We start from the raw sequence: 72,089 nt of genomic DNA, 5'->3' as shown, positions 1-72,089 counted from the left end.
TTATTTTCATTAATTTTACTTAAAGAAGAAAAATTTTTCCATGGAAAAGAAATTTCAATTCAGATACGTCATTATTGGAAATTTCCAGCCTCTAATAAAGAATTAATTTATTCAATACAAAAAGCACAAAACTGCATCCAAACCGTGCTCTCTCACATTTAAATATTTTTAAATAACTGCAAAGTGAGACAATGGAGAGCCAAGAACTCTGAAAACGCTGAATACACAATTCAATTGAAATTAATAAGAAGCAAAGGATAGTTACGGAAATGCAATTAGAGTTATTGACAAAGTGGAATTTCACTGAGTTTCGCTTTACTTAGAGAATGGGTTTAATTAATTCTCATTGCCGTAACTGTAATGTAGTTAGGTCGAGTGGTTCAGCTTTGTTGGACCGTTTTATACTCAACTTCAGTTTATACTTTATAAATAAGATACCGTTCTGTTGGAATGTCGAGATACGATACACCTGTTGGGCGGATAACTGATCAAATTGAATTGATTATTGGATTGGTACAAGTATTTAGTTTATATTTATTTCTGCTCCGTTAATTATTAGATTTATTTCATAAGTAAACTAACTGTATTGGATTCCATCTCGTTTGAAAACCATATTATAAATTCATATACCTTAGTTAATTTTGTCAAGAATATACACATTTTCCACAGTCGGAAACACATCAGTATATCTCAAAGTAATAATTAACTTCTAAGTGTATGCACAGCTGCCAGCGTGTTATAACCTGTTAGATGCGATTAAAAATGAGGATCTGACGTCACATGTGTTGTTCAGTGACGAAGCAACTGTTCACATCTGTGGACATGTGAATAGACACAGCTGCAGAATCTGGGCAAACGGGCAACCAAATGCAGTGTGAGAATTAATGGCAAGGAGATACCCACAAAGTGAATGTGTAGTTAGGGATCACGAGAAGAGTCTATGGACCGTTTGTTTTCAGAGACAAAAGTTGCAGGGCACACACAACTCCACATTTTGGAGCAACAGTTGGTACAGGAAGTTGTGTTCCAGCAGGATTGGGCATTTCGCATTGATTACCGGACTGTAACATTTTCCAGTAGACCACAAAGGCTGCGGCCTTCGCGCTGAATCCTTTAGATTTTTTACTTGGAGGTGTCTGAAGTCTGAGGTGAACTAACATCATACTAGAGTTTAAACAAAGAATTAGATACACAGATGCGAAAATTTTTTAGCTGTGTAGAATTACGTGTTTCGACCCTACTGGGGTGCTTGTTCAGTATATACTGTAGAGTTTTTAGTAAATTTGCGTGTTCACCTACTATTACCACATAAGATAACATGACAAATAAAAAACAACCGGGGACTTTGTTCAAGTATCTCATGTTGCGGTTGAAATTAGGAGTAGAAGGTTGAGCCACAACCTTCCCACGACAATTCTTCGTTGGTTCTTCAGGATACGTGATTCAAAGAGAATAAGATAAAGACGAAATGGATAGGAATCCTGTGGAAGACCGAAGAAAAGATGGAAAATTAAATAGAGGGAAATTTAAGAAAACAAGTAGGAATGGAAGAAGATTATGTAGACTGGGAGAGACGGGAGCGGTTATTGGTGAAACCACGTACTTATTTTTGGTATCCATGGATACTAACTCTGGTATCCATGGGTAATAAGTATGGTATCCATGGGAACTACCTTTGGGATCTATGGTTACTACTTTTTTTGCAACGAACCTTGGCACTATGTTGTGAGTTTAATTCAACTTTAATTCAAATATAGTTTAGATTTATACAGGGTGTACCAAAAACTACACGAACTTTAGGACATTGTTGCATGGACTACGAGGAGCTAAAAACTAACCGCAACCAATGGTATATCTATTTTCGTTTAACTTCCGCTCGTATGTACGTGTTTTATAGTTTTTATTTTTTTATTTGAGAAAAGCAAATGTCGTGAGATTATTTTTCTTGCATTCTTAAACGAGGAGAAAATTTCATACTAATATTATCATATCACGTTTCAAGACAACGTTTCATGTGTTTATAAATCAATAAAGGTCGTCGTGTAATGGACCCTGTTACTTTACCATTGTGAAGATAACCCGCTAAAATGCGATTTATTGTAATGGGATAAAAACACATCCGTGGAACTCGTCAATGACGCCGTTTGTGTATTTCAATCAATAAGGGCCGTCATATAATGGATCCTGTATACTTTCCCATTGCGAAGATAACCCACTAAAATGCGATGTATTGTAATGAGATAAAACACATCCGTGGAACTTAATTTACAGGGTGTCCCGTAACTCTCTGGACAAAGGTATACCACGATATTGTTCAGGTTAAGACAAACATATTTCACCATATTAACATGGGTGCTTAGTTTACCATCTGTCTGCCTTTATGTGTTTTTTAGAAAAAAAATTAATATCTCAAAAACCAATAAGTTTAGTTATACCTAATTTGGTTTAAATTTTTACGATACTAGGTCAATTTCCGAAAAAATTCTCATTTAAATTATCTTTAGTATTTTCTAAATGGTGGCCATTAAAACTTTCAAACTTTTAATATCGTAAAACCAGCAGTTTTCTCAAGAATTACGAAAATAAAGGGTTTTAGAAATATTATCACAAATCTAATGACAACAAAATTATTTAAATCGAATAATAAATAACTGATTTAGAGCAAATTTACTGTGGCAAGACATGTCCCACATTGTCGTTCTCAGCGAATAGCCTACAGCTCTTAGGTAACTCTTTTTTCAGTAACTGGCCTTGTTATCATAAACATTTCAGCTGAATTTTATGTAATTTAATTTTTGGTTTTTAATATATATATTGTTTAATAAAAAACACATACAGACAGACAGATGGGAAATTCAGCATCAGGCACCATTGTTAATGTGGTGAAATATGTTTGTCTTGACCTCACATAAAATATAAAATTTTGAAAAAAAAAAAATAAATAATACAAACCATTGTGAAAGAAACTAAAGACCAATGTGTACATATCTGTACAATTAAGTGTGTATTGTGCAAATGTTAAGAATTAAAATGTCCAAGAAGCAAACACAATTATGAAAACAAACGACAACGATCTAAAAAAGGGCACTTGTTGAAAGGTTGCTGTCTCTTTCTATGTATTCAACTAATTTTCAATCCTTTGATAATTTAGTAACAATTAGTAGTCAGCGATTGTAAACATGATTTTGCCGAGGATTACTTTTAAACACATAAAGAACACAGGAAGAAAGAGAAAGCTCACTAACGAAAAAAGATAAGTTACTGGCATGTTTACTTAGGCCTCAATTTGTGTAACGAAAGATTACTGCCATATCTTCGTGTATAGAAGCCGCTTATTTGAAGGCATCTTCCGGGTTTTTACATAAGAATAATTTCAACCCCAAATCACTCATATTTTCGTAGAATTTTTCCACATTTCTCATTTCAGCGTATTTTTCATCCCGACCAATTTTCTTGTTTTAATGACATGTAGAGGTCCAAATAAATGTGTTCATGAAAATTAATTTTAGTAATTTAGTAATAAATTTAAATAGTAATAGAAATATCATAAAAAATAAGAAGCATTTGAACATGATACAATAACATCCCGTAAAGTAATTTGAACTGGCCATTTGTCAAACTGAATAAGTTGCACATCAAGACTGTATCCAGACTGGGCGATTTTCTCCCCAGTCTTTCACCCTCCCTGGTGCGTGCGACACGTGTTGTGTAGTCTGGGCAGAGACATCATTTGGGTTCATTCTCACCAGTTTGGAGATACAGATATATGCATTAATATAATATAACTTTTTTCAAGAACAAATTAGGAATTCGTCGAGTTTATCGTCACCCATTTCAATTTATAATTTTTTTGCGTATTTTAGGATTTATATCTTAAGTATTTCCGTTACTTGGAGAAGCGGATAGATTCCAATGCTCGATACAGAGAGTTATATTTTTGTAACACGTAAAATTATGGCAAATTTCTAAAATCCTGTTATTGTTTTAAACAATATTTAGTAAAAAAAAACACACATTAATCTTTTTAGTTATAACCAAGCTCTCTTTATACAGAGTGCCCACCAATTACTCTGTAAAACTTCACAAATTGATTTTTGAAGTCAATATAAGTAACAAATGTCATGTTATAACAAGAAGTATAAAAACGTAAACAATGAGCAGGTAGTGCCAGCTGTTAACACGTTCACGACGGCGGCTTATTTCATCCGTAGAATTTTCCAACAATAACGGCAAAAGACCGCAATCGTTTTTTACGTTAAACGTCTATGTATAACAAGAAATGTGTGTCGATTTCGCAGTTTTGCACACAAAAAATTATTTCAACGTTTCTTCAATGTTTTCCCGTGTACTCCAAGGGGTACTAAAAATAAGCAATCTTGCAACCGACAGGGTACATAATAGTCTGAGGTCTTTATTTAAGCGCGGGATAAAATGTAACTAATCACCAAGAGAGGTAAACTATAAAAACGCAATAAGGAAATGCATAGAAACGTGTACCCCATCAGGCGCACCACCCGCTTTACAAAAGCCCGCTGTGTACCCGTTCAGGTACACGGCGGCAGTTGTGAAAGATCGGGTGTACCACATGTGGTACACGTCGTCGTTAACGTGCAACAATTAGGTGATTATTAATTTTAACAGTTAAAGAACTGGATTAGTGTTTTTTGTTTTAATGAGAGAGGTTGCCCATAAAACTTTTACAGTTCCGGTATTATTTGACGTAGCGAAATATCTAGTATGAAAATGTTTGTAAGAAAGTAACCCACAGTTTGTTATTCATGTAAATTTGTCATAAATACTCCCTTTTTTGGGTTACGACAGTTTTAAAATTTCGTTTGGCCGGCATTTTGAAACCTGAAATGATATATTTCTGAAACATTTAAAATTAAGATTTAATCAATCTTAATATTCTAAATAGTTTGAAACCTCATAACTTTATTTAATTCTAAGATATACCCCCCCCCCCTAAAAAAGTAACATAGAGAAAGACGCCAAATTAAACAAAAACTGAACAAGGACTACACTTTACATGGAATCTGTTATTATTTTAATTTTAAAATTGAAATGGTGACGTTTGATATAGTAATTTGTGGACACGTTGCATTACTACCAGATACCTATATTTGTATATTGTACGTGTGACGATATAAAATGTATTATAACCGGTTCTAACACTGGTGTTACATGAGACTTAAATAAATGACCGGTAACCACTGGTGATAAACGATAAATGGTTAAACATCAAACGCACATTAATCGTTTGGTTGATGTTCGCGGCTGTTTGTGGGTTGACAAATATTATGTAAAGCCTGATATTTGTATCTATGCGTAGAAACAACAGTGTGAAAAATATCATGTTTTCTTGGCGTGTAAATTTACAGAAATGTTTTTAATAACGTTATTTTTTATTGCATTAATAATAAACCATCCTTTATAAAAATTAAGTTTAATGTCTCCAGGAGTACTTAGGTGTATTTGGTGCATATCATTTAATACCCGGGAAGTTCGGAACTTCCGCGCCTGACGCTTCATCCGCGCCTGCCGCGTCGTCCACGCCTGCCGCGTCGTCCGCGCCTGCCGCGTCGTCCACGCCTGCCGCGTCGTCCACGCCTGCCGCGTCGTCCACGCCTGCCGCGTCGTCTACACCTGCCGCGTCGTCCACACACCTCCCTCGTCATCCACGCCTCTCGCGTCATCAGCGGGGCATATTGGGTCACATGCACCGGTGGCTCTACGTGGACTAGAGGACGAAAACATGAGATTGAGGTTGCAGATTGCGGATCTTCAAAGAAAATACCAAGATGTCCTAGACCACTCGGTGGAATCAGATACTCGCCTCCTGCAATTCACCAATCAGATTTTCGTGGCAGATACTTCACGGATCGAACCATCATCATGCGTATCCAAGATCGACCGCGCTGTGCAGTGTGAGCAGGTGTCCAATGCCTGTCAGGATCCACGGTGTGTGGAAACTCACAGTCTTGTATCACGCCTCAGAAATACTATCCAGGTCTTAGAAGCCGACAAGTTGTGTTTAAGAGCGGAGGCAGATAGATGTGAGTGCCACCGCGGGAAGAGCACTGAGACTTGGACTGTCGTCCCAATGAAGAATGTCCCAATCGAGACCCAAAACAAATTTACACCCCTGGCCACCTTACCTGAATTCGATGAGACTGCTTCTCCAAAAACAAGGAATGGAGGGGAGAAAGGGAAGAAAAAGAAAAAGAAGAAGAGAAACCCTCGGAAAAAGTCTACAACTCAGGCCATTAGTCGGGAGGGATATACGATGGGGGTTGAACATCGTCAAGAGGAGCAGCCTACAACGTCTTTACCCTTCCAGACCGTTATTATCGAGGGGGACAGCCATGCACGTCATCTGGCCGGTCTGGTTTCAGCAACGTGTGAAACTGCCTACGAGAGTAAGTGGGATCTGTAAGCCTTCAGCGGGACTTCTCGATGCTACGTCCGGCGCCCCGCCACCACCTGGGAGCTGCTGTGTCATACTCGCCGGCACTAATGATATTGCAACCGGTGAGTCTCAGAGCATTTACCGACATCTGGAGCAGCGAATAATCGCCCGCCTCGCCTCATCCTGGGTCATTGTGGCCACCATCCCTCAAAGACACGACCTCCCAGTCGACCATATAGTGAACCAGACAACCACCGCCGTGAACCATTATATCGAGGAGCTATGTGCCAGATGCGAGGGAGCCCAGCTGCTAAACATCAACAGCATAGAAAGGCGCTGGTTCACTCGCCATGGTCTGCATCTGAGGTTGTCGGGCAAGCGGATTCTGGCCGGACTGTTGGTGAGAAGTCTGGTGGAAGTGGGTCGTTTGCCGTTTTCTAAATCCCCTCCCTCTCCTATAAAATATAATCCTGATTCAACATCTCCAAACAAACTGCAGTCATCACCAATCTCCACCCCCTTCCAATCAACTAGCTCTCTTTCTCCCATTCAAGTGCCCTCTCTAGACACTCCATGCACGGACAACACTCCACATCATCCAGTAGTTCGTCTCGGAAATTTTGACACCTACGCTGACGCCGTAGCAGGAACCTTCACTGAAAGGTAAAATGAAAATGGACGCTCTCCTAACCAAAAAAACTCAATTGTCGACTCTTGTTTAAAGAAAGGTTAGGAGAAACTTTGGATCCAGTTAAAAATTTAGAAAAATACCCAACTCAAAATTTGCCAAAATTTCAAAAGTTTTCTAATTCAAAACAAACTGAAAAGTTTATATTGGTACAACCCAAAAACGCCCAATGTGCAACCAATAAAATAGATGAGCTAATGCTCGTGTGTGACGAACTCAAACCTGATGTATTTGTTGTCTCAGAACACGGTTTCAGAACTGAAACAATAAATTTTTTCAAAATTCAAAATTATGAATTGGCATCAAATTTTTGTCGAACGCACTTTAAAGGGGGCGGGTGTGGCAATTTTCGTGAAAGCACCATTGAAGTTTGAAAATTTCAAAATTAATCACATTACCGATCTAAACTTTGAGGCCAGTGGTGTTAAGATCATATCTAACACTCTTGGAAAAATATCAATCGTAGGTTTGTATAGATCACCCAATGGATGTGCCGAATCTTTTTTTACAAACCTCGAAAAATCTTATAAATGGTCTTTTCTTAAACTCATCGAAATTTACTATAATTGGCGATCTAAATATCAACGTTTTGGATCCCACCGACCCCCTGACCCAGAGGCTGCGGGATGTTTTAAGCTCATTTAATCTAAATTGGTCCGTGAACTCCCCAACACGAGTGACTGCTATGACGAGTACTGCCATCGACAACGTCATTACAAACATTCCTAACGTCACGGTCTCTGTTTTGAATACGGCTGTCTCCGATCACTTTGCGCAGGAGGTTGTGATACATGGATGTAAAATAGAAACTCAAAAATCATCTTTTAAAATTAAAAGAGCTTTCAATTTCCAAAACATTTCCAATTTGAACAATTTATTAAAAAGCGAAACCTGGAGCTTTTTGAACAGCTTTGAGAATGTCAATGACATGTATCAAGCTTTCAATGACCGTTTCATTTATTATTTAGACGTTTCGTGTCCTTTTAAAAAACCAAAAACAATTTCAAACCCAAAAATAATTCCTGGTTAACTAAAGGGATTCTCATTTCCAGAGATAAACTCAAATTTTTTCACTCAATATTTGTCCAAAAACAAAACGAAAATTTTAAAACATTTTACAGATCATATCGAAGGGTCTACAGAAAAGTCATTCAAGCTGCTAAAGCTCATGACGTCAATAGAGCCCTGAGAAATTGTGAAAACTTTTCTAAAACTGCATGGAAAATAATCAATGAATCGGCACAAAAATCAAACTTGGACCGAAACCTTGAGTCTATATCAATCAAAATTAATGAACGCGTAATTGATGATCAGTTGCAAGTTGCCAACGAGTTTAATAATTATTTTTCTTCTGTGGCCTCAACTGATTCGTCAATTTCAGAACCTCGATATCATGAAATTGGTGTTAGGGAACCGGTTGCATCCATGGCTCTGGCCCCTGTGTGTGGAGGAGTTAGCTCGTGTCGTACAGGGGTTGAATTCAAAGAAATCGTGTGACGCTAACGGGATGTCAGTTTGGTTACTCAAACGTTGCTTTAGGTACATTTTGAGGCCACTCACAAAATTGATAAATTTTTCATTTGAATCTGCAACATTTCCATGTCTACTGAAAACAGCTAAAGTTATACCGATTTTTAAAAAAGACGATCCTTGCAAAACCAGTAATTATCGTCCAATTTTAATTCTTCCAGTTTTCAGCAAAATTTTTGAAAAGGTTTTCTGTGAAAGACTTGAAAGCTTTCTAGAAAGCAATGAAATTCTAAATCCTGAACAATTTGGCTTCAGGAAAAAAAGATCAACAATTGACGCAGTAAACAGTCTTTTGAACAATGTTGTTGATGGCTTGGAAAGGCGAGAGAACAAGTGCTCAGCATATTTCTTGACCTATCCAAAGCATTTGACTGTGTGCATCATGAAACACTGTTGCACCAGTTACAAAAATGTGGCGTTCGGGGTCTGCCAAACGCGTGGCTTGCTTCTTATCTTAAGAATCGAGATCAATGCGTGCAGATTTCGAATGTCATCTCTAGTAAAATTAAAATAGCCCACGGTGTCCCTCAGGGTTCTATTCTTGGGCCTATTCTTTTTTTGGTTTACGTCTGTAGACTTAACTCAGTGATCCAGCATGGTGATCTGATTCAGTATGCCGACGACACGACTCTTTGCTTCAAAGGAAAAACTACACAAGATTTGGAAATCACATCATTTGTGGAACTGACTTCATGCATTCAGTATTTTACTGACAGGAATTTGTAAACGAACCAATCAAAATCAAATGTCATCAATTTCTGCCTAAGACCAAGGCAATTTGCAAGGCAACCTGCTGTATTTGTGGACGATGTCCTTTTAGAGGAAACTGGATCCACTACATTCCTGGGGATGTACATTGATCAAGGTCTGACCTGGGACGACCACGTTAACAATATATGTGCTAGAATTACTTCTGGCATATTTGCCTTGCGAAGCCTAGCTAAATACTGTTCCCCTGAAGTCTTAATGACGGCATATTTCGGTCTCATATATCCGCACTTTGCGTATGGCTTGAGACTGTGGGGGGGCTGTGCTAAACACAAGATGGAACGCGTTTTCAGGCTTCAAAAAAAGGCAATTAGAATTATTGCAAAGTTGAATTACAGAGAGTCGTGTAGGGACTCTTTTAGGGAGCTGGGTTTGCTGACATTGCCCTGTCTCTATATTTTTCATGTGATCCTGTACTGTCAATCGAAGTGCACTCTAGTCCGGGGCAGGGACTTTCATCAGTATGAAACTAGAGCCAGGGACAACTTTAGAGTCCATAGTCATAGACTGGCGGTATCTCAGCATTTACCGCATCAGGTTGGCGTCGGCTTAATCAACAAGCTCCCTGAAAGTGTAAAAAATGCAACTAATCAAATCCAATTCAAAACTCGTCTCAAATGCCTGTTGGTGCCAAAAGCATTTTATTCGCTAGAGGAGTTTATGATGAGTCGCTGGGATATCTAAAAATATCTTAAATTACCAAAATTTAAAATCTGGATCCAAAGATAGTGTGAATTAGTGTGAATGAGTGAAATGTAAGTCTGACTGTGTGTGAGTGTGTAGAGTATTTGCTGTTTGAATATATGACGACTGCTATACAATGTTATATATTGTCTAAAAGCAATAAAGAAATGATTTGATTTGATTTGACTCTGATCATTCGATAAAGTAATGTTTATTACATTCAAAAACGTTATCCTATAAGAGAAATGTTTTCATTATCTGAAACCAGAAGTGTCATAGAGAAATTTCACGGAAAACCTAATTTAAAAATTCCTTTCTCTGCACATTATTGAGTCAGTTTACTTATTTTAAAAACAAGCAGATTACTTATTAACCTCGAATATTTATTTTTACTGCCATATATACAGGACTTTAAAATTTAAAAATTATACAACAAGTAACGAACAAGTTAAACAGCTTTAATGCATTACTTATACATGAGCGGAATGAAACAGTCCATTGAGGGTTTCATACAATCCCTACAAAAGTTGGTTTTAATTTGTTTTAGTCAGAAGATAAGGTGTAAAACTAATATTTTATGAATATGAATGATAAAAGTTAAATATTTTCTAGTTATGTAATTTTATATTGAATATTAGTGTAGGTGCCAAAATCCTTGTTATGTTACAATCTTGGTCCATAAGTATCTAAGTTGCTGTATAATTCAATTGATTACTAGGATTGCTGCACAAAGTCCCAGGATCGTTCACTACTGGATGGTATGCCTTCCAACTGAACCCACACTAAGTACAGCAAAAACTGATGTGTCACGTAAAATCTTGGCAATCCTTGCGGATATTCAGGAGGGGCACATCGCTAACCGCAAATTTTGAGATGTTGTGGTGCAAGGGTAGATCGTTAGGTCTAGTCTACTGTGGGAGATTACTGTTGGAGTTGGTACAGCTCGTAATTGTTAAGGGCTGTTGCTAGCCTAGACATAAGGGCTAGCTTTGTCCTCTAGTTGCCTGCTTTAACTGGGGAAACTGATAAAGAACTGGCCTTCCTTTCTTCCAAGCAGACACGACTGAGATTCATGCCCAAATTCCTTTCTCAAGAATCATCACGGGAGGTAGCCCTTACTCCCAACCTTGGGTATCCAGAATATCCCGATACTCTAAAAAACAGCGGAAAGGTCCTTTCAGGATTAAATGAAGTTACTAATATTCTTGACCTCAAATAAAAACATAAATAATCAGGAGGTAAGGTTTTAAGTTCATATTTTACGAACATGAATTATTAAAATTAAGTATTTTACCTGTATTTAATGTTTTATTGAAGGGCAATGTGAACTAAATGAATTACAAATTACTTGTTGTAGCGTGGAAATCTTTGTGTGTTTTGACCGTCTTAACAATCCTCCTCCAAAAAAGAATTTTAGTTACTTAAACATTCGATTGATTACGAGGATGCAGCAAAACACGTGGGCAGAGGTGAATCAGAGATTATGCAGGAGAAGCCACACAACTCAAAAGCAAACATAAATACAAACTTGCTATGATTTGTGGCGACAGGGTTACCTTTATCAGAAAAACTTCAAAACACGAAAGCAACTTTATGTATACGCTTTAAACCGTCAGATTTACAGCTATAATCTTTGCGCTTTTTATTTCGTTGCGGCTTCAGCAGAGCCAGAACTTGAACTTCGCCTCGTATCGGTAAATCAGGGAGATAAAACGTAATTCGACTGGTTTGTATTCTTACTTGCAGATTTAATGGAAACTTTGTCCTCGCCAACAGTTTTTGCTCTGCTCACCACGTATAATTAGTAAAATTAATCATCTTGGGTTGAAATCATAAACTAACAATTTGTATACATGAGAACATTTTGTTGTTTCACTGCACTGATTTTTTTATGTTTAGTCAGTATTGTAGAATGGCCCATGAAACTTTCAACGACAAAACACAGTTTACGAATTACTCTTTTTATTCAAAAAATACAGGAAAGCCTACCTAGCCCCTTTTAGTACCAGATATTATGTGCAGTATATTTACAACTATCCAGATCTAATTTGTCATTTTCGCAACGGTTAAGATAAAGTATAATTATTGCTTCCTTATGTCTTGGAAAGCTTAATGGATTAACCCAGGGCCGCCCACGGGGAGAAGCAAAAATAAAAATAAAAATTGGTGGGGAATGACAATTTTGGGGGGAACTTTAAAAAGCGGGTTTCGGATACGTTATTTACAAAGTTAAAAAAAATTACAAGTTTGCAGTAGTTTTAACAAATTAAAGCCGTGAGAGGCAAAAAAAATAATAAATAAAAGCAAATTAAACTTTGCAATTCAAACGAGGCGAATGCAGTAGTTCTATTTTTAGTCCAACAGACCCCCGCCTTGCCAAGGTCGTTGTCAAGGGGAAGTCCACGCACCTCATCCCTTCCGCGCCGCCCAGTGCTCAGTCAGTCACGCATTGTCTTCAAGTGTAGTGTGTAGTGTGTAAACACAACCTCAACACAAACACAATAATTAGTGTCTTTACGAACGTAGTGACCACTTGAATGTCGTGTGTGCGTTTCTGTTTCGTTTTGTTATACGAGTTAGTATTAAGTAGCTAGTGTATTTCTGTGCTAACTATAACTTTTTGTTTTATAGAATTAAATAATGCCTCGTAAATTAAAAAAGGCATAAAAATATAAGTGTTTAGAACTAATGTGCAATACGGTGCATCGCCATGACAAGTGGCTAGATCACTGTAAAAAGAAACACCTCTATAAGTTCAAAAACAATATTGATATAAAATATAAAATAACAGAGGAGAAAGAAGGTGATGGACCTTGGATACCCTACATGGGACGTGGAGAACGTTCTACTTTAACTATGGACGACGAACCTCAACCATCAACTTCTGCGCAATCATCGGCTATTGAAAGTTACCGCAATATTACAGTAACAAAATGTCCATATCTTAGTTTGTTCAATTTTACAAGCAGGGAGTAAACACATATAGGCTATGCTCTATTAATGACTCACTCCTAAAGCTTTCAAAACATTAAAACCTTTCTAAGTAAAAATTAATTAAGGCATTGAAAATAATGGAATTGTGCCCTCAAATAAGGGACATGTTGGACATGTTCTCAACTCTGCAAGAACTGTACAATTTCATGTCTGGACATAAAAGACATCATATTTTCGTAGAGAAGTTAGAAAAAGGTCCATGTCAGGCTAGAAAAAAGCGTTTGAAAAGAGTCAATACGACAAGGTGGTCAAGCAAAAGCGATGCCGTAAAAACCGTTATAAACTTGCTATAATGTCTTAAGAGAAACCCTGGAAGACATATCTAATAACACTCAATCTGAAACGGACTGAAGAACATCAGCAAAAGGACTTCTGAAAGCACTATTTGATTATGAATCTGCTGCAGTTATGATCATTGCTGCCGAACTATTCAAAATTCTGTCATCAGTGACTGTTTGTTTACAGTCTAAAATTTGACTATGGAAATGACTATGGAATGATTCCGACAGTGGTGTCTGAAACTATTTCTAAACTCCAATCTATGAGAACCGACGAGGGATGGGACAAAATGGTGGGCAGTATTAATCATTTTGCTCAAGAACACAATCTCCAGAAAACTTAAAACAAACGAATCCGAAAGAGAAAAAGATTCATGGACGAACTTGCCATTGATGAAATAATATTAGATCCTGTGGCAAAACTGAGGACAGAAGTCTTCTTTAAAGTGCTTGAATCCGTGATCACACAACTACATGATCGTTTTCCTGAAAGTTCATTAAATTTTGTGCAGAAAATGACTCATTTTTCTCACGAAAAGCTGCTAAACACTGGGGACGACACCCTAAACCCAGACATTGTCAGTGACCTGTGTGGTTGCTATGGATTGGATACCGAGAAACTTTGTGAGGAGTTTGATGTTTTCAGCCAGTTATACAAAGGCAGCTATCAAAATATTGACCTGTCAGATGTCCTTTCTTCAAAAGATGATAAATACAAAAATGCAAGACTAACCAATGAAGAAGTTGAAGTTGAAACCCAAGATTCTTCTGATGAAACATTGGATTGTACAAGTACAATTTCAAAGCAACGATATCGTGATCAATGGACCAAGAAGGGCTTTATAAGACCCTATCACTGTTTATTGAACATATCTGGTTTTCCATATTTGACATCATTGTATCAGATCATTCTCGCTCTGCCAGCAACAAGTTGCTCAGCTGAAAGAGCAATGAGCAAACTTAAAATCGTTAAAAATAGATTGAGAAGCAGTATGGGTGGTACCTGGTTGTCTGATATGTTGGTTTTGGCATCCGAAAAGGATATTTTACAATCAATTCCAAACAGTGAGATCATAGACAAATTTGGCATTTCAAGTGAGAACAGGAAAGAACTGCTGCTTTACAAAGGCCATCAAGGGTAATCAAGGGTTAAGTTCATCAAGTTAGTTACCTTTTTGAAACACCTCTAGCAATTTTGACTATTAATTATAGTACTGTACATTGATTTATTATTTTGTATGGCATATGTGTTGTTTATATATTTTATTAAAAAAATTTGACAATAATTATACTGTATAATTTATACACCCCCATGAATGGTAAATTTTGGGGGGGGGGAAATGCGCCATAGCCTTTGGGGGGGGATCGGCACCCCCTGGATTAACCTACGATATTACTCGTACAATGATAAGTACAGGTGGTATTAAATTTGGTAGTGGAATTGCAACAACAGTCTGAGCAACAATAATCAGCTTTTTTAAACTAAACAAAAATACTCTCATAAGATTAACATTGGGAGCCCGGGGAGCAGAGCCCTTCAGTCGGATGTAATCCACAAATGGAATTTATATGTAAGAGCTTTCTTTTTAAACAAAAATGTACATAGAAAAAATACGTTTATACGCCTAAAATCGACATACAAAAGTCGGCGAAATTCTTTTAAAAATAGTGATTAACTTTGGTATATTTATGTCATACATACAAAAACCAGTAAATGTAATATTAATTATTACTTACACAGCATTGTATCCATTTCAGTTGTATTTTCCTTACACTGCAAATTGTTTATTAAGCTATGAATCTCTGCTTTATATAAACTAACACTGTACACTAATAAAGTTAAGACCCGCTGAGAATTAAATCGTGGGCTCCAAGACATCAGAAAAAGAGAAGAGGACACAAGTAAATAAAGATTAGATAAGACCCCTCATCAAGACCAATCCCTCCCCACAGAAGCCACCCTGTCTGTCCACAACAATATTGTTAATCCTTGACCATACCGATGTCTTAAACTTGGAGTTTTTACACTTAAGGTAAGGGACATAAGTCAAAATGTAAAAATAATTTAATTGTATAATCTGAACTTGACAACAGCGTCTCTGAGAGCGTCAGATTCCAGACGGTGCAAGAAGAGGAACATGAACTTGAGCTGAATTCAAAATTCACATTGAATCAACCTTTCCCACTTTAACTACGTTATGTGTAGAAAACACGGTTATCCTACCGTGCTTAGAGATCGATGTCTAAACCTCTTAGTACATTCAATTGTGCACCTGATGAGACAAGAAGAATATCCTCTTCAACTAGATTACAGTATATTTTGTATTATAGGTATCTCTTTAGTGGTAAAACGACGTAAAGAGTTCATTTGTCCTTATTGGTCGCCACCTTTTTTGGATCTCTTCAGACGAACATGATCACAGATTCCAGGAGTCAAGTCAGTGACAGCATCAGATTCCAGACGCTGCACTACGAGGAAGGTAAACTGGAGCTAACCTCAACATTGACTATACTCGTAAACTTGATCCTGACAATTATAAGGCGATTCCTAGCGGTCTTGGAATCAGAGAGCCAATCAGCATTGTGTACGCATACAACATAATACAATACAATATAGTTTTTCTATGAAAGATTGTGAAATTTCCCCGTAGAATCCGATCGTCAGCCACACTACTTTATGTGGAGCTCGTAAAGAGGGGGGGGGGAGGTGATATCGAAAGGATTAAATACCAAAGGAAATTATTCCCTCAGGTAATATTGTGTATAGATTGACACAATGTATAGTTATATCACCGACAGGCCAGTAGATACAAATATTAAAAGTCGCCACGCGGTCTGCATATAGTTAGCTACACAGACGATAGAAATAAATAAACCACGGACACAAGCGCAATTACATAAGTTGAAGCCGAACAGCGACCGTTGAACCAGTGTCCAAAACTAACACCCTGTTCTCATTCGCCATGTTCCTTTAACACTGCCGTAAAGGAGAGTTGTTATAAAATTCTGAAATTTCCTACTCCTGTACAAAATTAAATTGGTATAATGATAAGCATTTTAGAAACCTAGTCTTCTTTTCATTGTTTCATTAGAATAAATTATAAGTGTTTGTAACAAAAATTATCTTTATTATACAAAAAAAAAAAAAAAAAAAAAAAAAAACACCCTTCTATGTAGGACATTTCATTATATTGAGGTGATTTTTCGTCAGGGACAACATTAATGGAAAAGACCTGAACAAAACATTTTTATTCTTAATATTTTTATAAACTGTGTAGGTTGGCTACAAATTAGGTCTGAAATGGGCTGACTGGGTCTTGCTGCAACGCGTCTAGCCAGTATTGACAATTAAAGTGAAGAAAATGTGTGTAAATTCTATTTTGATAACTAACGTAGTAATCGCTGGACGATAAAAATGTCAGTACTATAACAAACCTTGGAGTAAGAATCTACGTCATACTGATTCTCAAAAGAAGAAGTGGACCAAATGCTCAGGGAAGTTGAAAAACAAATTTGACTAGATATTTTGACGTTTAATTGTTGCCATATGAAATGGCACCTAGAAGTATAATAGATAATATAATAACTAAGCAAACGTCAACCCCCAGGAGAGTTCACTTCTGGGTTGTTTATACCTTCCAGTTGAACCTTTACTGGGTAAAGGAAAAAGCTGTGTCACCTAAATATGGCAATTTTATGGATATCCTGGAACGGTACATCACTAACAGCAACTGTAGATATTGGGGTGCAAGGGTAGATCGACAGGTCCAGTCTACCTCGAGAAGTGACTGTTGGAGTTGGTGGGTGGAGGGGGGGCTGTTGTTAGCCTAGACACAAGGCCATTCCACCTCCTGTCTGCTTTGATTGGAGAGAGTACTGCAGAGGTGGCATTCCCTTCTTCCAAGGAAACATTAATGCCAAAAATCCTTCCAGATGGATCTTGACATGAAGCAGGCCCTAAACCAATGTTACACATACCAAATATCCTGCTACTCCAAAAGGGGCGATAAGGTCCTTTTAGAACTAAGTGGAATTTCTCAGTTTCTTATCCTAAAAGAAGAAAGATAACAAATAGCACACGTGCAAAATAAAACACGATCCTCAAGTAACTAAATTCCAGCTGTGCAAGTTATGAGCTTGGCATCTAGGGAATGACGTTGTCCCGCCTACTGTAAATTCAAACTCAGTTTGGGGACCGAGAAAGTATTACTATTCGGTACCAAGTAATGGCTTGCTTCCAAAACATTTATGGGCTTTGTGGGGAGTCAGGTCTGGGGAACATAATGTTGGGACGATCCACGCGCGGGAAGGTCTGCACGCAGTGACGGTCTCACGCAATGTTAATCTGTCATTTAATGTTAGTTATGTTATGTTACCTTTAAACTGCTGGAACGAAGAGGATATTCGCCATGTTGGAGTTGTCATTCACATCATGTACTCAGAGTATTACAAATCATAGATTGTTTGGTCTGTCATGTTCTTGTAACACAATTTAATAACTTACAACTTCTCTGGTTGCGTATTTCTGAAGGCGACATACCGAAAGATGCATTGGAAAATGATGCATTTTGAATGTCGATTGTAGCAACGTTTCTTTTTTTCTTAAAAAGGATGAAGTATTGCAAAAATCCTCATTCATACATTATCCGACCAAATATAGTTAAACGTCGTTTTAGTTCAATACTTGCCACGTCCACAAATAAAGACAGAATTTCGGCATCCGAGCTCAACGTCAAATTATGACCTTTTCCTAAAAAAGGATATCAATTCAAATAATGTCATTTTCCTATTTCAGGTTACTTTGCACCATCTAAATATCGTTAATCTCTTGTTTTATCTTACTACGTAGAAATTAAATTTAATATAATTCATTTATCTATTAAATTACAAAACACTAAATAGACATAAAATTAATTACAACGTTAGTTGCAGTTAATTAATTTTATTTTAATTTTTGTGGAACTTATAAGAATCTTAAATTTGTTGTTATATATTCTGTATATCTGTAAACTAAAATACGTATTGTCTTCTCTGGCATGGAACTAAATTATTGCAATGTATTTGTTCTGTTCTGTTTCAAAAGAACAAAGAATATTGTTAAAAGCTCTTGTAAAAGCTTATAACGTTTTCTGAAGTGTAAAATTGGAGTGTATAATTGAAATAACTTTGATAAAAACTAGGAATAGTAACTTATAATAGATAGAAAGTTACGTTTTATAACATTATCTTATAGTATGGTTTTTATAACTTAAAAACTTAAAATATACATTCAAAGATAGTTCAAAAATGTAATTAATTTCAATTCAATATTGAAGCCCGCCTTGTGTAGCTTCTCTGATTGCTGCATTTTCGAAAGAGTCATGCCACAAAAGAACATAGCTTATGTTTATTTTAATATCAATCATTACGGGTTTCCGACATTTCTTTTAATGTATTAAAATTTTGGAAATAAGTGGCGGAACTAGTACGGAGCTGAAATTTGTTCACAATAGGTAATAGTTAAAAGTATTCTGTTAGGTAAAAGGCGTAGTAACTTTTTATCCTACCCCGCTTAAATGGTTCAAAACGTCTTCCTTACATTAGCAGAGAGACACTAAACGAAAATCGCGTAAATTGAATAGTAGATATCGATAGGGTACGTTTTTAAGTAGTCGACCTGAGCTATGTTGTTTGTCGATATATCTTTAGTAATATGACGGCATAATCAAACGTTGTCTACATTATCAGTAGATAGAGATAGACTATGCTAATGGCGCAGTGCAGGTATAGCGGTTATCGCGAGATAACCAAGCAAAGTCGAGTGTGGCTGCTGCTTGGATGGGTGACCGCTGAGTGTTCATGTCCTTGCAAGCAGCCCGCCTGCCCGGCCATTGGTTGTGATTCGAAAGTCACCTTTAATCCGTTGGTCCACAGCTCGTGTTAGAGAGGACTTCTTAGTCTTAACTTCGTCTGGTAAAATAAGATATTATTTACATTTTTTGTACTATATTCATACTTTTTCTTAAATCATATCACAAAATTATTCACTGTTTTCAATGTTATACTAGAAGTGGAAGCAACTCTAATGATAAGAAATTAGCGGATAGGGACATCCGGTTACGAATTCATTCCGAATAACCAAACACTGTGGGCGACTGGATTATTTGTCATCAGTTATCCTCCTGGTACAAGTAGGTACTTCAACTTTGGAATAAGGTGATGGATCATTTTCTAACTCTGAAGATGATAATTATTCAACATAAAGGTATCAGAAACACGCTGTTAGAAATGTATTTATTTCCTATTGTGATGGTTAGAGAGTGGTTGGTTACGATTCATTTGTACTCGATCAAGAGGTTTTCAGGGGCTGACAAAGGCACCTTTGTTCCGCACACAAGGCGTCTCACGTAAGTGTCTCAGTTTACATGGTGTTTAATCTGGTTCTTGAACATAGGCTATTGTAGGTTGTTCGTTTCAAGGCCGATCATATGCGATTGGAAGAGTTGTAAAGGTCTAGAGGTCTTGTTATTTCTTAGCTGACAAAGGAATTAGAACAGTGTAACGGTTGTAACAGAACCGAAAAAGCGACTTAAAACATAGTTAGCAAGTCTTAACAAATCGCAATGGCCTAAGTAATAAGTTCACGTGAAAAATCACGACTTAGAAGACAGGCAGCACGCGATTACAGGGTTCGTTGTCACGCGAAATATCACGGTCTCATTGGATGTCTCGGTCATGGTTGGCTTGTCGCCTACTTTAATGTAAGCATAGCACACAAAGGAAGTAGATCAGTATACCAGTTGTAACAGAACCGAAAAAGCGACTTAAAACATAGTTAGTAAGTCTTAACAAATAGCAATGGCTTGAGTAATAAGTTCACGTGAAAAATCACAACTTGGAGGACAGGCAGCACGCGATTACAGGGATCGTTGTCACGCGAAATATCACAGGCGACTTGCCGTCCCATTGGATGTCTCGGTCATGGTTGGCTTGTCGCCTACTTTAATGTTAGCATAGCTGACAAAGGAGTTAGAACAGTATACCAGTTGTAACAGAACCGACAAAGCGACTTAAAACATAGTTAGCAAGTCTTAACAAATAGCAATGGCTTGAGTAATAAGTTCACGTGAAAAATCACAACTTGGAAGACAGGCAGCACGCGATTACAGGGGTCGTTGTCACGCGAAATATTACAATCTCATTAGATGTCTCGGTCATGGTTGGCTTGTCGCCTACTTCACTGTTCAGCATAGGCTACTTAGTTATTGTTATACACTTATCAGTGTGACGGGGTTAAATTTAATCATTCTAATTACATATTCTAATGTTGAGTTTACTTCCAGTTTACCTTCCTAGTAATGCACAGTCTGAAATCTGACGCGGTCAGACTTGATTCCTGGAATCTGGAGTCCATTTGCGTCTGAAAAGATCTAAAACATCATAATGTTATCAACCCTTCCCAATATTACGTGTTTCCTGAGAAAGTTGAAAATAACGTGGGAACAGTTTTTACTGACATTGTTTCTCGGTTATACTGGATTTCGTTTCGTTCAACAAATATATTTTAGACTCTTGCAGAATGTAAGGTGTACAATTTCCCAAAAATAAAAAAGCTTCAGAGCGTAAGCAACCGAGCTGCTATTTCGGTGTTTCGGAACACTAGAACATTGAGTGCGGGGACTTTAATACTATTTCGCTGTCCTAAAGTCTGGACATGACCGGTGTGTCGCAGTGAAATTGTTAACAACGTATACTGTAGCTACAGATATATCATAGTTTAACGGAATTAATAAATTTAAGATTTCTCCCATTAGTTTTATTTTTGACCTTACAGGACATAGCTTCGTGTAATAGCTTTAAAATTAGTCTAAATTGATGATATTTCAGGACCTTTGTTTTGTGTTATATGTTTTTGGTCATAGATTTGTAAGAGATGTCTCATTTTAAAGATATTAATACAAATCCAAACCATTTTTTAAAAATATTGTAAATTATATACTTTTTAATATTGAAACAATAGTGTGAAAATACTATGCTGTTTTCAATTTTCAATCCATAGAGTGCAATGCGTGAAGATTTTGTATGGAAAAACTAGCCGTTGATGCTCCATTTTAAATAAATACGTTTCGCTCCTTTATTTATTTAACATGTAATCAATATTAGTTATGTAGACGTAATTATAGTTGTAACCGAAATTTATTATCATCTCCCCCCCATTCCAAAAAAGTGGTTAGGTCAGTAGCGAAAATCAAACTAGTCGCTACGACTGAATTCTGCGAATCCTTCGTTGAATTCCTCGATGTAAAAAAATACTGTTAAACTTAAAAACTTAAAACTTAATGAAGTACCAAGACGCTGGAAGTCCGCACATTTTGCATCACGTAATAAAGTGTTTATGACTCTGAAGTTTTGGGAAACACCATAAAATTAATTCTCATTCGTCTTACGTTGCTGAGAATGGGCCGCGTAAACTTTGCGGTGAATGGGTAGTAACTTTTAATTTGCCCGGGAAGTTTACACAAGCTGAAGGTAGCTCTGATTCAACTACTCGGGATTTAATGTTCTTTGTACATCGCCTCTACAGCTGCGGCAACGAGAAACCGAGGAGCAACTAAAATTACTGAAGGAATTATAATGAAATTTTATTTTTTCTTTATTCATGTGTGTGGTAAAGATCCCTGATTATTTCTTGCCTTATAGGTTTAACTCTTGGTACAGGTTATGTATTTCAAATATTATTTAAAATTAACTATCCTTGTATTTAATGAGGTAAACTTCATTTATATCACTGCTCTTTATTTATTCATCATTTTAACCTATTGGCTTTGAAAAATAATAGCACTGATCTTTTAATTAACTTGTTATTATTCCTAAAATATTACCTTTACCTTCCACATGTATTGTACAGTATCAACGAGAGTACACAAGCAGCATAATTATTAACCTATATCAGGTACTCTAACGTGATTTGAGTACATAAAATCAAATTTGATCATCCTTCAGTAACCCAGAAAGCGGCGTTACACGGACTGTCTCACGAGAAGACATATTGTCTCAAACAGAAGATTCCTTCCACTCAATTGCCTTTGAAGAATGAAAATCTACTTTATTATTGTAGTGGGTGGCTGCCTCAAGGGAAGGTTTGTAGAGAGTGCTTTCATATGAAATAAATGCTTATTTTATTTGACTGATTGAATTTTGAACTTTAATGAACAGAAAACACATATTTTCATGTAATTGAAGGATATTTTCCTCTAACCAATTACAATAATAAATAATTATTTTCTTATCAACGTTATATTTTGTATTGATGTTATATCGTCTATAGCTCTTCCAAAATGCTAGGGATAAAATTGTTCCTTTCTGCTACTTATTTAACAATACATTTGAAAACGTTTAGACATTTTTAAGGTATTTCCTAATAAAGTGTGAATTATTACACTCGTATATATCCTGATACAGCAACTATAGTACTAGACATATTATTGCAACCTTATGAATTGTTTGGCAAGTGAACTGAGGTATGTGATTTAAGCTTTGAATGAATAAAGACGATTCCTTCATTGCAATATCACTAGTATTAAAATTTCTAACTGATATATCTTTACAATATTGATTAATAATAAAGCCAAACGGGCATGCTTTGGAATGACTCCTGCTATAGTATGCATAACACAGAAATTAAACTTTTCCATCCTTACAAGGCTTTACTGGGCTCAGCCAATTACGTAAATACATATTTTCCAAAGTGAGTAATTAATATTTTTTAAGTGAGAGCTTGTACTGAAATTGCACTGGTTCTTAAAAGTTTGTTCGAGGAACGTTGATGAACTATATTTATAAATATATTAACTTTATGCCATAAATAAGTTTTAATGAATTTTACTATGTTTTTTAAATTCACATTTGTTAATTAAATCAGAGTAAATATTCTATTAAGAGCGAGAGTTTTTACTCTTTAGGAATAATAAATTATTGTTCGAGACAACTCGCCTTACGATGTTTGGTACGAGTTAAATAATAATTAAAACTGTACAAATTCAATCTACTCGTACCGGTTGATTTATTTAACCAAAGGACGTTTTTTATTTCTACAGTATTATTATTGTTAAATGTGGCCAATTGCACAGCGAAGTGGCAGGCAACGTCGAGAGTACCTGCTGCTTGGATATGTGACCGCTGAGCGATCTGTCCTTGCTATCAGCCGCCATTGGTGGTGGTGCAGAGGTCACATTTAAGCAGTTGGTCTCCAGATTATATGTTAGTAAAAGCTTCTTAGCCCTAACTTCATCTCGTAAAATAAGAAGTCCTTCACCTCTTTACTTTAAATACAGAATGTTTTCTATAACATTTTATTATCATTGAAATTTATTTTTACTTCGACCCTCTATAATAAGCCATCATGGCATGACATTAACATACACTACATCATATAACAATAGTCAGTACAATATAACAATGAGGTTTACCGTCCATTGCCCTACTACTGCATTCCGCACTAGAACCAATACACTTTGGAATATGTGACATAGGTTATAAAAATGTGCATGAGAAAGTCTTTATTGGGGTTTAACCCATGTAAATAATGCACGTAAACTCAGTTGTGTTGGAGGAACTGAGGCCTAAATGTACACTATGTCACGTATCGTTGAGATACACTTCTTACACGTTGTGTCGTGATTCCCTGACATAACAGTGAACACACACGCACACTTTGGTACAGGAAAATCAACTCTAAATAAATTTTTCTTCACATAAATAATAATTCTGTTCGATTTCAGGTTGTAACTTTTGTCACACGTTCCAAAATGTGTTGGATTACTTGGATCTTGATTATGTCTGTTAAAACCGAATAAAGTCGTTCTCGTGTACAAGTTTATATTCTTTGTCACACATTCCAAAGTGTGTTGTTTTTCTGTTATATAAGAGAACCTCGACAAAACGTGTAAGAGAAGGTGTACCTTAACGTGATGTGATGTAATGTAATGTCAGGTACCAGTTCCCCCGACACAACTAACAGTCACATGCCTGTTTAAGTCTGTTAAAACCGAATAAAGTCGTTCTCGTGTACAAGTTTATTTTCTTTGTCACACATTCCAAAGTGTGTTGTTTTTCTGTTCTGTAAGAGAAGCTCGACAAAACGTGTTAAGAAGGCGTACCGTAACGTAATGTGATGTAATGTAATGTCACGTACCAGTTCCCCAGACACAGCTAGCAGTCACATGCATGTTTACGTCTGTTAAAACCGAATAAAGTCGTTATCCTGTACAAGTTTATATTCTTTGTCACACGTTCCAAAGTGTGTTGCTTTTATGTCATGTAAGAGAAGCTCGTCAAAACGTGTAAGAGAAGGTGTACCTTAACGTGATGTGATGTAATGTAATGTAATGTCAGGTACCAGTTCCCCAGACACAGCTAACAGTCACATGCATGTTTACGTCTGTTAAAACTGAATGAAGTCGTTCTCCTGTACAAATTTATATTCTTTGTCACACGTTCCAAAGTGTGTTGATTTTATGTCATGTAAGAGAAGCTCGTCAAAACGTGTAAGAGAAGGTGTACCTTAACGTGATGTAATGTAATGTAATGTCAGGTACCAGTTCCCCCGACACAACTAACAGTCACATGCCTGTTTAAGTCTGTTAAAACCGAATAAAGTCGTTCTCGTGTACAAGTTTATTTTCTTTGTCACACATTCCAAAGTGTGTTGTTTTTCTGTTCTGTAAGAGAAGCTCGACAAAACGTGTTAAGAAGGCGTACCGTAACGTAATGTGATGTAATGTAATGTCACGTACCAGTTCCCCAGACACAGCTAGCAGTCACATGCATGTTTACGTCTGTTAAAACCGAATAAAGTCGTTATCCTGTACAAGTTTATATTCTTTGTCACACGTTCCAAAGTGTGTTGCTTTTATGTCATGTAAGAGAAGCTCGTCAAAACGTGTAAGAGAAGGTGTACCTTAACGTGATGTGATGTAATGTAATGTAATGTCAGGTACCAGTTCCCCAGACACAGCTAACAGTCACATGCATGTTTACGTCTGTTAAAACTGAATGAAGTCGTTCTCCTGTACAAATTTATATTCTTTGTCACACGTTCCAAAGTGTGTTGATTTTATGTCATGTAAGAGAAGCTCGTCAAAACGTGTAAGAGAAGGTGTACCTTAACGTGATGTAATGTAATGTAATGTCAGGTACCAGTTCCCCCGACACAACTAACAATCACATGCCCGTTTAAGTCTGTTAAAACCGAATAACGTCGTTCTCGTGTACAAGTTTATTTTCTTTGTTACACATTCTAAAGTGTGTTGTTTTTCTGTTCTGTAAGAGAAGCTCGACAAAACGTGTAAGAGAAGGCGTACCTTAACGTGATGTGATGTAATGTAATGTGAGGTACCAGTTCCTCCGACATGACTAACAGTCACATGCCTGTTTACGTCTGTTAAAACCGAATGAAGTCGGTTAAAACCGAATGAAGTCGATCTCCTGTACAAGTTTATATACTTTGTCACACGTTCCAAAGTGTGTTGATTTTATGTCATGTAAGAGAAGCTTGTCAAAACGTGTAAGAGAAGGTGTACCTTAACGTGATGTGATGTAATGTAATGTCAGGTAGCAGTTCCCCAGACACAGCTAACAGTCACATGCATGTTTACGTCTGTTACAAGTGAATGAAGTCGTTCTCCTGTACAAGTTTATATTCTTTGTCACACATTCCAAAGTGTGTTGATTTTATGTCATGTAAGAGAAGCTCGTCAAAACGTGTAAGAGAAGGTGTACCTTAACGTGATGTGATGTAATGTAATGTCAGGTACCAGTTCCCGAGACACAGCTAACAGTCACATGCATGTTTACATCTGTTAAAACCGAATAAAGTCGTTCTCGTGTACAAGTTTATTTTCTTTGTCACACATTCCAAAGTGTGTTGTTTGTCTGTTATGTAAGTGAAGCTCGACAAAACGTGTAAGAGAAGGTGTACCTTAACGTCATGTGATGTAATGTAATGTCAGGTACCAGTTCCCGAGACACAGCTAACAGTCACATGCATGTTTACATCTGTTAAAACCGAATAAAGTCGTTCTCGTGTACAAGTTTATTTTCTTTGTCACACATTCCAAAGTGTGTTGTTTGTCTGTTATGTAAGTGAAGCTCGACAAAACGTGTAAGAGAAGGTGTACCTTAACGTGATGTGATGTAATGTAATGTCAGGTACCAGTTCCCGAGACACAGCTAACAGTCACATGCATGTTTACATCTGTTAAAACCGAATAAAGTCGTTCTCGTGTACAAGTTTATTTTCTTTGTCACACATTCCAAAGTGTGTTGTTTGTCTGTTATGTAAGTGAAGCTCGACAAAACGTGTAAGAGAAGGTGTACCTTAACGTGATGTGATGTAATGTAATGTCAGGTACCAGTTCCCCAGACACAGCTAGCAGTCACATGCATGTTTACGTCTGTTAAAACCGAATGAAGTCGTTCTCCTGTACAAGTTTATATTCTTTGTCACACGTTCCAAAGTGTGTTGATTTTATGTCATGTAAGAGAAGCTCGTCAAAACGTGTAAGAGAAGGTGTATCTTAACTTGATGTGATGTAATGTAATGTCAGGTACCAGTTCCCCCGACATAACTAACAGTCACATGCCTGTTTTAGTCTGTTAAAACCGATTGAAGTCGTTCTCGTGTACAAGTTTATTTTCTTTGTCACACATTCCAAAGTGTGTTGTTTTTCTGTTCTGTAAGAGAAGCTCGACAAAACGTGTTAAGAAGGCGTACCTTAACGTGATGTGATGTAATGTAATGTGAGGTACCAGTTCCCCCGACATGACTAACAGTCACATGCCTGTTTACGTCTGTTAAAACCGAATGAAGTCGATCTCCTGTACAAGTTTATATACTTTGTCACACGTTCCAAAGTGTGTAGATTTTATGTCATGTAAGAGAAGCTCGTCAAAACGTGTAAGAGAAGGTGTACCTTAACGTGATGTGATGTAATGTAATGTCAGGTAGCAGTTCCCCAGACACAGCTAACAGTCACATGCATGTTTACGTCTGTTACAAGTGAATGAAGTCGTTCTCCTGTACAAGTTTATATTCTTTGTCACACGTTCGAAAGTGTGTTGATTTTATGTCATGTAAGAGAAGCTTGTCAAAACGTGTAAGAGAAGGTGTACCTTAACTTGATGTGATGTAATGTAATGTCAGGTACCAGTTCCCGAGACACAGCTAACAGTCACATGCATGTTTACATCTGTTAAAACCGAATAAAGTCGTTCTCGTGTACAAGTTTATTTTCTTTGTCACACATTCCAAAGTGTGTTGTTTGTCTGTTATGTAAGTGAAGCTCGACAAAACGTGTAAGAGAAGGTGTACCTTAACGTGATGTGATGTACTCGTAATGTAATGTCAGGTACCAGTTCCTCAGACACAGCTAACAGTCACATGCATGTTTACATCTGTTAAAACAGAATAAAGTCGTTCTCGTGTACAAGTTTATTTTCTTTGTCACACATTCCAAAGTGTGTTGTTTGTCTGTTATGTAAGTGAAGCTCGACAAAACGTGTAAGAGAAGGTGTACCTTAACGTGATGTGATGTAATGTAATGTCAGGTACCAGTTCCCCAGACACAGCTAGCAGTCACATGCATGTTTTACGTCTGTTAAAACCGAATGAAGTCGTTCTCCTGTGCAAGTTTATATTCTTTGTCACACGTTCGAAAGTGTGTTGATTTTATGTCATGTAAGAGAAGCTTGTCAAAACGTGTAAGAGAAGGTGTACCTTAACGTGATGTGATGTAATGTAATGTCAGGTAGCAGTTCCCCAGACACAGCTAACAGTCACATGCATGTTTACGTCTGTTAAAACCGAATGAAGTCGTTCTCCTGTACAAGTTTATATTCTTTGTCACACGTTCCAAAGTGTGTTGCTTTTATGTCATGTAAGAGAAGCTCGTCAAAACGTGTAAGAGAAGGTGTACCTTAACGTGATGTGATGTAATGTAATGTCAGGTACCAGTTCCCCCGACACAACTAACAGTCACATGCCTGTTTTAGTCTGTTAAAAACCGATTAAAGTCGTTTCTCGTGTACAAGTTTATTTTCTTTGTCACACATTCCAAAGTGTGTTGTTTTTCTGTTCTGTAAGAGAAGGTCGACAAAACGTGTAAGAGAAGGCGTACCTTAACGTAATGTGATGTAATGTAATGTGAGGTACCAGTTCCCCCGACATGACTAACAGTCACATGCATGTTTAAGTCTGTTAAAACCGAATAAAGTCGTTCTCGTGTACAAGTTTATTTTCTTTGTCACACATTCCAAAGTGTATTGATTTTCTGTCATGTAAGAGAAGCTCGTCAAAACGTGTAAGAGAAGGTGTACCTTAACGTGATGTGATGTAATGTAATGTCAGGTACCAGTTCCCCCGACACAACTAACAATCACATGCTTGTTTAAGTCTGTTAAAACCGAATAAAGTCGTTCTCGTGTACAAGTTTATTTTCTTTGTCACACATTCCAAAGTGTGTTGTTTTTCTTTTCTGTAAGAGAAGCTCGACAAAACGTGTTAAGAAGGCGTACCTTAACGTGATGTGATGTAATGTAATGTGAGGTACCAGTTCCCCCGACATGACTAACAGTCACATGCCTGTTTACGTCTGTTAAAAACCGAATGAAGTCGTTCTCCTGTACAAGTTTATATACTTTGTCACACGTTCCAAAGTGTGTTGATTTTATGTCATGTAAGACAAGCTTGTCAAAACGTGTAAGAGAAGGTGTACCTTAACGTGATGTGATGTAATGTAATGTCAGGTAGCAGTTCCCCAGACACAGCTAACAGTCACATGCATGTTTACGTCTGTTACAACTGAATGAAGTCGTTCTCCTGTACAAGTTTATATTCTTTGTCACACGTTCCAAAGTGTGTTGATTTTATGTCATGTAAGAGAAGCTCGTCAAAACGTGTAAGAGAAGGTGTACCTTAACGTGATGTGATGTAATGTAATGTCAGGTACCAGTTCCCCCGACATGACTAACAGTCACATGCGTGTTTAAGTCTGTTAAAACCGAATAAAGTCGTTCTCGTGTACAAGTTTATTTTCTTTGTCACACATTCCAAAGTGAGTTGATTTTCTGTCATGTAAGAGAAGATCGACAAAACGTGTAAGAGAAGGTGTACCTTAACGTGATGTGATGTAATGTAATGTCAGGTACCAGTTCCCCAGACACAGCTAACAGTCACATGCCTGTTTACGTCTGTTTAAACAGAATAAAGTCGTTCTCCTGTACAAGTTTATATTCTTTGTCACACATTCCAAAGTGTGTTGATTTTATGTCATGTAAGAGAAGCTCGTCAAAACGTGTAAGAGAAGGTGTACCTTAACGTGATGTGATGTAATGTAATGTCAGGTAGCAGTTCCCCAGACACAGCTACCAGTCACATGCATGTTTACGTCTGTTAAAACCGAATGAAGTCGTTCTCCTGTACAAGTTTATATACTTTGTCACACGTTCCAAAGTGTGTTGATTTTATGTCATGTAAGAGAAGCTCGTGAAAACGTGTAAGAGAAGGTGTACCTTAACGTGATGTGATGTAATGTAATGTCAGGTACTAGTTCCCCAGTCACAACTAACAGTCACATGCATGTTTACGTCTGTTAAAACCGAATAAAGTTGTTCTCGTGCACATGTTTAGCGTTTAGTTGCCTTCTTTATGGCCCATAAATCGTCCTCGAGTTCAGATTCCATTCTACGGCCTACGTTCCTCTTCGTGTCACAAACTTAATGTCTTTATAAATGTTGTACTTTAATAATGTTCCTTGAATTCTCAGTTTATCGAACGCGTTCCTTAGTGAGTTACTGAGTTTATAGAATAAACTCCAGGCTTTTATAAATCTTGGGGTGTCTGTCTCAGGTAAAAGGAAGACTAGAACTAAAACTAAAACATCGGCAGATTCAGTTCTTCCTCTCGCCCCAATAGCCATAGGAGAAAAGCCATAAATTCGCCATTATTGGCTTATATAATCACGATTGGTTCTTAAGTATCCCAAGCACTAACCATGCGTTGTTGTTAAAGGTCTTCAGGTTTACAATTTTGTTTAAGATAGTGTATTTAAAAGAAATTATATTAAAAATGGAGAACGTGGAGTAAATTGGAGTTTTTGTTTTCTCTTTTATTCCAATTTTGCTGATTGGATGGATATTGCTGCAAGAAATACGTTTTAAAGCTTATTTAATGTAGCTGATAAAACATGTTTCTTTAATATTCATGTAATGTTACCATTGACTTAAATACCGAATTTACAGACATTCTTGAAAGACACGAAGTGAAAGTGTTGTAAAAAGGAAAGTGGAAAGATGGGCTGAGAATTTCAGAATGTATAAAAATCAAATGTGGAAGAAATAGTTTTTTGTTTAGATTTTGTGTTTAGAGATCATGATCGGCCAGGGCGTTCGTTTTCGAAAAGTTGTGTAACGGGGAAGATTGGAATAATCGATTTTCGAAAATATCTCACCATTGTGAGAGATACCAACATCATGGAGAATGTCTAGAGTTATATTTTTTCTGAAATAAGGAAAGTTCTCTTGTTTGGAAACTTTTTTGTAATATATTAGGTGAGTGTGCTGGGAAATCGTCCAATACAAACACAGCCACATATGTCAGCAGTCTTGTGAATCAGCCTTACACAGCTTATTTAGTTAGGTTCTCCATACACGTTGTACGCATACGGGTATGGAGAAGGAATAATTTTGGCGGTGTTTGTGATCATAGAAAGGAATTGTTACATCGAAAACATGCCCGATAGTGTTATACAAACTGTAACTTAAAACAAAATCGTTTGCTGACAAAAATATTAGGTTTCGTGAGGTAAGTGTTTTGTTTCTGAATGGCTTTAAAATGCTTGGTAAATCCTAACGTGTAAAATTGAAGCACGAGAAGGGAATTTTCCCTCTTTATACCCCGATACTGGCAGTAAATTCTTTTATTTTTAATGCGATGGGATTGTTTTCCTTGAGAGTATCACATTTCTAAATAAAAATAGCTTCTAAGGTTTGCGTTTCTTTAGCTGTGTCTGATTAGCGGTTGCCTGCAAGGCTTGGATTCATTTCTCAATTCATTCAATAATTAATAAAAAAGGAGATTAACGTTAATTCTCATTCATAGATGTGCAGTTGAACGACTTTAATTCTTTTGCTTGGTTTGCAATTTCTTAGATGAATATAACCCTACAATTTCAATTAGAAGTATATGGTGATTTTTTTATCACGTCCCGAAGCTTAACCATAACAACTTGACCGTTGGCTATCAGTAATTATCGCCTGTTATCAGTGACTATCGACTGTTATCAGTGACCTTTTTATGAGTGACTATCGACTGTTATCAGCGACCTTTTCTTATCAGCGACTATCGACTGTTATCAGTGAGTATCGACTGTTGTCAGTGACCATTTGTTATCAGTGACTATCGACTGTTATCAGTGACCTTTTGTTATTAGTTACTATCGACTGCTATCAGTGACCTTTTCTTATCAGTGACTATCGGCTGTTATTAGTGACATTTTCTTATCAGTGACTATTGGCTGTTATCAGTGACCATTTGTTATCATTGACTATCAACTGTTATCAGTGACGACAGTGATACCATAATCTGGGACTGAGAGAGGCAGGCCCAGTTTAATTACTGATACAAGACAAAAATCATAGCAGGATCTGCCGCGCGGCGCAATGTGACTGTCTAGTATCTGCTATGATACTTTGTGAAGGATTATTCTTCAAATTCAATGGAGGGGAAGGAAACTTCTGTTAGCGACCATTATCTGGGACCGAGAGAGACAGACCCAGTTTAATTACTGATACAAGACAGAAATCATAGCAGGATCTGCCGCGCGGCGCAATGTGACTGCCTACTATCTGCTGTGATACGTTGTGAAGGATTTTTCTTCAAATTCAATGGAGGGGAAGGAAACTTCTGTTAGCGACCATTATCTGGGACCGAGAGAGACAGACCCAGTTTAATTACTGATACAAGACAGACGCCGTAGTGGGATCTGCCGCTCGGCGCAATGTGACTGTCTAGTATCGGCTGTCATACTTTGTGGAGGATTATTCTTCAAAGTCAATGGAGTGGAAGGAAACTTCTGTTAGCGACCATTATCTGGGACCGAGAGAGAGACAGACCCAGTTTAATTACTGATACAAGACAGACGCCGTAGCGGGATCTGCCGCTCGGCGCAATGTGACAGTCTAGTATCGGCTGTCATACTTTGTGAAGGATTATTCTTCAAATTCAATGGAGGGGAAGGAAACTTCTGTTAGCGACCATTATCTGGGACCGAGAGAGACAGACCCAGTTTTAATTACTGATGCAAGACAGACGCCGTAGTGGGATCTGCCGCGCGGCGCGATGTGACTGTCTAGTATCGGCTGTCATACTTTGTGAAGGATTATTCTTCAAATTCAATGGAGGGGAAGGAAACTTCTGTTAGCGACCATTATTTGGGACCGAGAGAGACAGACCCAGTTTAATTACTGATACAAGACAGACGCCGTAGTGGGATCTGCCGCTCGGCGCAATGTGACTGTCTAGTATCGGCTGTCATACTTTGTGAAGGATTATTCTTCAAAGTCAATGGAGTGGAAGGAAACTTCTGTTAGCGACCATTATCTGGGACCGAGAGAGAGACAGACCCAGTTTAATTACTGATACAAGACAGACGCCGTAGCGGGATCTGCCGCTCGGCGCAATGTGACTGTCTAGTATCGGCTGTCATACTTTGTGAAGGATTATTCTTCAAAGTCAATGGAGTGGAAGGAAACTTCTGTTAGCGACCATTATCTGGGACCGAGAGAGAGACAGACCCAGTTTAATTACTGATACAAGACAGACGCCGTAGTGGGATCTGCCGCTCGGCGCAATGTGACTGCCTACTATCTGCTGTGATACTTTGTGAAGGATTATTCTTCAAATTCAATAGAGGGGAAGGAAACTTCTGTTAGCGACCATTATCTGGGACCGAGAGAGACAGACCCAGTTTAATTACTGATACAAGACAGACGCCGTAGTGGGATCTGCCGCGCGGCGCAATGTGACTGTCTAGTATCGGCTGTCATACTTTGTGAAGGATTATTCTTCAAATTCAATGGAGTGGAAGGAAACTTCTGTTAGCGACCATTATCTGGGACCGAGAGAGACAGACCCAGTTTAATTACTGATACAAGACAGACGCCGTAGTGGGATCTGCCGCTCGGCGCAATGTGACTGTCTAGTATCGGCTGTCATACTTTGTGAAGGATTATTCTTCAAAGTCAATGGAGTGGAAGGAAACTTCTGTTAGTGACCATAATCTTGGGAACGCTCTGTTTCCTCAGGCGTTCTGGGGTAGAAGTAAACGAGCATGAGATGTTATACTCTACACAACATGCATCACAAAATACACGATGTGTGTACTTTTATTGAACTTCATAGTTCACATAATGAACGACAATGTTTATGATAGGTAGTAAAGAGGAGCAAATTGAATTCTTCCCGTAGTAAAAGACATAGCACACTTGGTGTGAAAGGTGGAAGACATGTTTAGTCGTAGTTCTGTGTACTGACATCGCTTGGGTTCGTTCACACCAGTCTGTTGGGACTCCATACTGTTAGTTTATCAGTCAGACATTTCTTGATATTTTGATGTAAACATATTATTTTACTTTGTTTAGTTTAGTCTGTGGCAATTTCATCGCAGCAATTATTTAATTTTTAGTAGTTTTGTATGTTTTACCTTATTTATTAAGGTTTTTACAACTGAGGAAGTAGGTAGATAACTTTATAACTCAGTAACAGAACAACACACGTTGTTACTTTTGTAACATACAACGATGGTAAATGTTATCCGAAATCACAATATCTATAGCAGATACCAATTTTACACAAAATACATTTTAACTTACCATAAGGACAGAAAAACAATGGACTACGGTGGTCAGGCGTACCACGAATATGAATATGTGACTCATTACATTGCTGGTGATAGATATGACTCATTACGTCACTAGTGATAGATATGACTCATGACATCACTAATAATAGATGACTTATTACATAACTAGTCATACGTGAGAATCGTAGCATCATTAGTCATAATTGTGACTCATTTTCATTATTAGTGGCACATGTGATTCATTATATCGATGTTAATGCAATAAAAGATGTATAGTTAGATGTGATTCATTATTAGCCCGTATAACAGAGTGTTTCATTTTATTTCATTAAATAACTGAATAGTAATTTTTTTGTTCATGGTGTTATTTCTAACTATTGAATATGTTAGATGTAACTTAAATAATGATGTTTACATAACGCTATGACTGACGTTCCTCATTGGCCAGAACGAGAAGTACAGGATAAATGAGAACTTATAACTCGACAACTGATAAGCTAATGTGAGCGAACAAGCAGAACTTGTCACTGTTAATTATACAACTTGTGAACATCTTTCCTGGTGTATTAAGTTTGTAATTAAAAATAAATAATAAGTGTTTTTGAATTTTTAATTTCCTATACAACGTAATGTTGTACCAATTACTCCTGTTAAATTGAGGAATCCCCGACACCAATTCAGGCAGAATGGAAGAGGCTCAGGAAACTTTCCCAGGTAATGCTTTTACCCGTGTTGACTCATTAATTATTCAACTCATCGCCATCGATACAGAAGCCTAGGGAATCTAAACCTCTTACTTGAAAATGTTGATTTTTGGCCCAAGAGATCATCAAACCGTTGTTCTTCCTGGTGTCTGTTATACTACGTTTACTTAAATAAATTATTGAATAAATCCTCCATAGTATTAAATATTGTGTAAAGCCAATTTATTTACAGTCTTTTACAAATTGTGTACACGTTTTAATATTTAATCTTGTTAAGTAAGTACAAAAAGTTTGTATGAAAGTAGAAGCCAACGCTAGAGCTATTGTATCTGTATTTATTAGAAAACACTTATTTTAGATTCTATATAATTTATTTCTTTCTTTTACGTTAATGTTATTAGAAGAGATATTTTTAATTAAAAATGAATAATATTAGTGGATGTGAACTCGAAAAGGATGTTTGGTACTAAAAGGGAAGGTAGTAAACTGAAAGCATTCACGCGTCTTGTTTTTCTTATTTACGTCAGCTTCTTGCTGGAGGGAATGTTCCAAAGTCCTGGATATGTTATAAATTAACTAGGAATAAAATTAATTATACTGTTTTAATGAACAGAAGTTTAAAGAAAGTCCGCGATTAGTGTTTACAAGCTGTTGTTAGAAGAGAATTTGGCAGACGAGGAAAACGTTATACAAAACCGAGGATAATAAATTAACACCGAACAAATGGTGTTTATTCATTATGCAACCATTTGTCAGACAGACAAAATATGTCAACAATTTTTAATCTACAAGGTAAAACTTAAAATGTCATAAATATTATTTTATAAGCTTAACTGATTTACTTTTTAGTAAAACTTTTTCATTAGTTTATAAAACCAACTCCTTGACATTCGAATCTTAATATTGATGGTAGAGCGCAAATATTTCTAATTTACACAATGTTTACAACGATTTTTCAAGTTTAAGATGTATTATAAAATAAATAAAAGACAAAAGGGGTTTCCGATATAATCATTAATTATCTTTGCTTTTTGTAACATATTTCTGCTTGTATTGTACTACAAAATTAATGCCGTGAGTAGTTAGTTACAGTATGTAAATATTTACAAGGAACACGCCTACTTCTATGTTAAAGTTTTGACGAAACATGTATATCAATTATGGTAATTTAAAAAGAATATTGATACTATATTCCCCAATTTCTATCTAATTATTAAATTAATACAATTAAAAAAAAGTAAAAATCAAAGTGGTCAGTTTTTTGCTCGTGTCAATTGCAAAATCACTTAGAAAATGTAGTTTTATAGTAGAATTGATTAAATATTTACACGGTTGGGTATTCTTTCACAATATAAAATGAATCAAACCAGAGAAATAATTTCCTTGAGATCAAAGCTCTGTGTTTTCTAATCTAGAACCGAAAGAAGCAGATCCAGTTTAATTACGGATAATACAAGGGAGAAGACATAATTGAATCTCACGCCGCGCGGCTTTTATCTGTTATAATACTTTGTGGAGGATTATTCTCCAAAGTCAATGGAGGGGAAGAGCAGTTCTGTTAGAGACCAAATAATGTTATCTTGGCGCTGTTTATGTCTTGAGACGATCTCAGGTACTGAACCAACACATTCACAAACTACTATAAACTAAATTGTGGCCTAACTTTATATATTCAACAATGGTAATTTGTTGAGTATATAGGTCCGCTTGTTTGTTATAATTATTTTGATTATTATTTATTGGGAAATATGTTAATCTTGTTCCTAGCAACGTTCTAATTCTTGATAGTTTGTTTAATTTGTAGGTCTACTAGTTGGTTATAATTATACTGATTTAGATTTATTAACAAGAAATGTGATTTTTGTTCCTAGTAATCGTACGAGTTACTTTGAAATCGCTATGTTACAAAATCATCTAAAATGTTTCAAGAAACGGACATATGCTATCATCCAGAAGAAGATTCTCCTATACGATATGATCGGTTGGGGAATTGACGTTTGGGTTTAGCCTGCCAGGTCATAGTCTATATTTTAACTGATCAGGTGTCATACCACATTATAACTGGTTAGTTTGTATTATATATTTTAGCCAATCAGGATTTATTCTGTATTTTAACCCGTCAGGTTGTATTCTATACAGGAAGTACCCAGTTTCTAACCTATATTTTTATTTTTAAGTAGTCAAGTCTAGTATTTGTTATTTTAGTTAACAAAGTTCTATTCTAAGTATTCTAATCAGGTATTGTAAACGAGGCATCAGGAAATCTGAAGCTACGGTAGAGATGCATTTAAAACCTTGTTTATAGTTTTATCTATCTCCTATATACTTAGTAACAGGCGATATAAGTATTTTATAATTTAACTGTATGAAACCCCTTAAAACCGCGGACATTTTCAATCACAAAATAGTTCTTTTGTTAGTTCTTTATTAGATTTTCCCTATACAGATATGAGGCTTCATGCTTAATTTCAAGTCTACAAGTCTAAATTCGTTTACCGGATATCCAACGGACACACAAACAGAAGTATAATTTCCAGCTTATCTAGTGATAGGCTTCCCTAACGCTCAGCCAAGAAGAGGCAAGCAACGAAAATGGCAACCTATCCTTCTGTGACAAACATGTGCATCGTTTAAAAACACTCTAAAATTGTTTATGTACTTTAAGAAGTAGAAGAAACTCCCCTTAACCGAATCATGTCCCTTTTTGCTTTCGCTTCTCCTTGATTTTGAATGGCAGACTGTTGGTGAGTTCCATCCTGCATACCTGGATGAGTAAAGACGGTGTATGGAGATCAGTAAATCTTGAGTAGTTCAATCAGAACCACCTCCGGCTTGAGTCAAATTTGCCTGGAAAATTAAAAGTTACTACCCATTCACCGCAAAGTTTACAGTATTAATCTTATTAACCCGAGGAGAGGAGAGTGTCTTGTAATGGCCACCCAGGAAAGACACTTCAGAAATATTTTTTATGTACGTGGTGAGAAAGTATTAGGCGACAAGTTAGATCAGTAAAGGACATCAATGTGCCTGACTCAGCAAGTAAGATAGTTAATAAATAAGCAAGGTACATATTCGCGTGACCAGGAACTCAGTAATCACGTCCAGTCTGTCTCCTAAATCCTGCATTTATTTGTGGAATTATTATTGCAGCCACTCTGATTTTCTGGAACTCGTCTATCGTACTTGTGTTTTCTACACTTATTTTTATAAAATATATTTTCTATATTCTGTAATCTTTTATTACTGTTTCAGTTGAAACTCACAAAATCGTGATTTCGGGAGAAATTTTAAATCCCATTGATGATTTATTGTTTGTACATTTTAAACAATAGTGACTGTAATTTGAATAAAATATAATTTTTATTTTCCGTTTCGGCACTAAATGCGCTTGCGTACGTTTTTGTAAGTGTGCGATGCGTCAGTGCAAGGCAATTGACCGAATCAATACGTTAAGACAGGTCCGTACCTGATTTGTCGTACATTTAATGAATGAATACCCAGACATTTTACGTTGTAATGTGTATACTGTTAACTGCAAATTCACGTTTGAGCAATCAACAAACTTATGATACTTCTCTGCCCATTTAGATAATTTTAATAATTTTATTACAAATGTACATTAGCGTAATTTTAACAAACCGAAACTAAAAATTGTGTTAAATTTGCTGTCCAAAAGATATAACAGATTAAATTTAAGTCTTCAGCCATGTACATTTTACAAAATCCTAGTGACCGTCGGGTTTTTGACGCTTTATATTTGGCATTCTGTCCATTTTATAAACACATCCCGCGATTCTATTAAATTTAAATATTTGTGAAATGTCTAAGATTATTAAACCCGTGAGGTGTAGTCACGATACGATGGAAAACCGATGGAATGGAAAATCGAAGGATACATAAATCTGTAAGCAAACTGATTACCCTGTTATGACATTTTATTATCTACATATTAACATAAGTTGTTTTGAAAATTGGGAAAACAAACTGCGCAAAGCCTGTTAACCGACGAGGTGTGGTTACTCACACCTTGTTTTAACCTACATGTGTCTGTAAACTATTGCGACCACGAAGACTAAAAACAGTCAATACACAATACCAGAGTGTTCTATATAGGTACCAGTTGGATAATGTTCAGCAGTTTTGTCTGAATATTTATACACAACACAACATCAGCTTATAAAAGTCCTCAAAAATATTTTATTTTGATTTCTTATCCAACTCCAATTGCTACCATGACGTCACGACCCGCACCTCGCAGCACTCCTGTGGGTGTGGACTGTGGACACGGCAAAAGACAAAGTCTAATACTTGGAAGGAAGTTCTGCACAATATTCTGGCATTATTTACCCTAATATTAGTTTATAAGTATTTCACTGAAATGTTGCTTTGCCTATAAAGACAAAATAAGATAAACATTGTATTTATGATTATAAGTACCCTTTAATTAAGTAGATGATAAGGAGCCTTTGTAAATCAAGACCGATGAAACTGGGAATATAATGACAGACAACTCGGTTATAATTAGCTCAGGTGTGACGATAGCCCGGCTATTGCAGCAAGAAGTGGTTATTATTAAACTGGGAGAACTGACAGTTTGTAAACTTTTCTTTGCTTCCTCTCAGTTTCTGTAATTATCACCCCAGCTCTTGATGACAAACAGCGTAATTGGCTACAAATAATTTGTTTTCATAACATTTACACATTTTCAATCAATATATTGTAAACTCCATTCTAATGGACTGTCGAATATTTAAAGTAAAATACCTTATGCTTTGCAATCGATACTTTTCGATAGTTAACGAATGTTAGAATTATTCGTAATATGGTATAAATGTCAAACACAATAAAGCAGCGTAACGGCATTTGATTGCACAATAACATCATAATTGACCCAGTGTACAGTTATTAATGTAATATTATATTGTGACTAACACTAATATGTCAAATGAGAGTGATAACATTTTACAAAATTGATTGGGCTTACAAGCATCACAATCTTTGAATATTATTTGTGAAAGAATATCACAAGGAATTTCAAAATTAGTATACGATTTTTCCATTTATTGTCTTCCTGAACCCTCAGTTCGATATTAAAATTAATTTCTGAGCGATATGAGCCAAAAATATAACAACGATGTAATGCGATGGCCCTCGATAAGCTGACTTCTGTGGTATGAATTCACCTGCCACCGATGTAATTGGGAGACATGTAATAGAGGAGTACCGAGAACAGTTTTGTGTTATGTAAACACACAACCAGGTTTTCTTGAAATGGATAAAGGAATTTCCTCTAAGTAAGAAATCAATCGTCGCTATCCTGGTGAAGTCGGAATGGAAGGGTATCAAAAGGGTTACAAATGTAAAGCGATAATTTTTTTGGATCATATGTTTTTGTTAGAAAATAAATGTTAAACCAGCGCCAGATAACTATAAATATACCGATAATTAGGATGAAAGGGATGAATATACCGATACTTCATTCGATTAACTATAAATATACCGATAATTAGGATGAAAGGGATAAATATACCGATACTTCCCTCGATTAACTATAAATATACCGATAATTAGGATGAAAGGGATGAATATACTGATACTTCCCTCGATTAACAATAAATATACCGATAATTAGGATGAAAGGGATGAATATACCGATACTTCCCTCGATTAACTATAAATATACCGATAATTAGGACGAAAAGGATGAATATACCGATACTTCCCTCGATTAACTATAAATATACCGATAATTAGGATGAAAGGGATAAATATACCGATACTTCCCTCGATTAACTATAAATATACTAATAATTAGGATGAAAGGGATGAATATACCGATACTTCCCTCGATTAACTATAAATATACCAATAATTAGGATGAAAGGGATGAATATACTGATACTTCCCTCGATTCACTATAAATATACCGATAATTGGGATGAAAGGGATAAATATACCGATACTTCCCTCGATTAACTATACATATACCGATAATTAGGATGAAAGAAATGAATTTATATCTCCGAAGTATTATTTACTAGCTGTTACCTGCGACTTTGCACGAAATTTTTAAAATCGAAGTCCTTATACTACTTAGTAAAAGCACTTACCATGTAATATGATGGTGTACAATACAATTTTACAAACGTGAGTATGAATACATGAGATAAATATTATTGCAATGTTGACGGTTATGAGGATCAGAGTTTTTTTGGTCTTACTTCTTGTTTAGCACATGTATGAGGATATCTGGTTCGAATTAATTATACAGTATTTCCGAAGCCATTGCTGGATTTGTTGTCATATCAAGAAAATACAAATACATAGTATCGGAAACATACGTCGGTGTGATTCTAGCCCTCGTCATATGCTTCCTGTACATGACATATCTGGTGCCATATTTGTAAATAACATCTTGTAGTCACGATGAAGTAAATATAATATACATAATCGGCACTGAAAAAGAGCAATTGTCACGGTTAGTGTATTGGATTTGTATAGATTTTGCTGTTGGAATACTGGCTAGAGCAGACCATAACATAGCGGTATCATACGAGTTAAATTGAATTTTGGGTGTAGCTCCAGTTCACCTTCAATTTATTTCAGCATCCGGTATCTGATGCTGTCTCAGACTTAACTACTAGAATCTGGAGTCATGATCGCCTGAAGATACGAAGTCTGAGACAGTGTCAGATACCAGATGCTCCAATAAAAGGATGATGAACTGGAGCTAAACTCAAAATTCAATTGAATCAACATTTCCTACAAAAGCTACGTGATGTGTAAAAAAACTCGGTTGCTCCACCGTGCTTAGATATCGTGTCTATCACATCGTAGTGCACTCAATTTTCCACCTGATGACGCAATGACTCTGCCATTTCACATATTTATAGGTTCTCTGATGTCGAAACGATGTAAATGTTTCCTTTTGAGTTTCTTCATTGTCTACTTTCTTTCGATCTCTTCAGACGAACATAATGTAATGTTATTATATTTGGTTTTTAATGACAAAAAATAATTAAATTTTTGAATAGTTTGATAATCAACTATAAAAAATTCTTTATTTTAACATAAAGAATTATTTAATAAAAAAAATATATAAGTAAACTATATACTAACTAATATTTAGAAAATTAATACTTAAATTTTATTGTAAAAATGCATACTATCATATAAAAAATTAGTCATTGCTACATAATAGTAAATAGTATTTTTGTAATAACTATTATTCTCTCAAAATATAATTAACAATAAAAGAGTAAGAGAAACTGTATAGCGTTTGTAGAGGTTTGTACAGGTTATTGGCTGGCGAACACAAACAGTTTCTGTAACACGTTTCACGGACGTGTTTTATCAATTAAATTATAAACACGATCCTTTGTAGTCTATTATACACTCGGGGCAGGGTTATCGTATCCGTTTATAATCATTTTAAAATGACAGCCTTTGACCGTTTTCCAGTTCAACATGTAATTGACATGATGCGGTGTGACGTGAACTGATCAGACATGGCTAACTGTAGTATTACGTCACACTGCAAGTTAGATTCGTTACCTGCCATTGTTTATAATTGTTTACCATATTTGTTGTCCCGAAGAGGGCTAAATGTAGATTACTAATGAGATAGTTAAAGTACAAAGCAAGAATGGCCGGGAGTTGGGCTTGATCCATTCTGTTGGGCTTGATCCATTCTGTTGGGCTTGATTAATGAACGCCCAACAGGAAGCAGTGTTCTCTAGAGACAAGGCTGGGTGCCACCTCTCTCCGAATTCCAATACTGGAATACATTTGCATGACTGTATTGTTTATTCTGGAGGAGATACATTATACATTACTTGGGCCGGTAGGCTCGTATATCAACTGCTATGGTCTGGAAAGAAAATATCGACATTCTTTCGTTTGTTTACTGACTGCCTTAACCGAGCAAAACATCAAACTGTTTTACAAACGATGTGCTCTTCTCTAGAATGACAACAGAACTTTTTATATTACTAGAAACTTAAAGGAAAAGTGGGTAAAGGATAGAACAGGAGACGAAACAATGAAGGATAGTACTAAAGTAATATCAATTACTCAAGTTCCACAAGTAAAACCATTATCTCACCTAGACTACTAAAGGTTGGCTAAAACAGCGTTTCCCACAATTTTCACAGGTCAAACATATTTAATAGTGAAATGTTAAGTATAGTAAAAACAACATAAGATTTAAGGCTTTGCATTTATAAAGAAGTGGATCGAGGTTTCCCAATCCTCAATATTAGAGTTCTTTGAATTCTGTACTCCAGAATCAGAGAAATAAATTGCAGGGATTACGTTTTCTTCCAATCATTGTGACTTAGTTCTAAGGCAAATTTCACAGCTAATTTTACTGTTGCGAATGACAATAATTTTTGGTGAGAAGCTCGCAGGCTCTTATATTTCCAAAACTCCAAGAATATTAAAAGAGTAGTCAATTAAATTTCCAGAAAAGTTTCTTAGACCTTCATTTTTATCTTACAATTGCTTATAATAAGAAATTGTTTCGTTTTGCAACTTCAAGCCTCCGTAAATATGTTTCATTGAATTACTCAACGACTTGTAAGAGGGTTTGCCATTTTCTGCAATATTTCCATGAACACTATTTGAAGTGATTATGACCAAATTGTTATACAAACCCATTTGGATCGTCAAATGACGCTCCCGTTGTAATGTGGAAAATGGGAAGGAAACCACTGGTAACTGCCAGTAATACATGTGTTTTGGGAGTTAGATTTAATCGTGTAGGAATTCTAATTAAGTCATTATATTTGTATATATTTTGCAAATTTTCCCAAATATTTATCTACCGTAAATCTTCTGAATTTCTCACGTTTATCCTCAAGATCTACCATATTGTAAAGGAATACAGTCCATCCAACAATATTAAAAAGTAGTTAATTACATTTCTTAAAATTTTGCATACACCTTCATTTTTTATTTTATAATTGCTTAATAAGAAATTGTTTCATTTTGCAACTTGAAGCGTACGCAAAATTGTCCAACTGAATTATTCAACGACTTGTAAGAGGTTTTGCCACTCTTTGCAATTTGCCCATTAATACTATTTGGGGTCATTATGGCCATTAGACGTTCTTGCTGTAATGTGGAAAATGGGAACGAAGCCTTTGGTACCAGCCAGTAATACATGTGTTTAGGAGTTAGATTTTATCGTGCAGGAATTCTAATTGAGTCATTATGTCTGTATAAATTTTGTAATTCTTCCAAAATATTTATTTACTAAAAATGTTCTGAGTTTCTCACGTTTAGCTTCAAGATCTACCACATTTTAAAGGAATACAGTCCGTCCTCGTAATCCATCTACATTTTCCATTTTTTACTCAACTGCAAAGAAGGGCGACGGTAAATCAATGAATCCTGAAAAAGCTGAGTGGACAATTCAGTTGAAATTAATAAGAAGAAAGGGATAGTTACGGGAACGCAATTAGAGTTATTGACAAAGTGAAATTTCTCCGAGTTTCACTTTACTTAGAGAATGGGTTTAATTAATTCTCATTACCGTAACTGTAATACAGTTAGACTGAGCTTTGTTCAAGCGTTTTCCACTCAACTTCATTTTATATTTTTATAAGACGCAGCTTTGTTGGAAATTTAATATTAATAGTAGCTGCAGGCCAGGACTAGCATGATCAATATTGGTGTTGGATTCAATATTAAGAGTGTATTTATCACTTTGAAACAATGAAGTAGCTCATATTTCTTGTTGAGGTATCTTATCCTTTTGATTCTTCAGTACAGGATTAAGAAGCCCAAGAGGATCGATATATACGAGTCCTCAATCACTAAGGTGAGCCATATCCACTTGAAGGAAATTCCTATATGAGAATTATTATACTTCTCTACTACTAATTATACTTTATAAGTACCTAATAATAGTCTTTAACAGAATCATGTTGTGCAACTAATTTATATTACTTTATTTTTTACTACAAACTGCTATTTTAATAGCCAGGAAATACTTCATTGTAAAAACTGACAATTTATTAAAAGTGGAAATAGCTTATGAAATATAATTTAAATAATCTTCAATTGAATAAAAAAATTTTAAGGTGATTTGAAATTTCCAAGTCAATAATTGTCTTAATATTGTTAAACTATTTTATACCACGTGATTTGGTGATTTTTCATATAATAAAGTATTACGAAAATACAAAGATATCTTTTTCAGTTTCTTGTGTTAAACCATCGGTTATTTTTTTACTCCAATACAAGGTCGATTCATTCAACACAGCTCATAGAAATATAAATGTTACGCAGATAAAATTATGGGCGACAAGGTTCAGTCTTATTTCCCATTTTGTTGAGTTGCACTAATGTACGCAAATCCTCGAATAACCGCTAACATGAGAATTGAGGGTAGACGTGTCACTTAGCCAATACAATCAGACCAATGCCTAAGAGGGTTGGTAACCCACGCTAGCAATGGGTCTCACAGCTGTTCCTGTCACTAGGCTATTCATTTGTGGCCATTTATAAGATTAGTCGACTTTATATTGTAATAGCCTATATTGCGAATCTTTTTTATTTCATTTTGCTCATTTAATAACACATTACCATATGTTTAAGTTTGTCAGCTGTTCTCATTATTGTTTTTTTTTAGTGGTTTAGTGTTACACAAGAAATAACTCATCTAATATAAATTGGGGTACGGCAAAAAGTGAGAGGTAAGACTGCTATCTGTGGAGTTTAAAGGTCAGGTAGAAAATATTTGAACGGTAACAATAAAAAATACGTGGTGACGTAGTTTTCTCCATACCTAGGTCAGACCTCAGCACTAACTGAAACAATCCCTGAGCCTTAGCAAACGTCCCCCGTGTAACTAATACGATAAAAATTAACATTCTTAACAACACTTTGTAATCAGCTATTTTCTTTTCCTTACCAAAATCAAAAGACAAATATTTTATGTAAAATATTTATTGTTAAAGTTTGCTTATGATTCATAGAATATTTTGACAAAGTTTTACTCATCTATTTGCGCAGTTTGTCTCTGAAATGTTAGAATACAATGTTTTTTTCTATAGTTTTCATAAGAAACTTAAAGGTTGTTCGTCATAATGGAAAATGGCGACTAAATTTGAAAATTTTAACTAAGTAATTTTAATAAGCAAAAAAGTATCGTAATTTTTCCAATTTAAAGTTTGCTGTAAAATTAACACTCTCCTAGATCCCAATGGTGGCCACTTTTAGTCGATTACTCTGTATAGTTAGATTGCTTTCCATTGACTTCACTAATAACACATTGTTATTTTTATTATCAACATCCTTAATAATTGTAACCTTTTTTTTATTAATAACGTTTCTAAACCTTTCATATTTTTTAATCAGGTTACTGGTATATCCTTGGTAATTTTACCTTGCCAACATTAATTCATGTGCAGCTAGTATTTGTCAAAATCAATGAAGTTATTTCTTGAACCTATGTATTAAATTTCAAATCGCCAGGAGCTTCCTATCAAGTTTTATCCCACAAACAATGACACGATTTTAAAGACCTATCGGATCCTTACGGAGGTGTAACACAATACAATACTGTGCCAATGGCGCAGTGCAGTGGGTACGGCGGTTATCGCGAGATAACGGAATCAAGCAACGTCGAGCGTGGCTGCTGCTTGGATGGGTGGCCGCTGAGCGATCCTGTCCTTGCAAGCAGCCCGTCTGCCCGGCCGTTGGTGGTGGTTCGGAAGTCATCTTTTAAGCCGTTGGTCCCCAAGTTAAATGATAAAGAGGGCTTCTTAGCCCTAACTTCACCTGGTAAAATAAAACATCTTTACTTTACACTCCTAAAAATGTTAAGTCAAACGCAATACATAAAAGTAATTATTAAACATTCGAGTAAACCGGGTCCACGCGAATCGTGACGTAGGGCGTAGCGTGATGTAAAGTAACATCACGTGATGTAAAATAACATCACGTGAGGTGAAGTAATGCACGACGCGGTGCCCTACCCCACTGCGTGTTTACGTCTGTTAAAACCGAATAAAGTTGTTCTCGCTCGTGTTTAGATGCCGCCTGTTTTATGGCCGATAAATCGTCCGCGAGTTCAGATTTCCTCTTCTTCTACGAGCTCTGATCCTCCGTATCACGACCGTAATCCCTTATCCACTCCACCCCAACCCAAGAACCGTAACTATTTACTTCCGGGAGTACACATAAACAGCTGTTTTATTGTTATAACTATTAGATCATTACTATAAACAAATTCACGGGTGGTAAAAACATATTACTTTTAAAGTATAAATCATTTTTATTCTTGGTACTGTCGATGGAAAATATAAATGTGTCTAGAACATTAATAACATTCATACTGTATAATATAAAGAAGTCTCCAGTTGGAGTTTTGTGTTTTCTCATAGTTCGTTCAGTTTAGAAGTTGACACAAATAAAATATTAGTCATTATGCTCTCATGGCTCTAATTCTATAAATTTTATTGTATCTACACAGCAAGGACTGTTAACACAAGTAACGTTAAATCTTATTAGATGAATCTAACCTTCGCAGAAAAATTTACTGAGTGAGAATTATACTTCTAAAACTGTTACAATGGTAGTATAAAAATTTGAATGTACGATATTGAATATGCCCCTTATTGATAGAACGGGCCAATAATAAACCTTTAAAAATTAATAATGTTTAAGGTTTTATTATATAGGTGATATTTTTACAGCAATGGAGTTATCACTTTTTATTTTATTAAGTATATTACTTAAACATATTACTGTCAAACCATTTACATACTTTTAATGACTTGACTTGGAATCGAACTTGTGACGTCACGGTTAGAGAGCTAGTCTTACGCCAAGGTTATTGTGAATTCTAAGTTTAAAGCTAAGTTCTAGCATTCTGAATCAGATTTTAAGATCAACTAATTAGTTGTATGGCAATTACCAAACATTATACCTTTGAAACGTTATACAAATTTTATAAAATACTAAAGCATGTTTACAAAAGCTGTTCTACAATCCATCTTACAGTCTTATTTTTAGAGTTACTTGTATTTTACGAGTATCTCCAGACTCATATTGTTCTAGGAAATAATACACGATTTTTGCGACATTGCTCAAAAACTAATGACACACAATAGAAAGCCATTATATTCCAAAAATATACACTTATGGCATGAAAATATATTCCATGTATTTAACCCTTTTTATGCACACTATTTCATGTAGAGATTTATATACGTGTAACAATGCTAAATTTTCTTGGAATATTAATAAAAAATGTATTATGTAGAATGTTCTTGCCCCGTTACCTACTGAATTCGTTACCTGTGTTTTAATGTATGAGTTTTATCTGAGTTCACAACAAAAGTTTTTTTCGCTAAGTTTTACATAAATATCATAGAGACGTCAATCATAGTTTTAAGACCCAATAAAATGGACTTAAAAGTGTACGAGGATAAAATATTGTTCTTATTTGGTACTAAATGTTATTTAAGTACAGGTCTCTCTTATATTGACCATCTGGTATACTGTAGAATAAATGGTACGTCATAGAAAGCAGAATGAGCTAAGAACAGCCTAGTTCTGTATTAAATCTCCTGTTCGGTTGAATGAAACTGTAAACATAAAATATCCCTGGTATCTAAATGGGGGTATATTTTATAAGAAAAGACGTAATTGAATATGCATTAACATATACGTATTGAAATGCAGGATAGGAATCTGGTATAACTTTAACAAAAGTTTTGAGTATGTGTATATGTAGGAACAGTCTTAGTACATTTTAAAGGCAAATTTGTGTGAGTGATGAACTAGATTTTTTTTCTAGTGGCATTAAACAAACTATGGAAACTGTAGGGGATTTGGATTCGAATAATAGTCCAGAAAAGAGGTATAGCAAAGATAGAACATTGTAAAAATAGGATAATAGAACTAAATAATTTTAGACTAGAGGAATCTATCTGTTCCACTGTCGACCTCCTGTTTTACGCTAAGTTTTACATAAACGACATAGAGACATCTTCCGTAGTTCTAAGACAAAATTATATTTATTGACCTCCATCCATGCTAAGATGCTGCCCTCAGGTCACACCGTCTTCATTTCGGCTACCGACTTCGACGATACTAAGTACTTTTATCTATCGATTAACAAAACTCCTGTTTTAACAGTGCCTCCTTCATTCCTATGTACTATGGGGTGAGTCTGTCCTACTTCTCCCACTGTTCAGCGTAGTTCTTTGAAGTAGGAATCTTCAGTTTTATTTCAAGTATAGCGTAAATTCACGGATGCTTCTGAATGAACGTAATATTTTCATTGTCTTTGGGTTTCATTTCTCTCGATAAATTTCAACAGGCAATGTTTTTAAAACTAGACTGTTTCCTGAAATGTGCCATGTTCCCTCTTATGAGTCTAGCGATTTACTTACTATTCGGTTTGGTTGGCAATATTTGCTAAACATTACATTTCTAAATAGTTCTTGTGCAATACGATATTTTTCATTACAGTATTTCAATATTTTAAAATAAGTACAAGACAATTTTAGAAAGCAAACGTGCAGAGTAGAAAAGTGACCCAAAATTTATATTTGTGGTTCATGAGTAGTTAAAATAATTAAAAAAATGTATCTGTATAATGTTTACTACTACATTATGACAGACGAGTACGTAGATCAACATTTCTCATACTTAGTAAAAGAAAAAAATGTTCGCGTGACGAATAAACAAAAATCTCTTCGATAAACGAGCGGTAGGAGTTGACTGTTAAATTTATTAATTTCACTGACGGGCCTCCCACATGAAACCAAAACTTCACATTCTGGCAGCGAACACAACTCACAGTTCCGACCCGACTGCTACCAAATCCAGCAGCAACTTTTCGCTGTTCGATTTATACCCCTCATCTAAAACTCCGTAACCGAAACAAGATTACAGTTAAAAGGGTAGAAGTTCGCAAACTGTATTTCACGTCTGTGTGGGCGGCTCAACTTCCTGTACTATTTGGCGTTTGGTTACACGATTCTCCAGAGTTGAGGTGTAGATTTAATTAATATCGTCATAAATTAAATGTTACTACAGTTCTCCTTCCTGTGGAATGGTTACTATGCGGGAGATTCAAGAAGATCCTCGCGATAACCATCCTATTTCCCACACTGCACCATTGGCTAAGCGGTGGATGACCAAGCACTACAGTGAACGATGTTCCAAGGTAATGTGCGGGGAGCATCAAGAACATTGTGTTTTGAGTGTGTCTGAAAGAAATCAGTTTTTATTATCCCTTTCATGTTAGTTTTACTTTTTTTTTAATGAATAAATTATTTTTAAATGTTTAATTTTTAGTTGTTTCCCACATACGAAGCGCTAGGAATAACGCAATTCCAGACAGCGTTGGGACTCTAGAAATCAAAAAAGTAATTTTATCAGTGAATGTTTTTGATGTTTTACACTCGGCAGCTACTAATATTCAAAAGGTCCCAAATGATATTTACCTTTTTATACATTATTTGATACATTTTAATTGGTAATATTTACTTGGTCTTGGTCGATTGTAAATCAGTACAGTCTTGAACCAATAGTAATAATATTTTACTGGTGAATAGATATATTTAAACAGTTTACATGTGTTATCACTATGATAAAAAGTCGAAGACAACACTGTTACCAATTTAAAACAAACACAAATTGGATTAGCACTACATGGACACATTTAGAAAAAGACCAATCAATAAAATAACAAACACTTCACTCATTAAACAAAAAGTAACTTAAAGAATAAATTGAAAAATCCAAAAGATGCTGAAAAAGTAACAATAAACCTGGTAGGTGTGAAATAAAATGCGATGATTGCTATAAGAAACACATTGGATAGACAAAAAGAAAAATGTATACAAGATTTTAAGAAGATTGCTCCCACATTAAATTGAAAAGAGTAAAAAGTAATATTAAAATCGCATGTGCCTGACTGTTTTTAAACATAATCTGCCTTTTGTGTTTAATGATGAGATGTGTCAAGAAGATAGCCTTGCTGATTGAATTAAGAATAGCCAATACAAGGTTCAATCTTCAACAATTTATGGTTTTTAAAATAAACAAAAATAAGCAAGCATACGAATATCTGTGATGTTGTTTGTCTAATTATAAACGAATAAATTTAAATAAGTGAGATAAAGAATTTTACTAATATTTTTTTGTTTGAAATTAAAATGTTATAAAACACAATCATGGCGTTGGACAAAGATTTGTAACATTTTATTTGTTTTGAATGTACCGTATAGTACTTTCGGTTTTCTAGTTGTTACTTTATGTTATGTATAAAAACAATATTTATGCCAAAAGGTATTTAAAATATCCCAGAAGTACTTGCAATAGTTTACTTTTCCTATATTGATCATTATTTTCATTAGTTTGACGTAAAGAAAAACAATTTTCAGGGAGTGGAAAATTCAATTTCCAACACGTCATTATTGGAAATTTCCAGCCTCTAATATAGAATTAATTTATTCAACAAAAAGCACAAAACTGCATCGAAACCGTTCTCTCTCACATTTAAAAATTTTAAATAACTGCAAAGTGAGACAATGGAGAGTTAAGAACTCTGAAAACGCTGAATACACAATTCAATTGAAATTAATAAGAAGCAAAGGATAGTTACGGAAATGCAATTAGAGTTATTGACAAAGTGGAATTTCACTGAGTTTCGCTTTACTTAGAGAATGGGTTTAATTAATTCTCATTGCCGTAACTGTAATGTAGTTAGGTCGAGTGGTTCAGCTTTGTTGGACCGTTTTATACTCAACTTCAGTTTATACTTTATAAATAAGATACCGTTCTGTTGGAATGTCGAGATACGATACACCTGTTGGGCGGATAACTGATCAAATTGAATTGATTATTGAATTGGTACAAGTATTTAGTTTATATTTATTTCTGCTATACCTTTATTTATTAGATTTAACAAACAACGGTGGTTTGTTTTGTTTTAGACAAGTAAATTAATTGTATTGGATTCCATCTCGTTTGAACACCATATTATAAATTTATATACCTTAGTTAATTTTGACAAGAATAAACACAGTACCACAGTCGTGAAACACATCAGTATATCTCAAAGTAATAATTAACTTCTAAGTGTATGCACAGCTGCCAGCGTGTTATAACCTGTTAGATGCGGTTAAAAATGAGGATCTGACGTCACATGTGTTGTTCAGTGACGAAGCAACTGTTCACACCTGTGGACATGTGAATAGACACAGCTGCAGAATCTGGGCAAACGGGCAACCAAATGCAGTGTGAGAAATAATGGCAGGGAGATACCCACAAAGTGAATGTGTAGTTAGGGATCACGAAGAAGAGATCTATGGACCGTTTGTTTGCAGAAACAACAGTTACAGGGCACACATAACTCCACATTTTGGAGCAACAGTTGGTACAAGAAGTTGTGTTCTAGAAGGATTGGGCATTTTGCACTGACTGTCCACGATTACCGGACTGTAACATTTCCCAGTAGATCACAAAGGATGCGGCCTTCGCGCTGAATCCTTTAGATTTGTTACTTGGAAGTTTCTGAAGTCTGAGGTGAACCATTTTTAACATCATACTACAATTACGTGTTTCGGTCTGTGGAAGAACCCAGACGGTTGTTCATTGAGTATGAGGGTAAATGTCATTGAGATGTACAGATTTATGGCCCTACTGGGGTGCTTGTTCAGTATATACTGTAATGTTTAGTAAATTTGCGTGTTCCTACCTTTCCAAAATATTACCAGAGAAGATAACATGAAAAATAAAAAACAACCGGGGACTTTGTTCAAGTATCTCGATGTTGCGGTTGAAATTAGGAGTACAAGGTTAAGCCACAACCTTCCTACGACAATCCTTCGTTGATTCTTCAGGATACGTGATTCAAAGAGAATAAGATAAAGAAGAAATGGGTAGGAATCCAACAGAAAGGAGACAATGAGGAAGACAAAAGAAACTATGGAAAATTAAATAGAGGGAGGTCTAGGAAAACAAGTAGGAATAGAAGAAGATGATGTAGACCGGGAGAGACAAGGGCGGGTGATTGCTAAGTCTACATACTTATTTTTGGTATTCATGGATACTAACTCTGGTGTCCATGGGTAATAGGTTTGGTATCCATGGGTACTACCTTTGATATCCATGGTTACTAACTTTGGTCATGGGAGTAAGTATGTTTATTTTTGCAACGAGCCTTAGCACTATGTTGGGAGTTTAATTTAATTTTAATTCATCTATAGTTTAGATTTATACAGGGTGTAACAAAATCTAAACGAACTTTAAGGACATTATTCCATGGACCACGAGGAGCTAAAACTAACCGCAACCAATGGTCCATTTTCGTTTAACGTCTGCTTGTCTTTATGTGTTTTATAGTTTTTATTTTTTTATTTCAGAACTCAGTAAAGATATAACGAGCAAATTTTGTATAGTTATTTTTATTGCATTCTCAAATGAGGACAAAAATTAATACTAATATTATCATATCAAAACAGCTCTCAAGTAAAACTTTTTCAGTAACGGTTCTTGCTATCGTAAACATTTGAGCCAAGTTTGGTATAATTTAATATATTGGTTTGTAAGATATTACTTTTTAAATGAAAAACACATACATACATACAGATGGGAACTAAGCATTGCTCGAAACGTTTGTACAGAGAGTTACGGGACACCCTGTACATGACATAACATGTGGCACGTAGCCTCGCTATCTATACACATAATACAATATTATCTTTGGGTGACATTAATGTGTAAACCTTCATTATTTAAACATTCTTATAAAATCCAACTTACTGAACAAATCTGTGAGTGAATCAAGTGGCAAGATATCTTGAGAAATATGATGTGTAGACTTTAAATTTTGCATGAAACTTCATTTTACATAGACAATATTGAGTTCTATGATGGTGTATATGCAAACATGGAACTTTGCTGTCATTGACCCCTCTCACTCAGTAGGCTGACGCAATGTGTCACTTGTCTGCCGGAGGGTGTAAACATTACTTTTCTTTATAACTGCGTATCTTTCCACGAACAAGGTGAGAATGGCATGACCTGTAGACTTGAAATTCTGCATGCAGCCTTGGCAAAGTCTGCTACACAAAACATGTGGCGTGGTGTACATCGTCCTTGTACAACATGTCATTCTTATGTTTTATGTAAAATACAGAAAGGATAGAACAATTAATAGGAAAGTCAAACAATTTAAGATTCAACACATTAAGAACAACAATTTTCCTGTTCTAAAATTTTGAAAAAAAATGTAAAACATACATGAACCCTTTCGTAAGAAACTAAAGACCAATGTGTACACATCTGTACAATGAAGTGTGTATTGTATAAATGTTAAGAATAAAAATGTTTAAGAAGCAAACACAATTATTAAAACAAACAACAAAGAACTAATAAATGAACTGAAAAGGACAGTTTTAGACAGGTTTTTGTCTCTTTCTATGTATTCAACTATTTTTCAAACCGTTCATAATTTAGCAACAATCAGTAGTCAGCGATTGTGAACATGTATTTGCCGAAGAATACTTTTAAATACATAAAAAAACACAGGAAGAAACAGAAAGCTCACTAGCAAAAGATGATAAGTTACTGGCATGTTTACTTAGGCCTCATTTTGTGTAACGAAAGATTACTGCCGTATCTTCGTGTACAGAAGCGGCTTATTTGAAGGCATCTTCCGGGTTTTTACATAAGAATAATGTCAACCCCAAATCACTCATATATTCGTAGACTTTTTCCATATTTCTCATGTCAGCGTATTTTAATCCGACCGATTTTATTGTTTTAATGACATTTAAAACTCCAAATTAGTGTGTTCATGAAAATTAATTTTATTAATTTAGTAATAAATTTAAATAGTAATAGAAATATCATACAAAATAAGAAGCATTTGAACATGATACAATAACATCCCGTAAAGTACTACACAACCTAAATAATTGAGTTAAATATATTTAGTGTAATATTGTATAATATTATACTACTTAAGGGTTGAACATAAATATGGATGTCAATAAAGTCACAAACCTGTGTAATTAATGCAATTTTGAAAGGATAATAAGATTCCGGATATTTGTTGTTGTTATGTGTTACAACGTTGGAGCACTAATTCTCGAACATTAGGAACTAACCTCTTCTTTAGGTTTAACAAATCTTAAGACACAAGGTTATCGCAAATGGAACCCTAAGGTCCAAGGATCATGAAATATCCTATTCTCCAGGTTTCAACAAGTCTTAAGGCATAAGGTTAAACGTGCAAAAGAAATAAAATTATAATGTGTAGCGTGAACTGGCCATTTGTCAAACTGAATAAGTTGCGCGTAAAGACTGTATCCAGACTGGACGATTTTCTCCCCAGTCTTCCACCTTCCCTAGTGCGTGCGACACGTGTTGTGTAGTCTGGGCAGAGACATCATTTGGGTTCATTCTCACCAGTTTGGAGTTACAGGTATATGCTTTAATATACATATAACTTGTTTCAAGAACAAATTAGGAATTTGTCGAGTTCATCGTCACCCTTTTCAATTTTTAATTTTTTGTGTATTTTTGGATTGAAATCTTAAGTATTTCCGTTACTTGGAGAAGCGGATAGATTCCAATGCTCGATACAGAGAGTTATATTTTTGTAACACGTAAAATTATGGCAAATGTCTAAAATCCTGTTATTGTTTTAAACAATATTTAGTACAAAAAACACACATTAATCTTTTTAGTTATACCAAGCTCTCTTTATACAGAGTGCCCACCAATTACTCTGTAAAACTTCAAAAATGTATTTTAAGGTCAAAATAAGTAACAAATGTCATGGTAGAACAAGTATAAAAACGTAAACAATGAGCAGGTAGTGCCAACTGTTAACACGTTCACGACGACGGCTTATTTCATCCGTAGAATTTTCCAATAATAACGGCAAAAGACCGTAATCGTTTTTTACGTTAAACGTCTATGTATAACAAGAATGTGTGTAGATTTCGCAGTTTTGCACAAAAACCATTATTTCAATGTTTCTTCAATGTTTTCCCGTGTACTCCAAGGGATACTAAAAATTAAGCAATCGTGCACCCGACAGGGTACATAATAGTCTGAGGTCTTTATCTAAGCGCAGGATCAAATTTAACTAATCACCAAGAGAGGTAAACAATAAAAACGCAATAAGGAAATGCATAGAAACGTGTACCCCATCAGGCGCACGACAAGCGTTTACAAGCCCGGTGTGTACCTGTTCGGGTACACGACGGCAGTTGTGAAAGATCGGGTGTACCAGATGTGGTACACGTCGTCGTTAGCGTGCAACAATCAGGTGATTATTAATTTCAACAGTTAAAGAACAGGATTAGTGTTTTTTTTAATGAGCGAGGTTGCTCATTAAAACTTTTACAATTTCGGTATTATTTGACGTAGCGAAATAATTGGTATGAAAATGTTCATACGAAAGTACCCGACAGTTTGCTATTCATGTAGATGTTTAATAAATTTCCCCTTTTTTGAGTTACGAAAGTTTTAAAATTTTGTATATCCGTCATTTTTAAATCTGAAATGATATATTTCTTGAAAAATTAAAAAAATAGGATTTAATTAGTCACAATTAACATTCTGAATAGTTTGAACCTCATAGCTTTATTTACTTCTAAGATATATCCCCCCCCTAAAAAACCAACATAGAGAAAGACGGCAAATTAAACAAAAACTAAACAAGGACTACACTTTACATGGAATCTGTTAATATTTTAATTTTAAAATTGAAATGGTGACGTTTGATAGAGTAATTTGTGGACACCCTGTATTATTACCTGATACGTATATTTGTATATTGTACGTGTGACGATATAAAATGTATTATAAACGGTTCTAACACTGGTGTTACATGAGACTTAAATAAACGACCGGTAACCACTGGTGATAAACGATAAATGGTTAAACATCAAACGCACATTATCGTTTGGTTGATGTTCACGGCTGTTTGTGGGTTGACAACTATTATGTAAAGCCTGATATTTGTATCTATGCGAAGAAACAACAGTATTAAAAATATCATGTTTTCTTGGCGTGTAAATTTACAGAAATGTTTTTAATAACGTTATTTCTTATTGCATTCATAATAAACCATCCTTTATAAAAATTAAGTTTAATGTCTCCAGGAGTACTTAGGTGTATTCTGGTGCATATCAATTAATACCTGAGAAGTGGGGAACTCTGTTCATTCGATAAATTAATTTTATTAAATAAAAAAAAAAACTTTATCATATAAGAGTAAAGTATTGATTATCTGAAACCAGAAGTGTCATAGAGAAATTTCATGGAAAACCTAATTAAAAAATTCCTTTTTCTGCACATTTTTGAGTCAGTTTACTTATTTAAAAACTAAACTAAAACAGATTTAACCTCGTAATATTTATTTTTACTGCCATATATACAGGATTTTTTTAATTTAAAATTATACAAGTAACGAACAAGTTCAACAGCTTTGATGCATTACTTATAGATGAGCTGAATGAAACAGTCGATTGAGGGTTTCATACAATCCCTACAAAACTTGGTTTTAATGTGTTTTAGTCAGTAGATAAGGTTTAAAACTAATATTGTATGAATATGAATTATAAAAATTAAGTATATTCGATTTATGTAATTTTATATTGAATATTAATGTAGGTGCCAAAAATCTTTGTTATGTTACAATCTTGGTCCATAAGTATCTAAGTTGCTGTATCATTCAATTGATTACTAGGATTGCAGCACAAAGTCCCAGGATCGTTCACAACTGGATGGTATGCCTTCCAACTGAACCCACACTAAGTACAGCAAAAATCGATGTGTCACTTAAATCTTGGCAATCCTTACGGATATCCAGGAGGGGCACACCGCTAACCGCAAATTTTGAGATGTTGTGGTGGAAGGGTAGATCGTTAGGTATAGTCTACTGTGGGAGATTACTGTTAGAATTGGTACAGCTCGTAAGTGTTAAGGGCTGTTGCTAGCCTAGACATAAAGGCTAACAATTTGTATACATGAGAACATTTTTTGTTGCACTGACAAATGATTTTTTAATGTTTAGTCAGTATTGTAGAATGGCCAATGAAACTTTCAACGACAAAACACAGTTTACGAATTACTCTTTTTATTCAAAAAATACAGGAAAGCCTACCTAGCCCCTTTTAGTACCAGATATTATGTGCAGTATATTTGCAACTATCCAGATCTAATTTGACATTTTCGCAACGGATAAGATGAAGTATAATTAATGCTTCCTTACGTCTTTGTAGGCATAATGGATTAACCTACGTTACTACTCGTACAATGATAAGTACTGGAGGTATTAAATTTGTTAGTGGAATTGCAATAACAGCCTGAGCAACAATAATCAGCTTTTTTAAACTAAACAAAAATACTTTAATAAGATTAACATTGGGAGCCCGGGGAGCAGAGCCCTTCAGTCGGATGTAATCCACAAATGGAATTTATATGTAAGAGCTTTCTTTTTAAACAAATATGTACATAGAAAAATATGTTTACACGCCTAAAATCGACATACAAAAGTCGGCGAAATTCTTTTAATAATAGTGATTAACTTTGGTATATTTATTTCATACATACAAAAATCAGTAAATGTAATATTAATTATTACTTACACAGCATTATATCCATTTCAATTGTATTTTCCTTATACTGCAAAATGTTTATTAAGCTATGAATCTCTGCTTTATATAACTAACACTGTACACCCGCTTATAATAAAGTTAAGACCCGCTGAGAATTAAATCGTGGGCTCCAAGACATCAGAAAAAGAGAAGAGGACACAAGTAAATAAAGATTAGATAAGAGCCCGCATCAAGGCCAAGCCCTCCGCACAGAAGCCACCCTGTCTGTCCACAACAATATTGTTAATCCTTGACCGTACCGACGTCTTAAACTTGGAGTTTTGAAACTAACTTTGAAAAGTACGGGAGACAAAACACAAATGTAAAAATTATTTAATTGTATAATCTGAACTTGACAACAGCGTCTCTGATAGCGTCAGATTCCAGACGATGCAAGAAGAGGAAGACGACTTGAGTTGAACTCATAATACAAATTAAATCAACATTTTCCGCCATAGATATTATGCGTAGAAAGCACAGTTGCTCCACCGTGCTTAATCGTTTCTAAAACATCAAAGTGCACTCAATTGTGCACCTGATGAGACAAGAAGAATATCCTCTTCAACTAGATTACAGTATATTTTGTATTAGAGGTATCTTTATTATTAAAACGACATAATGAGTTCATTTGACCTTATTGGTCGCCACCTTTTTTTGGATCTCTTCAGACGAACATGATCACAGATTCCAGGTGTCAAGTCAGTGACAGCATCAAATTCCAGACGCTGCACTACGAGGAAGGTAAACTGGAGCTAACCTCAACATTGACTATACTCGTAAACTTGATCCTGACAATTATAAGGCGATTCCTAGTGGTCTTGGAATCAGAGAGCCAATCAGCATTGTGTACGCATACAACATAATACAATACAATATAGTTTTTTCTAACAAAGATTGTGAAATTTCCCAGTAGAATCCGATCGTCAGCCACACTACTTTATGTGGAGCTCTTAATGAGGGGGGGGGGGGGGGGGGGAGGAGGTGATATCGAAAGGATTAAATACCAAAGGAAATTATTCCTTCTGGTAATATTGTGTATAGTTTGACACAATATATAGTTATATCACCGACAGGCCAGTAGATACAAATATTAAAAGTCGCCACGCGGTCTGCATATAGTTAGCTACACAGGCGATAGAAATAAATAAACCACGGACACAAGCGCAATTACATAAGTTGAAGCCGAACAGCGACCGTTGAACCAGTGTCCAAAACTAACGCCCTGGTCTCATTCGCCATGTTTCTTTAACACTGCCTTAAAGGGGAGTTGTTATAAAATTCTGAAATGTCCTACTCCTGTACAAAAGCATATTGGTATAATGACAAGCATTTTAGTTGTAGTTCATTCTTAGCCCGTATAAATAAAGTTTTATTATTTCAATTTATTTCATTAAGTTACTTGTAAGTAATGACTTTTTTTACTCTTGGAGGTATTTCTAACTATTGTATATGTTAGAAGTAATTTAAATAATGTTGATTAATAAAGCTATGACTGACGTTTCTCATTGGCCAGAAAGAGAAGTACTGGATAAGTGAGAAGTAATAAGTTGAAAACTAATAACCTTAATGTTAGCGATAAGTCTTAATATGGGTTAATTATATACTGTAACTTACGAACATTAATATCACCCTTTTGTGTTTATTAAGTTTATATTTAAAACTAAGTAATAAGGTTTTTTAAATTTCATATTCAACGTATTAAATGTAGAAATGCCGTACCAATTACATTTGTTAAATTGAGGAATCCCCGACACCAATTCAGGCAGAATGGAAGAGGCTCAGGAAACTTTCCCAGGTAATTCTTTTACCCGTGTTGACTCATTAATTATTCAACTCATCGCCATCGATACAGAAGCCTAGGGAATCTAAACCTTCTACTTGAAAATGTTGATTTTTGAGCCAAGAGATCGTCCAACCGTTGTTCTTCCTAATGCCTGTTAAACAACTTTTACTTTATAAATTATCGAATAAATCCTCGATGTAATTCAGATTGTACAAAGCCAATTTATTTACAATCTTGTACAACTTGTACACATGGTTTTATATATAATCTTATTAAGTGCATAAAACTCATACATTTAAATATCAGTTAGTAATTGGAGAAAAGTAACCATGACCAAATGTTTTAAATTACTAATTTTACTATTTCAAACAATTTTACAAAGTTTTCAAGAAAGTAGAAGCCATGCTAGAGCTTTCAATAACTTTATCTTTATTTATTAAAAAAATACTTATGATAGAATCATAATATTATTAGAATAAATATTGTTCAAATTCCATTAATATATCTGAACTCGAAAAGAATGTTTGACTATAAAAGGGAAGTAAACTAAAAGCGTTCATGCACCTTATTTTCCTCATTTAAATGGTGTTCATATTGGAGGGGAAGTTCCAAAGTTCTGGAGATGTTATAAATTAACTAGTAATAAAATTAATTATTCTGGTTTAAGAACCAGAAGTTTAAAGGATATCCGTGTATAGTGTTACAATCTCTTGTTAGAAGAGGATTTCGCAGACGAGGAAAACTTTACATAATCTGAGGATAATAAATAAATAACGAACAAATGGTATTTATTCATTATGCAACCCTTTGACAGACACAGAGAACATGCCAACAATGTTTTATCTACAACGTAAAATTTAAATGTCATCAATATTATTTATAAAGCATTAAAGTCCCCGACATTTGAAATTTAATATTTGCGGTAAAGCGTAAATTTTTCTAATTTGCACAATATTTACAACGAGTTACAAGTTTAAGATGTCTTATAACACGAATAAAAGATAAAAGAGATATCAATATAATACTGAATTATTTTTGTTTTTGTAGCAAATTTCTGTGTGTATTGTATCATAAATGTAACATCATGATTAGTTAGTTACAGTATGTAAAAATGTACACGTACCACACATACTTATATGCTAAAGTTTTGTCAAAATTTATCATATATATATATATATATATATATATATATATATATATATATATATATATATATATATAAATTATGGTAGTGTTAGAGGAATATTGATACTATATTCCCTAACTTCTATTAAACTATTAATTTAATACAGTGCAAAAAACTTTAACGTCAAACAAAGCCTTAGGTTTTGTTGCTTGTGTCAATTAGAAAATAATTAAGAAAATGTATTTTTATAGGGGAATTGATTAAATGTTTACAAGGTTGGGTATTCGTTCACAATCTAAAATAAATCAAACCAGAGAAATAATTTCCGTGATATCAAAGCTCTGTGTTTTCTAATCTAGAACCGAAAGAAGCAGATCCAGTTTAATTACGGATAATACAAGAGAGAAGACATAATGGAATCTCACGCCGCGCGACTTTTATCTGTTATAATACTTTGTGGAGGATTATTCTCCAAAGTCAATGGAGGGGAAGAAAACTTCTGTTAGAGACCAAATGTAATCTTGGCGCTGTTTATGTCCTGAGACGATCTCAGGTACTGAACCAACACATTATAGTTCACAAATTACAATTAGCAGAATTGTGGACTTTCTCATGATACTTTGTTGAATATGTAGGTCCGCTAGTTGGTTATAACTATACTAATTTGGATTTAGTAGGAAATATGTGAAAGACAAACCTTGTTCCTAGCAATGATCTTAAAATTGAAAGGGTTTCTTTAAAATCGCTATTTAAAAAACTTAAATTTTAACTAGAAACGGATAATGCTTTTATCCAAATGAAGATTCTCGTATACGGTATAGTCGCTTGGGGCTTAGACGTAGGTTGTATTCTACATTTTGATCAAGTGTCATACGTTTGTATTGCTTCTGTAACTATTGTTCTGTATTTTAGCCTGAGTATCAGCATATCAAGTTGATCAAGTGTCATACTACATTATAACCAATTAGTTTGTATTGTATATTTTAGCCAATCCGGCTCTGTTGTGTGTTTTAACTAACCGTGTTCTGTTCTGTATTTTAGCCTGTCTAACGTATTTACTTGTTAGCATATCAAGTCCTATTCTATATTTTACCTGATCAAGTGTCATACTACATTATAACCAATTAGTTTGTATTCTATATTTTAGCCAATCCGGCTCTGTTGTGTGTTTTAACTAATCATGTTCTGTTCTGTATTTTAGCCTCTCTAACGTATTTACTTGTTAGAATATCAAGTCCTATTCTATATTTTACCTGATCAAGTGTCATACTACATTACAACCAGTTAGTTTGTATTCTATATTTTAGCTAATCCGGCTCTGTTGTGTGTTTTAACTAATCATGTTCTGTCTAACGTATTTACTTGTTAGCATATCAAGTCCAATTCTACATTTTACGTAATCCGATTCCATTCTGTATTTTTAGGTACTGATATTTTAGTTAACAAAGTTCTATCGTATATTATTTCTAGTCAAGTATCGTAACAGAGGTATCAGTAATTCTGAAGCTTCTGTTGAGATTTACTTCAAAACTTTTTTATAGGTTTATATTATCTCTTCTATACTTGTTAAAAGACGATTTAAGTATTTTACAATTCACCTGTATGAGACCACATAAAACTTTTAATCCTTTAAAACCTGATAATCACAAAATAGTTCTTTCGTTAGTTCTTTATTACATTTTTGCTATACAGAAACGAAGATTCAAGGAAACTTTCAAGTCTATAAGTCACAGCGATAAGCTTCCCTAACGCTCAGCCGAGAAGAGGCTGAAAATGAGATTGGGTACGAGACCACATAAAACCTTGGGTAATTTCAATCACAAAATAGTTCTTTTGTTACTTCTTTAAAAATTTGTGCTATACAGAAATGAAGTTTCAAGGAAAATTTCAAGTCACTGTGATAAGCTTCCCTAACGCTCAGCGAAGAAGGGACAAGGCACGAAAATTTGGCGGCCTATCAAATTTGTCTCGAAAATTAAAAGTTACTACCCATTCACCGTAAAGTTTACAGTATTAATCTCACTAACCCGAGGAGAGGAGTGTGTCTTGTAATGGCCACCCAGGAAAGACGCTTTAGAAATATCTTTTATGTACGTCGGATTTATAAAGTGGTGAGAAAGTATTAAGCGACAAGTTAGATAAGTAAAGGACATCAATGTGCCTGACTCAGCAAGTAGGGCAGTTAATAAATAAGCAAGGTACATATTCGCGTGACCAGGAACTCAGTAATCACGTGCTGTCTGTCTCCTTAATCCTGCATTTCTGTGTAGAATTATTATTGTAACCACTCTGATTTTCTGGAACTCGTCTATCGTACTTGTATTTTCTACACTTATTTTTATAAAATATGATATTTTCTATATTCTGTAATCTTTTATTACTGTTTCAGTTGAAACTCACAAAATCGTGATTTCGGGAGAAATTTTAAATCCCATTGATGTTTTATTGTTTGTTCATTTTAAACAATAGTGACTGTAATTTGAATAAAATATAATTTGTATTTTCTATTTCGGCATTAAATGCGCTTGCGTACGTTTTTGTAAGTATGCGATGCGTCAGTGCAAGGCAGTTGACCGAATCAATACGTTAAGACCGGTCCGTACCTAATTTGTCGTACATTTAATGAATGAATACCCAGACATTTTACGTCGAAATGTGTATACTGTTAACTACAAATTCACGTTTGAGCAATCAATGAACTTATGAAACTTCTCTGACCATTTAGATAGTTCTATTACAAATGCAACATTAGCGTACTTTTAACAAACCGGAACTAAACTAATTGTCTTAAATTTGCTGTCCAAAAGATATAACAAATTAAATTTAAGTCTTCAGCCATGTACATTTTACAAAATCCTAGTGACCGTCGGGTTTTTGACGCTTTAAATTTGGCATTCTGTCCATTTTATAAACAAATCCCGTGATTCTATTAAATTTAAATATTTGTGAAATGTCTAGGATTATTAAAACCCGTGAGGTGTAGTCACGATACGATGAAAAACCACAATGGAATGGAAAATCGAAGGATACATAAATCTGTAAGCAAACTGATTACCCTGTTATGACATTTTATTATATACATATTAACATAAGTTGTTTTGAAAATTGGCAAACAAACTGCTCAAAGCCTGTTAACCGACGCGGTGTGGGTACTCACACCTTGTTTTAACCTACATGTGTCTGTAAACTATTGCGACCACGAAGACTAAAAACAGTCAATACACAATACCACAGTGTTCTATATAGGTACCAGTTGGATAATGTTCAGCAGTTTTATCTGAATATTTATAAACAACATCAGCTTGTATAAAAGTCCTCGAAAATGTTTTATTTGGATTTATTATCCAACTGCAATAGCTACTATGACGTCACGACCCGCACCTTGCAGCACTCCTGTCGGTGTGGACTGTGGACATAGCAGAATACAAAGTCTAATACTTGGAAGGAAGTTCTGCACACTATTCTGGCATTATTTACCCTAATATCAGCTTATAAATCGTTCACTGAAATATTGCTTTGCCTTTAAAGACAAAATAAGATAAACATTGTATTTATAATTATAAGTACCCTTTAATTAAGTAGATGATAATGAGCCTTTGTAAATCAAGACCGATGAAACTGGGAATATAATGACAGACAACTCGGTTATAATTAGCTCAGGTGTGACGATAGCCCGGCTATTGCAGCAAGAAGTGGTTATTATTAACTGGGAGAACTGACAGTTTGTAAACTTTTCTTTGCTTCCTCTCAGTTTCTGTAATTATCACCCCAGCTCTTGATGACAAACAGCGTAATTGGCTACAAATAATTTGCTTTCGTAACATTTACACATTTTCAATCAATATATTGTAATCTCCATTCTAATCGACTGTCGAATATTTAAAGTAAAATACCTTATGTTTTGCAATCGATACTTTTCGATAGTTAACGAATGTTAGAATTATTCGTAATATAGTATAAATGTCAAACACAATAAAGCAGCTTAGCAGCCATTGATTGCACAATAACATCGTAATTGACCCAGTGCACAGTTATTAATGTAATATTATATTGTGACTAACACTAATATGTCAAATGAGAGTGATAAAACTTTAAAAAAATTGATTGGGCTTACAAGTATCACAATCTTTGAATATTATTAGTGAAAGAATATTACAAGGAATTTCAAAATTAGTGTATGATTTTCTCATTTATAGTCTTCCTGAACCCTTATTTCGATATTAAAATTAATTTCTGAGCGATATGAGCCAATAATATAACAACGATGTAATGCAATGGCCCTCGATACGCTCACTTCTATGGTATGAATTCACCTGCCACCGATGTAATTTGGAGACATGTAATAGAGGAGTACCGAGAGCCATTTTGTGTTATGTAAACACAAAAACAGGTTTTCTTAAAATCGATAAAGGAGTTTCCTCTAAGTAAGTAATCAATCGTCGCTATCCTGGAGATGTCAGAATGGAAGGGTATCAAAAGGGTTACAAATGTAAAGCGATAATTTTTTGGATCATATATTTTAGTTGGAAAATTAATGTTAAAACAGCGCCAGATAACTATAAATATACCGATAATCAGGATGAAAGGGATGAATATACCGATACTTCCCTCGATTAACTATAAATATACCGATAATCAGGATGAAAGGGATGAATATACCGATAATTCCCTCGATTAACTATAAATATACCGATTATCAGGATGAAAGGGATGAATATACCGATACTTCCCTCGATTAACTATAAATATACCGATAAATAGGATGAAAGGGATGAATATACCGATACTTCCCTCGATTAACTATAAATATACCGATAATCAGGATGAAAGAGATGAATATACCGATACTTGCCTCGATTAACTATATAAATATACCGATAATTACGACGAAAGGGATGAATATACCGATACTTCCCTCGATTAACTATAAATATACCGATAATTAGGATGAAAGGGATGAATATACCGATACTTCCCTCGATTAACTATAAATATACCGATAATCAGGATGAAAGAGATGAATATACCGATACTTGCCTCGATTAACTATATAAATATACCGATAATCAGGATGAAAGAGATGAATATACCGATACTTCCCTCGATTAACTATAAATATACCGATAATCAGGATGAAAGGGATGAATATACCGATACTTCCCTCTATTAACTATAAATTTACCGATAATCAGGATGAAAGGGATGAATATACCGATACTTCCCTCGATTAACTATAAATATACCGATATTTAGGATGAAAGAGATGAATATACCGATACTCCCCTCGATTAACTATAAATATACCGATAATTAGGATGAAAAGGATGAATATACTGATACTTCCCTCGATTAACTATAAATATACCGATAATTAGAATGAAAGGGATGAATATACCGATATTTCCCTCGATTAACTATAAATATACCGATAATATTAGGATGAAAGGGATGAATATACCGATACTTCCCCAGATTAACTATAAATATACCGATAATTAGGAAGAAAGGGATGAATATACCGATACTTCCCTAGATTAACTATAAATATATCAATAATTAGGATGAAAGGGAGGAATATACCAATACTTCCCTCGATTAACTATATAAATATACCGATAATTAGGATGAAAGGGATGAATATACCGATACTTCCCTCTATTAACTATAAATATACCGATAATTAGGATGAAAGATATGAATATACTGATACTTCTCTCGATTAACTATAAATATACCGATAATTAGGGTGAAAGGGATGAATATACTGATACTTCCCTAGATTAACTATAAATATACCGATCATTAGGATTAAAGGGATGAATATACCGATACTTCCCTCGATTAACTATATAAATATACCGATAATTAGGATGAAAGGGATGAATATACCGATACTCCCCTCGATTAACTATAAATATACCGATAATTAGGATGAAAGAGATGAATATACTGATACTTCCCTCGATTAACTATAAATATACCGATAATTAGGATGAAAAAGATGAATATACTGATACTTCCGTCGATTAACTATATAAATATACCGATAATTAGGACGAAAGGGATGAATTAATTTCTCCGAAGTATTATTTACTAGCTGTTACCTGCGACTTCGTTCAAATTCGAAGTCCTTATACTACTTAGTAAAAGCACTTATCATGTAATATGATGGTGTCCTATAAAATGTTACAAACATGAGTAAGAATACAAATGAGATAAATATTATTGCAATGTTGACGGTTATGAGGATCAGAGTTTTTTTATGTGTTACTTCTTGTTTAGCACATGTAGGAGGATATCTTCTGGTTCGAATTAATTATACAGTATTTCCGACGCCATAGCTGGATTTGTTTTCATATCAAGAAAATACAAATTCATAGTTGTCGGAAACATAGTACGTCTGTGTCATTCTAGCCCTTGTCATATGCTTCCGGTCCATAACATATCTGGTGCCATGGTTGTGTTGGTGTTGTAGTCACGATGAAGTAAATATAATATACATAATCGGCACTGAAAAAGGCCAATTGTAACGATTAGTGTCTTGGATTTGTACAGAATTTGCTGTTGGAATAATGGTTAGAGCAGACCAGCGCGGTATCATACGAGTTAAATTGAATTTTGGGTGTAGCTCCAGTTCACCTTTAATTTATTGCAGCATCCGGTATCTGATGCTGTCTCAGACTTAACTCCTAGAATCTGGAGTCATGATTGCCTGAAGATATGAAGTCTGAGACAGTGTCAGATACCAGATGCTCCAGTAAAAGGATGATGAACTGGAGCTAAACTCAAAATTAAATTGAATCAACCTTTCCTACAAAAGCTACGTGGTGTGTAAAAAAACTCGGTTGCTCCACCGTGCTTAGAGATCGTGTCTATCACATCGTAGTGCACTCAATTTTCCACCTGATGACGCAATGACTCTGCCATTTCACATATTTATAGGTTCTCTGATGTCGAAACGATGTTTTCGTTTTGAGTTTCTTCATTGTCTACTTTCTTTCGATCTCTTCAGACGAACATAATGTAATGTTATTATATTTGGTTTTTAATGACAAAAAATAATTAAATTTTTGACTAGTTTGATAATCAACTATAAAACATTCTTTATTTTGACGTAAAGAATTATTTAACAAACAAACAAATAAGTAAACTATATACTAACTAATATTTAGAAAATTAATACTTAAATTTTATTGTAAAAATGCATACTATCATATAAAAAATTAGTCATTACTACATAATAGTAAATAGTAATTTTTGTAATAACTATTATTCTCTCAAAATATAATTAACAATAAGTGAGTAAGAGAAACTGTATAGCGTTTGTAGAGGTTTGTACAGGTTATTGGCAGGCGAACACAAACAGTTTCTGTAACACGTTTCACGGACGTGTTTTATCAATTAAATTATAAACACGACCCTTTGTAGTCTATTATACACTCGGGGCAGGGTTATCGTATCCGTTTATAATCATTTTAAAATGACAGCCTTTGACCGTTTTCCAGTTCAGCATGTAATTGACATGATGCGGTGCGACGTGAACTGATCAGACATGGCTAACTGTAGTATTACGTCACACTGCAAGTTAGATTCGTTACCTGCCATTGTTCATAATTGTTTACCATATTTGTTGTCCCGAAGAGGGCTAAATGTAGATTACTAATGAGATAGTTAAAGAGCAAAGCAAGAATGAACGGGAGTTGGGCTTGATCCATTCTGTTGGGCTTGATTAATGAACGCCCAACAGGAAGCAGTGTTCTCTAGAGACAAGGCTGGGTGCCACCTCTCTCCGAATTCCAATACTGGAATACATTTGCATGACTGTATTGTTTATTCTGGACGAGATACATTATACATTACTTGGGCCGGTAGGCTCGTATATCAACTGCTATGGTCTGGAAAGAAAATATCGACATTCTTTCGTTTGTTTACTGACTGCCTTGCCCGAGCAAAACATCAAACTGTTTTACAAACGATTTGCTCTTCTCTAGAATGACAACAGAACTTTTTATATTACTAGAAACTTAAAGGAAAAGTGGGTAAAGGATAGAGCAGGAGACGAAACAATGAAGGATAGTACTAAAGTAATATCAATTACTCAAGTTCCAAAAGTAAAACCATTATCTCACCTAGACTACTAAAGGTTGGCTAAAACAGCGTTTTCCAAAATTTTCACAGGTCAAACATATTTAATAGTGAAATGTTAAGTATAGTGAAAACAACATAAGATTTAAGGCTTTGCATTTATAAAGAAGTGGATCGAGGTTTCTCAATCCTCAATATTAGAGTTCTTTGAATTCTGTACTCCAGAATCAGAGAAATAATTTGCAGGGATTACGTTTTCTTCCAATCATTGTGACTTAGTTCTAAGGCAAATTTCACAGCTAATTTTATTGTTACGAATGACAATAATATTTGGTGAGAAGCTCGCAGGCTCTAATTTTACCAAAACTCCAAGAATATTAAAAGAGTAGTCAATTAAATTTCCAGAAAATTTTGCTTAGACCTTCATTTTTATCTTATAATTGCTTATAATAAGAAATTGTTTCGTTTTGCAACTTCAAGCCTCCGTAAAAATGTTTCATTGAATTACTTAACGACTTGTAAGAGGTTTTGCCATTCTTTGCAATATTTCCCATGAACACTATTTGAAGTCATTATGACCAAACTTGTTATACAAACCCATTTGGATCGTCAAATGACGCTCCTGTTGTAATGTGGGAAATGGGAAGGAAACCACTGGTAACTGCCAGTAATACATGTGTTTGGGAGTTAAATATTATCGTGTAGGAATTCTAATTAAGTCATTATATTTGTATATATTTTGCAATTTTCCCAAATATTTATTTACCGTAAATTTTCTGAGTTTCTCACGTTTAGCCTCAAGATCTACCATATTGTAAAGGAATACAGTCCATCCAACAATATTAAAAAGTAGTTAATTACATTTCTTGAAATTTTGCATACACCTTCATTTTTTATTTTATAATTGCTTAATAAGAAATTGTTTCATTTTGCAACTTGAAGCGTACGTAAAATTGTCCAACTGAATTATTCAACGACTTGTAAGAGGTTTTGCCACTCTTTGCAATTTGCCCATTAATACTATTTGGGGTCATTATGGCCATTAGACGTTCTTGCTGTAATGTGGAAAATGGGAACGAAGCCTTTGGTAACAGCCAGTAATACATGTGTTTAGGAGTTAGATTTTATCGTGCAGGAATTCTAATTGAGTCATTATGTCTGTAAAAACTTTGTAATTCTTCCAAAATATTTATTTACTAAAATGTTCTGAGTTTCTCACGTTTAGCTTCAAGATCAACCACATTTTAAAGGAATACAGTCCGTCCTCGTAATCCATCTACATTTTCCATTTTTTACTCAACTGTAAAGAAGGGCGACGGTAAATCAATGAATCCTGAAAAAGCTGAGTGGACAATTCAGTTGAAATTAATAAGAAGAAAGGGATAGTTACGGGAACGCAATTAGAGTTATTGACAAAGTGAAATTTCTCCGAGTTTCACTTTACTTAGAGAATGGGTTTAATTAATTCTAATTACCGTAACTGTAATACAGTTAGACTGAGCTTTGTTCAAGCGTTTTCCACTCAACTTCATTTTATATTTTTATAAGACGCAGCTTTGTTGGAAATTTAATATTAATAGTAGCTGCAGGCCAGGACTAGCATGATCAATATTGGTGTTGGATTCAATATTAAAAGTGTATTTATCACTTTGAAACAATGAAGTAGCTCATATTTCTTATTGAGGTATCTTATCATTTTGATTCTTCAGTACAGGATTAAGAAGCCCAAGAGGATCGAAATAGACGAGTCCTCAATCACTAAGGTGAGCTATATCCACTTGAAGGAAATTCCTATATGAGAATTATTATACTTCCCTATTACTAATTATACTTTATAAGTAACTAAAAATAATCTTTAACAGAATTATGGTGTGCAACTAATTTATATTACTTTATTTTTTACTACAAACTGCTATTTTAATGGCCAGGAAATACTTCATTGTAAAAACTGACAATTGATTAAAAGTGGAAATAGCTTATGAAATATAATTTAAATAATCTTCAATTGAATAAAAAAAATTTCAAAATTATTTGAAATTTCCAAGTCAATAATTGTCTTAATAGTGTTAAACTAGTATATACCACGTGATATGGTGATTTTTCGTATAATAAAGTATTACGAAAATACAAAGATATCTTTTTCAGTTTCTTGAGTTAAACCATCGGTTATTTTTTGTTCCAATACAAGGTTGCGTCACTCAGCACAGTTCATAAAAATATACAAGTTACACACGTAAAGTTATGGGCTACAAGGTTCAGTCTTATTTCCCATTTTGTTGAGTTGCACTAATGTACGCAAATCCTCGAATAACCGCTAACATGAGAATTGAGGGTAGACGTGTCACTTAGCCAATACAATCAGACCAATGCCTAAGAGGGTTGGTAACCCACGCTAGCCAAGGGTCTCCTAGCTGTCCCTGTCACTAGGCTATTCATTTGTGGCCATTTATAAGATTAGTCGACTTTATATTGTAATAGCCTATATTGCGAATCCTTTT

This window comes from Homalodisca vitripennis, chromosome 3, assembly GCF_021130785.1.
Source record: "Homalodisca vitripennis isolate AUS2020 chromosome 3, UT_GWSS_2.1, whole genome shotgun sequence".
NCBI classification, from domain to species: domain Eukaryota; kingdom Metazoa; phylum Arthropoda; class Insecta; order Hemiptera; family Cicadellidae; genus Homalodisca; species Homalodisca vitripennis.
Note: the sequence above shows the minus strand (reverse complement) of the source record.